The following is a 72,089-nucleotide window of genomic DNA, read 5'->3' on the forward strand; positions in this document are numbered from 1 at the left end:
TACTTATAACCATACAACAAACTTGCATGACAAGGTGCCTCCATTGCAAATTAGCTTTAACAAATAGTAAAAACACATATAAATTCTTTGGGAAAATAAACAAAATATTTTGCCTACAAAGCGTTACTAAAGTGCGACAATTCAGTTCAATGATAATTTGGACTACTTCCATAAATCTGAGTTAGTTTATTAGTAACTTCTAGATGTATTGTTGAATCCTCCACCACTATAAAATAGTGTTTTAACTACTATTGTTAAAGCCTTACAACGATGATTCTAAAATGTCATCAATGAAGTTATCATGAAAAGATCACCATTTTGACGACGATCCTAACCGTCATCAGTAAATCACAACAAAGACAACAGTTTTACAAAAAAAAACGTCATTGTTTTTTTCTTCAAAAAATATACTACGTTTACGCCCAAATCATCGTTGTGTTTGTCTTGAAGTAAAAAAAAATACTATGAAAATGATGGTTGTATCACATTTTGATCGTTGTGATACAATTTTTTAGTTGTATCACATTTTGATCGATACAGAGGCATGTTCCACTTTCCCAGTAGGTTGTTCCAAACACTATTCCCAATCCATTATGGTCGTTTACCTTGTCGAGTCATTTTAAACATTTGTGAAAGGGTATGGGAAGCCTTCGAATGAGAATTTTTCTTAACTTTTTCCTCATCCTCAACCCTCTATGTCACCTTCCTCTCCAAATCAACAAGAATCGTCAATCCAAATTGTAAATATTAAGCATTTGATGCAATTTTTTATGGATAAAACTAAAATACCAAAACAAAGTTAGTCAAAATTATAAGATAATAATAGTAAATTATATAAATTTAAATTTATTATATTTGTATCCTCTTCCAATAGGTTGAATTAGAGGGTGATCACCAACTGAGAGGACCTTCTCCTCTAAGTTATTGGTTGCTGAAGTTGGATGTGTCCCTGCGACATTTATATATGGGGATAGTGCAATATCTGGGTTTGGGGTTGATGCATTGGAAGCAACTTGTGGAGTAAGGGAAGGGGTGGATTGATTAGGTATTGATTGCATGATGAAAGGAGATGGTCTGGTTCCAACAACAACACGTGGGAGATGGTGCGGATGCAATAACAATAGCATTTGTTACTGATGGGGTGGATCCATGAGTTAAAGATGGAGTAGGTGTAGAAGGTTGAGTGGATGATGGATTTAGGTTGTTTATTCGTGATAACAAATTTATCACATAATGTTTCTTTCCCTTTCTTTTATTGACATGAGATGATGGTTGATCACAACATCCTAATGACATCTATATATTTTTAAGTGTATCCACGAACCTGGTGGATATTAAGTCAAGTGTTTACAAATACGGTGGAATTTGGAACAAGGTCAATCTTTGAAGGTAGGAGAAATGACATCAAAATTGATATGTTTACTAGATGCTTTTGGTATTATTCTTCTATTATACTTGTTAATCTTTAAAATAAATGTCTATTACTACAATATTACTCACCTAGACAACCTTTACACCCACCACCATAAGCTTTCAAATCATAATCTACAAATCCAATGGTCAATGGGTTGTGCTTTTATTACTTATTATCATTCACAAAAACCAACCACAGGCCACCAAAAGTCAACCCTAACTCCACTAAACAAAATCAAAACAAACAACACCAATTGGACTACAAAAATCACGCCAAACCACAAAAATCATACCTTTCATCCAAGAACAACTCTGGTGCCCCAAGCAATATGTCAAATAACACACCAACACCCACCTTTCTTCCAAGAACAACTTTGATCACCACCATGCCTTAGACCACATCAATTTTCACAAATACACAACCTCACCAACAGAGAACGCAACACTAGTGCCACTAAGCCACAGATGCAAACACTCGGACACCACGAGATATCAGGGGAAGAGTAAACACAAGAGTAGGAGAAAAAAGGCAACCAAAAAATGAATCCAAAGGAGACTCAATTCCCCAAACCAAAAATCAAATGAAAATGGCCCCAAAGATATTAAAAAATAATAAATTTTCCACATGGTGTCACCTATGTCGTTGTAATGGTGCCAAGGAAAGTTCTTCATGCACCATATCAATTTCAATCTGCACCCTATCATGTTTTAAATTTTCCAAAATTACCCTTTATTCTGGATTTGAAAATCTGGAATTCAAAAAACATAATTTAAAAGTCAAAATTTCTTTCTGAAAAGGAAATCCGAAATTTAAAAGATACATTCCCGAAAAATTCAAAAGACAAAATCTGAAAAATTGAGTGCAGGTTGAAATTGATATGATAAAAAAAATTGCCTATTATTAACCAAGTGTATTATTTCACTACAAGAAAATCATGAAATAGAAACCAATTTTTAGAGACCAAAATAATTAGCTACAATAGAAACTAAAATAGATACCATTTTAGAAACTAAAAAAAAATTGGTTTCTAAATTAGTTTCTATTATTTTCTATTATTGTTAAATAGTTTCTAAATTGGTATCTAATTAGCAACTAAGGTTTTAACTACCAATTATTTAGTTTCTAAATTTGGTAACAAAAACATTGGTTGCTAATTAGATACCAATTTAGAAATTATTTAATAATAATAGAAAATAATATAAACTAATTTAGAAACCAAATTTCTTTTTAGTTTCTAAAATGGTCTCTAATTTAGTTACTATTGCAACTAATTATTTTGGTTTCTACAAATTGGTTTCTATTTGATGATTTTCTTGTAGTGTTTTATTTTATTTTGTTTCAAATATTACTGGAGTACAAAAATCAGTGCATTTGAGACAACATTTGTAAAGTTGTAGACAAAGGATAACAAGTAATTTTAAGTATGTTACCCTTATAAGGAGATTGTTAAATGATTATTTTAAGTAGCAAAAGATAATTTTTATTTTATTTTTGTTGCTATATAAGAAGAGTTATAACATCATGATCAAAGAATATTATTTTCAATCTGTCCCTAATTTATACCATATGGGTTTAGGTGAACGTTTGCTCATAAGTTGGAAACCAAACAGGGAGTAACATGATCTCCATTAACATTTTTTTTTATCGGGAAAAAAATCCCATTAACATATGATATTACAACATATAAAAGATATTAGAAACTTTTATGGCTATAATTTTTTTTCATTTTTTAATTATTTTTTTATCAATGAGCTAATCGTCCCATATATAGGTTAATTAGCAATTATGTGGAACAGAGTGGACAAAATAATATGCAACTTTTATGCAAATCAGTCCACATGACGATTTTTTATTAGGTCAACTCATTCGCATGTAAACAGAAAAAATAAATGTGCTAAAAATTATTATATGTTTTAAACATAGAAACAATCGAACATTATCATTAAGTATCCAGTATTTCCATCACCATTGTACTTGTTTAGAATCCCTCTTGAAAAGATTTTCTTTTAGAAGACAATACAAGTAGAATGAGCATGGTTTTAATTGTTGTAAACTAGTGAAAACTTGTATTTTTAAGTCGACCCTAGTGATTGAATTTAGCTACTTATCTGATCTCAAAATTGCTATATGAATAATATGGAAAAATATAAAAGTGATGCTTTGTCTGGTGACCTTAAGTTTGCTATTTTATTTATTTATAACATTCTATAACAAGTGTACGTCTCCCCATTGTGGTTGGGAATATTTAGTATCACACTTGTATTTACATTCATCTATTTTCTTATACATCAAATACCTTTGTACTACGTGCTACAACACAAAATCAAAGCAATGAATTGCTGTATCCGGAAAGAGAGTAACAAGTAAAATTAGGGTTTGGTTAGCCACAATAGTACTTTAAAAGTTTCCTGTTGGGTAACATGAAAATGTAAGTGTACAACTACCATCTCAAAGAACGTAAAGGGGTAGGAAACCCTATTACGAGATTTTTTTTTTCCTTAGGGGTTTGGTGGGGTAACCACTATCTTTAGAGTCTAACCAACAATTCGGATCATATTGTTTAGTTTGTTGACTGGTAATTAACCAAATTAAGACCAATCAATGATTGGTAATTAGTTACATACTATACACAAGTGTTCTGTGATTCATATATAACTTGATAAATGAAAAGTGAAAGAGATAAAGAAACCTTTATGATGGGTTAGTACAAAATTTCATTACAAAATAGTTTAAAAAGCTTAATAATAGCAAAGTACTACAGTGAAGAGGGAACTAGTTTTTTTTTTATCGGTAATAATAAATAAATAAATTAAAACTACTTAGGGGTGGTTCAACGCTTATACACAATCCATAATACCAATTTCAGTTACAAACCGTTAAAACTAACTAAACAAAACCTTGTACTTACTAAACTTATATAAACTTCAAGAAAATAACTTCATACACTCCATTGACTCTAAACACCAATCAAACACCAATCAAATAAGAAGAATGAAACTAACCGGAAATTTGTAGAGACCCGGATCAGACAGACTTTTACTTGTACCAACGCAAAAACTTTCAGAGGGGAACTAGTAGCACCATGTTTGTGGGTATGTCAAAACTCAAAAGGAAATGCAGTATTACATGCATGACAAAATTAAATTCAGTAAGCAATTCGTTTACATTACTTTCTAATGCATCAACATTGAATGACATGAAAAATTAAGAAGGTCAAAGACGGGAGTTAAGGAAGACAACTAATTAAGGGGTGTGGTGTGGTGTCAGTCTGAATAATCAATGAAACTGAAGAGTCAAGTTAACAAAGAGTGGGAAACTCTATTCAAACATAATTCTAGTAATTTTTACTTTTGTTTCATTCATGCTTCGTACGATGTTTGATTCCTTGTTTTATAGTATTTCTTAACACCAAATAGTAAAATACTAAGCAACTATTAATCTAAATAAGGAGACATAGATAGAAAAAGAAACAGCAACGAATTTTGTTTCAGTAAACTAGAAATTGAAGCCCCAAATTTAATTAAATGTGTAATAATCTGAAGCCTGTTCTAGAAAAAATGTGGAAGTGAAAAGGAAGAGGCTGAAACGAAAGTAGCATACATCCCAAACACCATCAAGGTAAAAAGCGAAGAAAGAATTACTGAAGTAAAACAAGAAAAGAAAATGAGTGGAGTCCGTGGGGGAACAGTATCCATTGGTGGTGGTACCTTCATTGGTGATTTGTGACAGTGAGTTCAGAAGAGTGATGGTGTTGATTTGAGGTTGTGTGTGTTTGTCTGATTTAAATTACACTATACAAAAGCATGAGGAAAGGAGTAATAAAGGCACCATAGGCATTAATTGGTAAAAAAAAATAGAATAGATGAATACATATAAGAACAATAATCATACAGCTTCATATAGCACTGCCTCACTAGCTAGTAAATAATGAATCATCATCATCATCAAGCATTGAAAACCTTGGAAAGAGCTTGCAACACATTGAGTTGGATCCTCAATTGCAAGATGTGCTCCGCCGTCTTGAGGAAAAGCCGGTCGGGGTTCATTCCGGCGCCGCCGGGAACCAGCCGCTGCAGCTTCTTCATCCTCCTCTCCACACCCTCTTGCCTCCTCCTCCTCCTCTTCCCCCACTTCACCTTTGTCATGTCCTTGCAACCCATTAATTTAGCACAATTTTGTGTCCCAAAAGGAAGAAAATACTAATAAATATGATGGATTTGTCTAAACGAGAGAAGAGGAAGAAAGGAAAGAAGAAAACAATGATGGGAGTGGAAGAGAATTGCATGGAATGAGCAATGGGGGAGGGCTTTAAATGAATGGAGAAAAAGGCAAAGTTTCAAGAAACGGGCCATGAGAGCCGAGCCGAGCCGAGTTTTTAGCGGCTACCACGCCAAACAAACATAATAATAATATATTATTATAATAATTATTATTATTATTATTCACGTACACATATATATATTTTATGTAATACGAAATAATCTCGCTATTTATCCGTTGTAGGTTATTATGTGTATTATGCGTGTGGATTTTGGAGGGAGACTCGGTTATAGTTTGGCGTGTTATGGGCCGGTGGGCCAGGCCCACGTTGGCGTGGAGCGGCCCACGCACGTGTCTGTCAGTGGCTGGCGCCAGCCAGATTTATGAACGGCTTGCGTTGCATACACGTGTCCTAGTAATCCTCGAATCCCGACAGTTGTTCGCTCCTGTCACGGGATCGGATCGGTTGCGTCATGCCCCATCGTAAATCCGAGTGTGAGTCAGCAAATCGTGCGGCTAACGATGGTCCTGCGATGGACCCCACGCGTGAAATTCGGTTTCCCACGTGCGGCCTCACATGGCCTTGTTCTTTCTCGTGTGTTTTGGTGAGGTCCAACCAAATTCCAGAACACTTCTCTTCACCAGAGACTCACTCGCCTTCGCCAGCACCCACCATCATTCGTCTTTTCATTTTTTCTACTTTCTTCTTTTCTTCTAAAACTAATCAAATAATATTCACTCAGATAAATAAACTCATTCAAAATTTACTCTTCTTTTCTACAAATTTAATCTCTTTAACTAATCTTAATGTTTACATTTTCTGAAAGAAAAAACAAATTAAATGTTTATATATGTTTCTTTAACAAATTAACTCGGTTTATTTTTATTAGTATAAAAACTTGAAAATAAATGTTTTATTTTTCTTAACTAGTAACATTTGATTACTTAGAAACATTTAGAACAACTAAGGAAGAATCAAAATTTAAAATCCATGGATGATGTAATCAAAATCTTGAGGTCATGGTCCACTCAAACAAATTGGGAAAGGCTTTGATCTATAATGTTTGGTTGCGTAATATTGTATGCTCTCAAACTATAAATAGTTATATAAATTTCCGTTATTTAATTAAATGAGTCCACCTTTTTAACACATTTTCTGTTTGGTTCTTTAATTAATTAGTATAGAAATGCCTTTTATATTAGATGTGTAACCAACAACATATAGTTGTTAAACTTAAAAAAAAAACTCATAATTAATTTAATTGAATAGCATCATCTTTTGGCTGGCTAAGTTTAAATAATATATATTTGAAAACGTTAGTAGTTAAAATATGTAGGAAATTATTAACATATATATATATATATAGAGAGAGAGAGAGAGAGAGTATATTATCATTGGATCTCTCTCTATATTTATCATTGCTAGTGGTTACACGAAACCATGTGTGATGCAAATTAGATAGAATATTAAGAAATGAAATGTTGTGTATTAAAATATGAAAGAAATAGGTATTGTTATTATACAGATACATTTTTTTTTTTAATGTTATGGAACCCCATTATTATTTTAACTTTTTTCTAATTCCAGAAAGACCACATTGGATTTAGTTGCCTCTACTTTACGTCTCTTGAATTGATTAATTACATGGGACCAAACTAGCCTGGCTTCATAATTATGAACGATTTTTAGCTACATTTTTTGTGATAATCTAATTAATATTTAATACGATTAATTAGGCCTTGCAGAATCCATTTATTATTCCCTTTTCCTTTTCGGATAACCAACAATTAGGTATAAAAAAACTCTAGCACAACATGTTATTAGGACAGAAATCCGAATATAATTTAAAAACCTCCATTTCTTGGAAATTAGGTAGAAAATGTATTTTTTGAAAAAATAAATAAAACAAAACTAAGCATTTATATATACATGAACAGGACTCAAAGCATTTAGGACACCTACGAGACATGTAATAATAAAATCACCATGTTTAGGTTGTTGAGACTTTTCCAGTAAATATATTAATTATTATAGCCTTCAAGAATGTTTTCAAATATTAACTTTTCTAATGCTATGAAATTAACTTGTTTTAAGTAATTTACACCTATATGAGTACAACACATCCCAATTCCCTTATTTTTGTTGGATCAGTTTATGTGTGAGTTATGAATCATGGGTATTGAAATTTATATGCTAAAGATGTCTATGATTGAGTTAATAATTTGTGTCCAAACTAAACTAGTGAATGAGTTAGTTACTTTTCATTAACCTGTCTCTTTAAAACATACTATTTAAAGTTATAGTTATTTATCTTATTTACTTATCATTTATTTATTTATTTATAAGGTTAGTTGTTTTTACTTCACCCTTTTACCTTTTTACATATTTAATCTAGTTTCTATCCATTTATATGTTATTTTTGGTGAGATTTTTCATAAAAACCGTAATACTTACCACAAGCAAAAGCAAGAAGAAAAAGTGTAAAAAAAACAAAGATATTCTAATTTAAATAAGTGTTTGATGATGCTTTTTTTTATAGCATTTGAGTAAAGCGTGAAACACAATTTTAAAGTGTCATGTCGTTTTATAGGACAACGTGTCGTCCTAGACTAACGTTGTAACTTAGGCAAAATGTCAGTCGCCTAAATGACATAACGTCTCTATTAAAACTTATCATTAGATATGAATACCCTCGTTAATGCTTATAAGAATTCATATTGATTCATAATAATTATAATTACACTAAGCTCAACCCATCAAGTTCTATAAATAATCGTAAAGTCTGACCTGAAGTTAGCTGTGAAGTTAGCTGTGGAAAAACAATCAATTATCTAAAGCTCGACCCAAAATATGACCAAAGCTAAAGTTCAAAATAAAGCCTTATCACCCGGTTCCCAAGTTTGGGAACTTGTGTACTACCCAGTACCAAAAAATATATTATAATATTACCCACCTTGTAAGACAAGATGAAACCACGTGCAAATTCGAATAACTTGGAATATCTTGAAACTGATTCTGTTACAACCGACTAATCAACTCAATATTTGATAATAAATTAATCAATCAATATTTGATAAGAACCTAATCGGATATTAATCTAGGCTCAATAGCATATAACTTTATTCTCAAGGGAGTACTCACTTAATTTTATTCATTCATTCATTCAAATACTCTTATATCTATCTAAACTCTTACTAATTTGATCATCAAAGATTCTTCTACAGGTTGATCATTACTCGGTACTTCATCAACAAAGTTCAACAACCCTTCAAAAGAGAGATCAACTCGTCCAAAAGCTTGAATATCCACTTCAAACATTTTTTAGCTCAAATAACAACAAATTTTTTTAAATATATATATATACTTCTTCATAAATTAATATTAATTTATATATAAATAAATAAATACACAAAGTATGTGAAATAAATTATATAAACTAGTTTATTATGTATTATGAACATTTAGAGATAAATTAGTTATTTGTTATTCGTTATAAATTATAATACCGTAGTGTCATTATTATTCAATTTTATATTAGTTCCTATTGAGACTTAACAATCCACTAAAAAGTTCCTAATTTTTTTTAAAAGATTTCACCATCGAGAGAAAGGTTTCTATTCATTCATATACGTGGATAAAAAAAAATTTACAAAAATTATTTGCACGGATGATGTATATTAAAAGTAAAGCACATACATGCACTATTAACTTTGAAAATTTGCATTCATATAAACGCCCACCATATCTACAATGAAGTATATGTACTCTACACCTGTTGCATGTGCGTAGAAGTCATACCCTAGCTATATCAACAACATTAAAGATTATATATGTGTATTCATTATGAATACAAAAGTATAGGAGGGTGGGAAAGGGTTTATCTAATCTTATCAAATAATTACGACTTTTTTTATAAAATCTTTTCGAATTACTTTCGAATTCACACTCAAATTAATGGATAAGTGGTAAATTAATAAATTACACATTCTTAACTAGTAAATTAGTAAATTAAATAATCGACCATCATTTAAAACTTACTTTGTATTAAGAAGTGAACTTTAAGTCTAACTTATCTTTATATCAGCTTGTAAAGTAAGATTTACATCCACTTATATACTATTATCCTCTTACGCAGAGACTGCAAACTTGTATGTGAGATTATATATTTATGGATGATCCGATAGCAGATGACCTGATTTTTTTATCAGCAATTAATTAATAAAATTAAGATGGGACACTTTAGGGGTGTCTCAACCTTTATACAAAAAAACTTTTAATTTAAGCATTCAACAATAAAACATAATGAGGATAAACTCAACAAACTCTCGTTAGGATAAACTCAAAAATGACTCTGATACCATATTAAGAAGTGAACTTTAAACCTAACTCAATCAAATACAATCAACTTATAAAATAAAATTTACAATCAATTATATATTATAAAATTATAAAATGTTGAAATCTTTATTCGATTTGAGATATTTAACACTTTATATTTTGGACGGTGATAATACAACAATTGGAACGTGCAATTTGTAAGATAAAATAAAATGTTCTCTGTTGTATATATGTAGTAGTTTTTATCATCATTTAGTGTAAAAGAGAAATTATGTTGTTGCAGCACGCTTTTATCTTCTATGTTACCACTTGAAGTACGGACAAGAAGTTAAACTCGTTCGGACTTCTCTTTCTGACATATAATCAGTAGAACTTTATATATATATATATATATATATATATATATATATATTTTGAAATAAATGTTACTCAATTAAAAAAGAATATTTTATTGAAAACTGAAAATAATCTATTTATTTTTTAAAATATAATTAAATTTACAGTCATTTTGAGAGGTGAGGAGTAATTTATAAATTTTTATGTTGAATAATAATGAAAAATTCCTCCATTATTCATCTAAATAATATATTATTTTACTTTTATTTTGTTAATATTTCTTCAACTGAATAATCGTTAAGGAGTGCTATGTATTTTTTATATATATAAAAAAAGTTAAGATTAATCCAATCTCTTATTTTAAAAGGTGAAGTTTGAATCTATTTGTAAACTATATATTTTCATATATGGTAGTTATTTTTTAGTAAATAGAAAAAGTTTGAATATAGTTCCTGAGGTGAAAGAATCTTAACCTTGAAAAGAATAAAAATAAAAATTGAAAGTATCTTAAAATTAGAATATGTGAGTTGAGTGAGGGTTGGAGCTGTAGTAGCTAGCTAGAGCGAGCTGCGTAGCGAAAGCGGTCCCCTTATTAGAAGACGATTTCCAGGGTCATTGAAACCCATGCCATGTGACGGTTGACGATGACATTTGTCCAGAGATGAAGTTAAAAAATTATTACACACAACACAACACATCTAAAACCGAACACCTACATGCTGCGTACGTACCCTAGTACACGCAAACACGACAATACCATGATATATAAAAATGGTTAGTAATTGTTGATATTTGACTCAGTGTGGTTGAGTTAATGCAGAATGCTGAGCCACTGGGGTAAGCAACAGCAGCAACAGTAACAGTAACACAATAACACAACAACAACAGTAACAACAGTAACAGTACTTAGGTTACCAAGAAGTTGGAGAATTCACATGGGTTGTCGCGGCCACTTAACTTACCTACGTAAGAAGTAGTAAATTGAAATGGAAGATCGTAGACTGAGACCCATCTACTTACACAACCCTAGGATGTGCAAATCATTAATAACGTCACAGGCCTTTGCTTTTGTCTCTCTGTAATTACCCTACTTACACATAAATTATCTGCACCCGCATAAATGGTGCTGTTCGAAGTGCGTGTAACGGGCAATTAATTCACCAATTAATTCTTACCCTTTCTTCCAATTCTCTCCCACATTATCATGTGATCTCACCCAGTTTCCCAATATCCTGCCCAACAATTTAATTAATATCTAAACTTATTATTAATTCATTGCCCCCACCCACTTTCACTTTTAATGCCTTCACTTTTCATATAATGCTCTTTTTAATTCTTCAATTCTTTATCACCAACTTCAAAAACATAACTGTTCATTCATGTAACACCACCATATTTTCTTAATCTTCCTCGGATTCAAAAAGGTGCACCGGTTAATACGTATTAATCGTTTTTAATATTGCTTAAAATACTTAGACAAATGCTAACTAATAAGCACTCTAAATAATTCAGGAATTTTAAAGTGGGGTTTTCTCACCGAAAAGTGTTCTTTGATATTATTTTGGCATTTTCAAAGCATTCAAAGATTATTTCACTTACAAAAACTATTTATTAGTTCTTTAAAGTAATGTAATCATTTTCAAGATTTAAAATTTTGAATTCTCTTTTGTCAAGTTCATTCTCGTTATTAAGATGTGATTAAAAAGATTCATATAAGCGAATTGATCTAAACTACATGTTGACAGAGGAAATTGTGTAATCAATCATTGACCTTGTGTATTTAATGTTTGATTATAGAAGATATTATGTATAATAACAAGTGAAGTCTTTTGGCATGTCTTATGACACATCGAAGGGCGAGTACAAGATTACAAAAGGGAAAAAAATAAAATAAAAAAAGCTTGATGACGTATTCATGGTGGTTTCTCAGAAATTTCAACTCCATCGTTCAAATTCACTTTTAAATGTTTTAAGGTTGGAGTCCATTATTGTTAACATATAGTTAGAGACAAAACATGCCTTTTGGGTTATATAGTGTTTCGGTTGTCTGGATATATACCATCATAGTATTTACAAACTTAAGTGATGCATGTTGGGTATTCGATGTCAATTATCACAATTTTTAGGGCATTTGGAGAACAGGATCAATTATCTTTGGGGTCAGTCAGATATTGAACAGTAGTGTATGTTATTATCTTAAAGTGCTTTTAGCCAAATTTTAGTATCGTATGCTCATAGGAATTTGATGTGGATGAATGGCATAAAGGTATGAACTTGATCTTTTTGGTGCTATTGATTTCAGGATATTAATTAAAATAGTTAAATGGCGGAAGACTTGTATCTGATAAATTTTTATTCTTGTTTTGAGGCTTGGAGCAGTTGAACAACTCGAGGCTCATGTTTCATGCCCAAGGTTTTATGACATCTTATAATGGAGGCTACACATTTAGAAGAGTCTCTTTTATTTTTCTTTAGCTATTTGAAAATTTGTATAGAGTAATATAAATTTTATTTAGATTTATTTTTTGGTTAATTTTCATGGGTCATGTATTGGACCTAGTAGAGTGGGTATAATTAGGAAAAAAGGGTGTAAATAGTAAGCATGACATGAGAAGCATGAAGAGACCACCCAAGCAAGAAAGACATGAATGTCCACATGTCATCTGGAGAGGATTTTTCACCAATGAAGAATGACCACTTGTCAACCTCTAATTTGAGAGGATTTGCTCCAATGAGAGGAAACCATTTGTCATCATGGGAGTGAAGAGTTTTTAGGATTAAAATTTGCACATTCGTTGCCTTTAACACTATAAATAAGTGTGTTAGGCCTCTCATAAAAGGGAACTTGAATTGAATAACAATTTTATGCCTAAATGTTGTATCACTTGACTCAAGTTCACTCTATGTTAGCACCAATTTGTGTGTATAGTCTAGGACTCTTTAGAAGTTGGCCTCACCTCTTCTTAACCTCTACTTTCGCACCTCAAATTCACCTTCCTAATTTGACCTATACCTTCATATAGCTTTCACATTGCCTTCATAGAATCCATTCAAAATTATAAACTCCAAAACAAGCAAGGATTCAAGAACGAATTGCATCATGTTAGGTAACTAGAGAACTTATCCTTGTTTGTGTGTATTTTTTCATACCTTTTTCACTTAGTGTAAAGCAATTGAATATTTTGGTCAATTGACTTTTGCTCATTCATTCAAGGCTTGGTGGTTGAATGACTTATTTGTGGTGCTCAACTGGCTTTTTTTTCATTGATTAAAAGCTTTTTGCCCTACCTTCTATTGCTTTATCGTACAAGGATTTTATTATAAGGACTTGCATATGTTTATTCTTTTGGTGTCTGTTTGTGCAAGGATGGTTTATAATCAATGATTTATATGAGGTCTTATCTTCAGTTGATGTGTGGTTTCCATAATTATGCTTAGGCTTCTAATACATACTTCTCAAAGCTTGCTTACTCTTTTTTATGCTTGTGTTTGACAATACTTTTATTTGAGGTTGGTGAACTTACGAGCTTGAGTATTATGTCGACAATGGTCGTGTTGCAATATGTAAATGTGTTAAAGCGAACCAACTCGTCTTATACGAGTCATCTCACCATGGGTTGAGTTAAAAATTTTGTAACCCTATTCGACCCACCACAGATTAATGAATTAAGTGGGTTGACTCATTTAAGCATATTTTATTCTCTAAACTTATTTCATATGTTAATTGGCATACAATCAAAGTGGATCGACTTGATTACCTATTTACAACAGTTCAATCAGGATTCACCCATTTCACTAAATATTAACTACCATTAGGAAGTGATATTACAGAGATAGTTAGTAAAAATAAAAAAAATGTTGACTTATATAATTGGACAGACAAATAAATTAATCATCCAACATTCAAATATTATTTAACAACATCTTAGTCTTAAAAAAGTCAAAGTGTCAACCTATATATAATTAAAACTAGGATATAATTACAATGAAAATAATTATGAAGAGTTGTTGTTGGTGGGTAATTACTCAACTCACCTCCAACTTATCTTGAACCCGTTTAACTCACGGGTTAAGTGAGCTGGGTTCAATTTGACCCACATTTAAACACTATATATTTTCCAATCCAACTCGACTCGAACTTATGGTGAGTCAGATTGATTCCTGGGTCTAAGTCCGTTTTGACACCCCTAGCAAAATTGTTAGGGAAAAATATAACACTCATGATTTTGATTAAGTGTTGAAAACAACTAAATGTAAAACATAATCATGCTGCATTTGTAAGGCGATACTGTTTGTTCAATAAAGAAATTATTTAAGACACAAGAGTTTCTTCTGTTAGACGATGCAACACTAAGTTCTCTTTGTTTACTTATGATGAAACATGGATATGCTATGACGATATGCACCTAGAATTAAGCCAACCTTGTACTACACACATATATATACTTCTTATATGTTCTATGGAATGTTCGTTACTTTCATCTGCCAAGAAGATTTGATCAAGCACAATTCACATCAATGGTCTCTTAGAGAAATAGTTAAAACTGTTTTCTTCAGCAAACTCCTTAACACAAACATATGTCAACTTTGGCCCAACTATCTGCTCAAAACGGTGTGCACTTTTACCAGGGTTTGGTGCAAAAGACTATGAAACCTAGGAAGATAAGTATTGAAAACTATCAAGGGTATTTCATGAAAGAAGCAAAGGGTGATGAGTATTGCATGGAGTGCATCTATTGCATCTGTCACAATCAAGGTCCTTAGACCAAAGGAAAACATTCAAGTGAGTTGAAGTTGCTCAACAACCAGAAATAATAACAATTACATTCTTTAGTGCCCATATAAAGTCATTACATAAGAAGAAGAATAACCTTGATGAAGTTGCACAATACTAAAACTGTGTCAAAATCTTTTGTGCCCAAAATACAAGCCCCATAAAGAACAATGTGAGTGTTCTCGTTACAAATATATCTAAATATTTTCTAAATAGAAACATTTTGAAAAGTTGAAAATTTGTAATGCTTTGTTTTTAGTATCGTGAAATATCTAGGATGAAAATATTTTTAGATTATATTCGATTTGTTTTTACTAATCCATATTGTGATTACTTTTCCATTAGTTTTGTAAAATTATTTTAAGCATAAACAAATTGAAAGATTGCAAATTCAAGCCTTTTATTTTTAGCATCTTGTACTAAAAGGATGAAAATACGAAGATATGGCAAAATCCAAAATTAACAAGGTGTATAAAGGGATTGAAGGTGCACAATGAGAAATGTGCAAGTCGAGCAACAAAATCTATACCAGTGATCTTGTAGAATGCATTTAATATTTTTGGTTGTCTGTGAAATCATATTAATTTTTCACTTTGTGAAGTTATACCCGTGAGCTTTCTTTGTGCTATCTCTAATAATGTTTTCTTTGTTTTTCTTGAGAGTTCTTAATCCCAATGGGAGGTTAAGAATGTGTAGCCTGGAGAGGTAAGAATACTCGTTATAACCTAGAAAGGTGAGAATACTCGTTGTAACCTGGAGAGGTGAGAATACTCGTTGTAACCTGGAATTCCTAAGCTCCATGGATACTATCAAAGCAACATTTTGAGGTCTTCTTTTGATACAATGGTATTTCATTTTTATGCTATTTTTGTGTTGCTCCCCTTCAGACTAGATGGTTTCTCCTTTATCTTTAGGCATTGACTTATACTCAAAGATAAATACATCATGTGTTGAAGGATATGGATACAAGAGTTATAGAAGGATGCTAATATTAATTGTGTCTTTTGTAATTCTTAATTGTTTCTCTTTATAGAGGTGAATGACCTTTATTTTGTCTTTGTTTGTTATGATTATAGTATTTATTGATTGATTCTTTGTCTCTTTATCTAGACCTAGAATGAGTGTACTGCTTGTATATATTCAGACTATTTTGTTTTGATTTCAATGGAATAATAGAAGAGATAATCATTCTCATATATTTTGTCTTCCTTTTATTCTTTTGTTCATCTTTGTTCTATTTTATAATATGGTATCAGAGCTCTAATCAGAGCTCTGGTTGCTACATTTATCCATGGGTAAAGTTGTTGATCCCTCACAAGATCTTTGTTCACCTTACCATGTTAGTTCATTAGATAATCCATCATCGAATAGAGTTTCCTCTCTCGTTACACAACAAGAAAGACAATTTTTTGGTGATCAATCCAAGGCAATGATTGCTACTAGCAAAGGAGGTTATAAAAACAATGTTACGACCTATGGCAGAGGTGGTGGATATAGAATAGGAAGCTATGAAAGAGGATATACTTCCAAAATTTGCAGTCATTGTGGAAAGACAGGGCATACCATTGATACATGCTATACAAAACATGACTTTCCACCTCATTTCAAGTTTAAAAATCAAAACCATGATCAGGGTCATACTAATGCAGTTTTTCAAAATACAAATTTTAATAATAATGAGCATAATCATGAAGGTTCAAATTCAGAATTGGAGTCTCAACAAATTGGTTTTACTCCTAAGCAGTATCAAACATTGTTAACTTTTTTACAACAGATCAAATCCAGTGGCAATGTTTCTAATCAAGTCTGTTATTTCTTCCTTCAGTTCTTGGATTATTGATAGTGATGATACTGATCACATTTGTTCTTCCTTAACTTATTTCACTTCATATCATCAAATTAATCCTATTTCTGTCAACTTACCAAATAGAAATCAAGTCATTGCCAATTATTCTAGAGGTGTTTTTCTCAATCAAAATCATGTCATAGACAATGTTTTGTATATTCTTTGCTTCACTTTTAATCTTCTTTCAGTAGCAAAATTGATTGATAAATTATCTTGTGTTCTTACCTTTGACTCTAATGGCTGTCACATTCACAACAAAAACTCCTTGAAAATTATTGGCTCTGCTAAGATGCAAGATAGACTTTATATACTTAGGATCCCATCTTACCAAACACTTCAAATCAAACCCATCAAATCTACATACACCATCAATACTATTAATGTTAGTGCTAGTGATCTAGAAACCCTTTGGCATTTTCGATTAGTCATATTTCAAATAAATGTATTGATGTTATCAAGAATAAATTTCATTTTGTTAAATATAACAAATCTTTTGTTTGTGATGTTTTTCATTTTGCAAAGCAAAAAAGACTTTCATTTCCTATTAGTCATCTAAATAAAAAAAATGTTTTGATTTGATTCATGTAGATATTTGGAGATATACTCAACTTATGAATGATCATTCCTTGTTCATTAATTCTTCTGAAAGATCTTTTACAACATTATTGGTGTATGTGGATGATATAATATTGACAGGAAATGATAAAGAAGAGATTGCTCAAATTAAACAAGCCTTGAATCAAACATTCAAAATTAAGGATCTTGGGGATTTAAGATATTTTTTTGGTCTAGAAGTAGCAAGAAGTAAGAAAGAAATAATAGTGAATCAAAGGAAATATGCATTGGAATTGTTAATAGCTTGCAAACCTGCACTCACTCCTATTGATAATCATGAAAAATTCTCTTCTCCTGCAAGTGTTCATTTCACATATATTCAAGCGTACAGAAGATTGATTGGAAGACTTATGTATCTCACTTATACCCGACCTGACATAATATTTTATGGGCAACAACTTTCTTAATTTCTTGCTAAGCCTACAATTGCTCACTATATTGCAGCGATTAGAATTCTTAGATATATTAAAGAAGCTCCAAGTCTTAGTTTATTTTTCTCTTCCAACATATCGACTCATCTTAAAGCCTCTTGTGATAGTGATTGGGGCACGTACAATGATTCAAGATAGTCAGTGACTGGTTTTAGTGTGTATCTTGGGAATTCTCTCATATCCTGGAAATCAAAGAAGCAAAGAACAATATCAAAGAGTTCTTATGAAGCTGAATACAGGGAAATGACCACTATTACATGTGAAATTCAATGGCTAACTTATCTTCTTCGAGATTTCAAAGTTCCTTTTGAGCAACCATCTCTTTTATACTGTGGCAATGTCTCAACAAGATATATTACAACAAATCCAATGTTTCATGAGAGTATGAAACATAAAGAAATATATTGTCACGTTGTTAGGGAAAAATTAAAGAAGGGTCTCATCCATTTGCTTCTCATTTCCACCACAAAAGAACTGGCTGACATTTATACCAAAGCTTTAAGTCCTCAATCTTTTAAGAGTATTTGTTCCAAGCTGGATCTCATTAATATTTGCTCCCCAGCTTGTGTGGGGGTATTAAAGAATATGGATATAAGAGTTATAGAAGGATGCTAATATTAATTATGTCTTTTCTAATTCTTAGTTGTTTCTCTTTGTAGAGGTGAATGAACTTTATTTTGTCTTTGTCTGTTATAATTCTAGTATTTATTGATTGGTTCTTTCTCTCTTTAGCTAGACCTAAAATGAGTGTACTGTTTGTATATATTCAAACTATTTGTTTTGATTTCCATTGAATAATAGAAGAGATATTCGTTTTCATATTTTTTGTCTTCCTTTTATTCTTTTGTTCATCTTTGTTCTATTTTATAATACTTCTCATTTATCTTTAGACATTGACTTATACTCAAAGATAAATACATCATGTGTTGAAGGTCGTTCTTTGTTTGTTTCCATTTCATGTTTATTACCCGCAACAAAAATAACACTTTCATGTGGTACCCATATGTTTCTTAGATCTTATGTTGTTAGTTTTGATTCTTGCCTTTGTTGTTTACATCTAACACTTTTGTGTTCAAATTTGCCACTATGAAATCAAGCAATCTAAACATGTTGCATGCATGCATTTATACATTTTATATCCTTCTAGATTACACTTTATACTAGACTTGTCTTATGTGTGTCTAGGATAGGATAGTAGATTTAAAGTTTACAAACTTTAGGCACTTTTTCCATATATATTTTTTTAAAAAATATGCAACATTAGTTTGTTCATGACATTTTTCATTCAAATCTAAATAGAATATTCAGCCTCTTATTTCTTGAAAATAAAACTTTGAAATTTTGTTTTCAAATAAAATATTGCTCAGCTCCTATTAAAATTGTCTTTACGGCTTTGTTTGGATGAGGGAGTGGAAAGGAGGGAGTGGATTTGAGATGATTTGAAGGGAAAGTGTAAAGAAAGTTGGGGTGTTTGGATTAAGGTAAATAGAGTGGAAAGTGTGAGGAAAGTTTATGAAAGTTTGTGAATGATGTGATGGGTGTGATTGAAATTATATTTTTTTTAATTGATAAGAATGTAAGTTTACAAATTTACTTTTATATTTAAAAATTATTAAAAATTAATTGGATTGATTTATTTATAAATTAAATAAATTTATTATTTTTAACTTTATTTTTTATAATTAATATAATTATTATATAATTTTTTATTTAAAAATATATATATTTATTATTATAAATAATTAATTATGTTATTTTATAATAAATATTTTTTTACAGTTTTAATTATATTTTTATATTTGAATTATAATCTTATTTTAAATAAAAATAATAATAATTTTAGTTTAAAATTAAAAAAAAAACTAACCTAAACTATAAAGCAACTTTCGTTGCAAATCTCTCCTACCACGCGAAGAAAGTTTTAAAAAGAAATCTCTTTTCGTTTTTCGTGTTTTATATTATTTAATGTCTCGTTTTTCGTGTTTTACCCACCAACAGTAAATCAGCTCCTTTCTTCTCCCAGAAACAAACGGAGCCTACATGACATATTTTCCTCATCAGACGATTAATAAGATGAATCTAAATATGTTTAAAAATGAGAAGTGTTAGAATTAATTGTGTCTCAATTTATCTCTTTGTTGTATATGATGTTTCATGTTTGTAGTGTTAGATCTTTTCCTCTAGTCATTTGTTGTGTTTGTCCATTTAGAAACTAGTTCTAATAGCAACAATGAAAAATATAAAAAAAAAATTTTAATTAATTTTAAAATTTGTTATAAATATTGATATTTTAAAATTTGGTGTAAATATTGTTTGATAAACAATAAAAATATTGAATATTGTTTCTTTTAATAAATAAATAAAGATGTATCACTACAAGAAAATCATTAAATAAAAATTAATTTTAGAAATAGTAAAATAATTAGTTACTATATTGACTAAATTAGATACTATTTAAAGAGTAAAAAATTATTGATATTCAAAGTAGTTTATATTATTAATAAATAGTTTCTAAATTGATATCTAATTAACTACTAACTTTAAAATTTAAAGTAGTTGGTAGCTAAAACATTGTAGTTAATTAGATACCAATTTAGAAGTTATTTATTAATAATATAACATATTTTTTATATTAAAAATATTTTTAGTCTCTAAAATAGTATCTAATTTAGTCAATATAGTAACTAATTATTTTTTTATTTCTAAAATTAATTTTTATTTAATGATTTTATTAGTGTATGTTTTAGTCCTTCAATGAATGAATGAGTCCTTTTTTTTCTCTTGCAATAAATTACAGTAAAGCTAACTATTAAAAAAAATGAGTACGGGGACCTTTTTGCGGAGTTCTAGAAGTTAAAGACTTTACCTTCGACGCAAATTACAGCATGGAGGGTGTTGACTAATACAATTGTCACTAAGGACATGACATCACTCTGTTATGTGATCGTGGCCCCCTGTGTAGTGTGGAAGAGGAGACAGTAAATCATTTCTTCTTTGAGTGTAAGGTTTCCTGGAGAATTTAGGGGCTCTGTCTCGAGTGGTTGGGGTTTTCTTCGGTCTCTCATTATAGTGCACAAATGCTTTTAAGTTGTTTAAGCCTATAGGTTTGTAAGCGAAATTTGGAATCATAAGAATAAGTTTATTTTTAGGAATGGGCGAGTTGATTTGGTTGAGGTTTTTATTGTGATACAAAGGAAAACTTAGTCTTGGATTACAGTAAAAGAAAGATTGACAAATTTCTCTTATTTAGATTGATGTTTGGAACCTATATGTTGTATGAGGTATTTGAAAAAAATGATTTGTGAATTTCTTTTTAACAATTTGTCAAAGACTGGAAGTTTTGTTGTATTTCAATCAGGTTTTTTGGTTTTCATAGTATCTCGCAGGTCTATTTTGTATTATCTAGTTCTCAGTTGGTTTGACTCACTTAAACTTATTAGTAAAGATCCTTTAGAAGATGGAGAAGGTTGTAGGGTGGCTTTTTTTTATCTTGTCTTCTCTTGTGAAAGTTTCTTTGTATTGTTATTTTGGCTGGAAGGTGTTAAGGTCTTTTGAAGGGATGTTGTATTTGTTTTCTGATGTGGTCGTGACTATATATGTCTAGTCATGTTTTTGACACTCTAGTTGTTGTTTTGTAGAGTTTGTTGGAATCCCAGTTAGTTGGGTGTAATGTAGTTTGATTTAATTTTTCTTGTATAAAGATTGAAACACTCCTAAAGTATCTCATTTTATTTTATTTATTTATTGCTGATAAAAAAATTAAAAAATAATAAAATATGTAAGACTAATGAGTATAAAGCTAACATGTACCATTCACTTGTACAAATTATAATCTTTTAAAGCTGGCAATTAAAAGTTGAAAAAAAGGGTTAAATATTAAAAAATTGAGTATAATATGTACTGCAAGTATAAAGTATAGCTTTTATATTTTCATGAAATTCTAAATTATGTACTTCTTTACTTTAATATATATTAATAATCTTAAAAATATCTTACTTAAATTTTGATTCATAAAATAATATATGATTCTTGTAAAATCTTCTCAACCTATATGAAGTATCCTACTTATAAGTTATGATACAGATAAGCTCTTAACCTAGGTAGAGAGTTTTTAATTAGACCTTATTTAGGAAATAAAAAATATGTAAAAGAAGTTTACCTGGTGCATAAACTTTCCCAATATAAAAAGAAACTCAAACATGAGCAAAACAGCATATCTCCAGAAATAGTGCATTGAGATGCATGGAAGGGGACAAATAGAAGGATTAGTTACCTCTAGGAGCCAAGTTTAAGAAGAAAAAAAATTAAAATAAAATAAAATTAACCTATATACAAATTGCAGAAAGATATTTGTTAGGGATTTCGTATCGATTAAAAATAAGAATAAACATATTTTATTCTGGCGGGGAGTTGATTTAGAGTTAAATTTATTATGTTTTAAAAAAAATTATCTGAGAAATTTTGTTTACACACATTTACGAAAAAAGAAAGACGATTTGAAGAAAAAAGGTATAACAAGAAAGAGGCGAAGGCATGTGCGTTCGTTCCCACCACAATCCGTCCAAGAATAAAGCATTAAACACTGTCAACTTCCTTCTTCTTAATTACTGGGTAAACTTTTTTTTTGTCTTTCACTTAATTATGCTTTTAACTATTTCATAAATTCTGATATTTTTAATAAAGTTCTTATTTAAAATTTTCATTCAATTTTATTATTAACGAGATGACGTGGCCTTTTTTCTATATTTTTATTTTTAATTCAACTAATTTTTTTTTCAATTTTTTTAAAGTCTTAGAACCATCTAGTTGGAAAAGAATGAATGATAAACAAATTGAAAAAGATTAAAAAGAAAATAAAAAAAATTGCAAAATCAAATGCAAAAGTATTTAGATAAAATTAGAAGTTTTTTTAAATACTTAATCAAATAATTTTTTAAACAAAAAACTGATTAAAATTATTTAAATTTATAAAATATTTAAAATTTAGTCAAATCTCCCTTTTTCAACCCTTACGTGTCCTCACTCAAGACCTATGTAGCACAGATACTGACACAGACACTGATACAATACGGACACAGAGATATGTAAAATCTCTAAAATGTAGGACACGGGGACACGGATCTATATATTATATAATTATGAATTATATAAATTGACAATAAAGATTTGTGTACAAGTACGTTCTAGATTATTTTTTTTGGAACAGAAAGATGTTTTCATGATTGATTCACAAGGATTTGTTTCTTATTTTTATAATCATAATAACAATTTATACAATAAAGTTTGAATTTTTAGAAAATTAATGTATTTTTCCTTTTTAAAATTGTGTTAGAACCGTACTAAAATTGTCAGAAATCTAACAAATACTTTTTGAATTAGACACTTCATGGATACGCGTCCTACAAGTGTCATACGAGTGTCGTATCCAATATAAATATCAGATACCGATACACCATTTAAGAGGAGTGTCCGAGCTCCAAATTTCAAGACTTGTATTTCTATAAATGAAAATTACAATATTTTATACACAACGTTACGTTTTATCTCTTGTCATCATCATGTAACTTATGTTTTATGTAGTTTAATAATGAAAAAAAAATGAACGTAAAGTGAAAAGTAAAATGAAAAATAAGATAATTATTCAAGTTGTTTCCTTCGAGGAAAAGGAAAAAAAAATACAATATTTTTTCTTTCTTATTTAGTTACGTAGAGAGTGAAATAAAAAAGATGTATATAGATAATATAAATATGTTAAAAACACATATGTTAAGATACTTTGATCTTTTTATTGTAATAAAAACACTTTCTGTCTATTTTTATTCTCAAAATAAAGAGAGCGAAAATATATATAAACTTTATAAAAGTTATTTTTTTTTTCTTTTATATTAAGGAGAAACTAAACAAAGGAAGAAGTATATTCTTTTAAATTTTTTTTTTTCTCTCTCCTTTCTACCAAACTTTTTATTTAATTGCATATGTATTCCATTTTTTTTATTTGATGCTACACAAAATCTCCAAACTTTTGTATTCTTGTTAGTGTTAGATTTGGTTAGAGTAAATTATAACAGTAAGTCCTACAAATCCTACAAATCACATTTCTTCTATACATTTTTTTAGATTTGGTTAGATTTTCTAAAGTTATGTTAAGATCTTATATATATATATATATATATATATAATCCTACAAATCAAATTTCTTCTATACATTTTTTTTCACATTATAAATGTACTTTATTAGAAATAAGGTGTAAATGTAATTAGTAAAAATATTAAGGAGTGTTATTATAAATTATTTATTCGCTTTTTTATTGATATTTGAAAGTGTTTTGTAATTAAACTTCTAATGTAAGAAAATGCTTTTGTCTTCTTTATTAAGCACATTCATTAAAAAAAAGCTTTCACATTTAAAATATTATACACTTTGTAATTAATCCCTTTAAGCAAAGGACATATAAAATGAATTCATATCCTGTTAAGATGAGAATAAGAATCTATTTGTGTTTAACCCAAACTCAAATAATTTAAATACGGTATGAATTTGATTTTTAGTCCAACAGAATCAAATATCTGTTTTATCTTAGATAAAATTTTAAAACACGGACATATCATATTTTTTTATCAACAATTAATTAATAAATGAAATAAATATGAGATACTTCACAGAAAAATCAAGATTAATCTTAGACTCTTTACATAGTTGTCCAAAAAAATCAAAGGAAGAGATCAATCGCAACAAATAATTTGTTTTGAAACAACTCCAAAAATCTAAGGGAAGACTCTTACAAACAATCTAATACCATAATCTAATACCATGAATAATCTTTGTCAACCAAAAGCCTTAAACAACAACTACATAGGTAAATTCAAAGTTCCTAACAGCTTGCCTAAAAAAAGGTCAAATACCCACCATTGATATGCTCAATAACCAAGGTTCAACAAATGATATACTAGAGAAACACATCAGTGCAAGAAGGAACCACTAGTGCAAAAAAGACTTATTTTGACACTACATTTAAGGCGCTTTTACGGTCAGACGCTATCCTTTCAAACACGGTGGCATTTTTTAAATTAAATTTCTCTAAGAGGGCGATTATTTGGTAAAGTCGCCTTCTTACACCAAGCGCTTTGTTGTAAGAAGGTTGTTTTACCAAATAGTCGCCTTCTTAGACTCTTTTTATTACCCTAGCTCAAAGCGAGCCAGTTACAGTTTCATACTTCCTTTGTCTCTGGCGCTTCGTTTTCTCTTCTGCTATGTGCTTCTACTTCGTTTTCCTCGAGCCATTGTGTAAGTTTCTTTCGAGCTCTCTACTTCTTCTTCACCATTGTTTTTTTTTTCTCTTATTTGTTTCTTTTCTCCATTGTTGTCAAGGTTCTTCACCATTCCTACTTTCATTGTCTTGCATGCTGTTCCTTGGATTTTCGTTGTTCCTCCATTCGGTTATTTGTCGTTGTCATTAGCGGAACCATTCCTACTTTCATTGTCTTGCATGCTGTTCCTTGGGTTTTCTTTGTTCCTCCATTCGGTTCTTTGTTGTCGTCATTCACTTCCGCTGTCGTTAGCTCGCCGCTATCGTTGTCGCCGCTCTTCACCACCACCGTTACCTCTTCATAGACTTCTATTCTAACCTAACAACTAACATAATATAAATTAATTATAAAACATATATTAATTATAAATTAATAATTAATATAGGGAGGTGTAAAATGACAGCTTTTACTAGAGTCGTCCTCTTTGTTTGAATCTAAGAAGGCAGCTAAATAATCGCGTTCTTTGCTTTGGGACATAAGACTACACCCTGATCAAAAACGGCTAGAAAGCCACCATTTTTAAGTTTTTCTACACCAGTGAACACTCTATTACGTGTTAGTATAACTTTATTCATCATAGATAACAACTTTTTCCTAAACCTTCTTAAACCCTGCATATGACAATAAGACTCCACATTAACATGGATGTAACGTTAGTAGCACCAGTCCCACTGTACCAAAACGAGCACATCAACCAAAAAAAAAAAATGCAACCAGAGATAAAAAAAAACTCACCCTAATATTACCAATATTACCAGCACATCCTAACTCTCCTACCGTAATATTCCTGACATGTCGTATTTATGGAAGAAAAAATAGTCTCATTATTATATATGTATATAATATTTGTCTACCTGTATTTTGAGTACCTAATCCTTCTAATAATTTGGCAAAATATAATTGAATATATATATAGATGTATACATATATATGTCAGTGATGCATTGTGTATGAAAAATTGAATGGATGACTAAAATCATTCCCTTATGGATGGTTGAGGTAGATCATTGATGAGAGATGTGTTATTATATGAGTCTGTGGCTTTGAGAGAAGTGAATGGAGCTGACAATAATTGAATTGAAAAGCCTGCAGCACAATAGAGAGTTTGGTTAACTAATTGAAGCTTAGAATTCAGAAGATATTTGTCGGCACTTCTTATGACTGCAACTTGATCTAAGACAGATGAGTACTTGTCACCAATATTCATGAATGAATAGTAAATATGATCATAACTTATAATTTGCTGGCCAATGAAAAGTCATGATCAATGACTTAGCACCCACATGGACTGTATCTGGATCTATTCTACAGATGGAACCAACTGATTCAGCATATATAGTACTCGAATCATCATATATCCAAATATACCTGTGCGGCTAAGAAACAAACACTCCATCACTATAATCATATTAAATTTCAATTTTTTATATACTGTTTAGTTGCTTTTAGGCTTATCAAAGTAGAGAAAGAAAAAAAAGTCTCGAGTGTTTATGATATATAATATTAAGTAATTTGTTGTTGTAGTTCTTCTTACAACATCGAATTATTTTTCAGAATATATATTTTTTTTTACTTTCAATCTCTAGGCTTTTTCTCCATTCTTCATTAGTTTTGCACAAAAATATTTTGACACTCAAGTTAGTCAGAGTACAATTAACAAATATTAGAGTTAATTAATCATTAACTATATTTTTTGGGTTTCTCTCTATTTATATCTTTCGCTTGGACCTTTGTTGTTATGAACATGTATGTTGACCTTAGAAGGGGTCTAATTGCATCTTAATCATGTTTTTGTTGATAATTTAGTGTATTATTGATTAATAGTGTTTAAAGGTCTCATATGTAAGACATGTCGAGATATCAAGGGGGTGCCGACAAGATATCGACTACTCAGTAATCTAGTAGTACATTTGTTTCCATACTCGAGTGGAATAAAGCTCGAATGTAGAGTCTAACCTTTGAGTGTTTTTGGAAGAAAAAGTCATTAGTTTATCTTATCTTAAATATGATACACGAAATACACGTTTGAGCAGTCAAAATATCGACTATCCGTGATTTCAACCTCTACTAATAATAGTCATTCGTCATGTTGTGATATATATATATATATATATATAATATATATATATATATATCATTTAATAACTTTGAATCAAACAATTTTATGTGAGAATTTACTATGATCATTGAGGAAGATAGAATGGGATGCATTTGGGTGTTGAAAGTAGAAGGAGAAAAATAAATGATTGAGGTGGGAAAGAGGGTAATAATTAGATTGGGAGGAGGGAGACAAGGCCTAGAAGTCCGGCAACACTTGAAAGCCCTCTAAAACAAAAGTGAGGCAACCAACGTTCCCAAATGGACCACACACCATGAGACTCGCCTTCCTTCCGGTGAACACGCTGCCACACCCCCACCTATTCTCAACACCATCACCATTTCACACATTCACTCTCTAAATATTACATTCATTCATTACTTTTTCTTTTTACCTTAAATGCTCTTTTCAATCATCTCTATCTATACTTTCATACATGAACTTTATATGTTTTATTGTGTTTCATCTTCTAAATATGTTAAGTTGTTTGCTATCATGCAAAATGGATAGGTTATAACGTTAAAAATGGTTATAGATCCTTAGTTTTGATGTTAATAAACAATGAACATCATTGCAATTTTTTTTATCAGCAATAAAAAATAAATAAATGGGAATCACTTCAGGGGTGGTCCAACCCTTATACATAAAGAGCTAGCGCCTTATCAACCTCCAACCAAGGAATACCTTCTAACTTAAATAAGGAATAACCAAACCAACTCAAGAAAGCATTAAACAATCAGCCTCATACAATCCACTGGGTTCAAAACCCAGTTTGGGTACTTGAAGGAATTACAACAGGACTTTGCAAAAATCCAAGACCAAACATTTACTTGTACCAGTGCAAATACCTCAAGCGCATCTACCACACCGTTGCAATATAAGAGAAAATGTTTTGTTTGATCAAACAATTTCTTGATTCAAAACATAGAAACTATTAATATATGCGTGTGTTTAATAGATGAAACTTGCGTGACCTCTTTTGTTAAGCATTATAAATGCTCTCTTATATGTAATTAATATTCTTCTTAACGTTTCTCAAAAGGTAAAAAAACACATCAATCATATGGTATATGTCAATACTAGGAAATACCCATTTAAAATCGGTTATTTGGAAGTTTTTGAATTTTAGAAGCAATTTAAAAAATGACTTCTTAAAGCTTTTGTGTTATCCAATGTAAACTTTTACTTTTTTAAATCAGATCCCTTTAAAATCGATTTTAAAGTATGCAATTTAAAAAAAAAAATTCCTATTAAGTCAAGGCATGACAAATATAAATAGCCAACTTCTTTACTACAGCCAAATTTTGACTTTAATTGTTAAAAAGTGCTGAATAAAGAAAAAAATAAATAACAATTGATTACAAATTTAATAACTTAAAAGTTAAATTTAACAACCTGCTTTCTTGTTTTGACCACACCATACAATTCCCAAAGCTTTTTCTAAAGAGCCTTATAGTGAACAACTTGTTAGACCAAAAGAGAGTTAAAAGACTTTATGAAAAATATAAAAAAATATTTTAAGACAAAATAAAATGTCATCTCAACTCTTAACAATATATGAGTTATTCTCTACGAGCTACGTTATTCTCTACAAGCTACGTTATACATTAATACATCTAAACAATACATTGTATAAGTCTAAATAGACGAAAGAATGTTTAAGATAGACGATACATAGTCTAGGTAAAAGTAAGTGTTTTCATTATTTAATATTATATATTCTTTCAAGTTTTATATGTTGTATTTTCAACAATTACATAATAAAGAGAGTTCATTGTCAAAAAACGTGCTTTAAACATAAAAACATATATCTTATGTTTCATAAGAAGATAGATAAACATAATATATTACCTTATTAAAGAAGCAATTTGGTGAAATGCATTAAATATACTTTAATGCACTTTGTCTACATTAAAGCATGAAGAAACTATTATCCTTTCTTTCACTCCTTTAGGTAAGATATCTAATCTTATATTTATTTTTATCTATCTAAACGTTATAGTTTTAACAATCACTCTTTTTTATTGGGAGTGCCTAAAGAAGGTATTAAGTACAAATTTGAAGAGGATAGTGAGTAAAGCATATTTAGTATAGTTACTTAGATAAATAAGTAAAAAAAATACTTAAGTTCTTAGTCAAAAATAATTACTAATATTTGTAAAAATTTATGAGGCAAAACCAGAGTCTGAATCTAAAATCGATGTTGCACAAAAAAGTTAGTAAAAATTTTTCCAAGAAAATCGGAGATAAAGTGTTGAGTGCATAGATAGGTACATGATGGATAAGGGGATGGAAGCAACTATGTAGAATATGAAGTGTTTAATTTTTTATTACGCATTTATTGCGTCTTTCATTTTATTTCTTTGTTATTTTATAACTAATTATTATTAGACATGCATCTTGGATTGAACTACTGAGTTGGATGGACATAGCACTCTTTGATCCATTGTATAACTAGTTTTTTTCTTCTTTTTTTATACTAAGTTTTGACTTATTTGATGTAAAAGCATTATGTTTTATGCGAGAATTTTTTTCTGGGCTCTTGTGAAAAACTTTCTTAATTGTAATTGAAATGTTAATTTAAGGTTATTATGAAGTAGACTTTAAGCCTAACTCAACCCTATAAAACCGGCTCATGAGGTGAGGTTTGTATCCACTTATATACAATGAAATGTTTTCATCTCTAGTCGATGTGGGATCTCCAACATAACCTCAACCTCATGAACTAGTTTTATGGAGTTGAGTTAGGGTTAAAGTCCACTTCGTAATATGATATCATAGTCATTTCGAATTTATCCTAACAAGTGTTTGTTGGGCTTATCAGGCCACCCGCTATCAGGCCGTTATCGGACCACCCATAATATGTTATCCCACGCACGAGAACTGTCACTCTCGGCGTGAGGGCTGTGTGTTGGAGATCACACATCGACTAGAGATAAGGACATTTCATTGTATATAAGTTGGTGCAAACCTCAACCTCATGAACTAGTTTTATGGAGTTGAGTTAGGCTTAAAATCTACTTCGTAATAAAGGTGGTAAATTTTCCTCCACTTATATTCAATTTTGATTGTGGCATCTTCTTTATCTTCTTATACTCTTAAATATATATATTTTTAAAATTATTTGATTGAATTTGTTGGGAATTGTACATACCGTTGACTTCAAAAAGGGAAATTGAAATAAGTAGACTATCTAGTAGACCCGTCTAGTGGATCATCTAATAGATTGTCTTAAGAAATATTCTTGTAAGACCATCTAAGAAATCATCTATCAATAAGAATTAAAACATAAGTAGCAACAAGAATAATCGAGAGATCAATAAGAATTTATCCTAATTCATCCAAACTCAGGCTACGTCAAGTCCCTTTAAGCAATTGCTTAAGAGATTATCCTTGAGGTATAGTCTAAGAACTTTGCTAGTTTAAAAGATAATAATCCTATTGTGGCTATTCTAAGTTACTTTAGAGTAATTGACGAAATATGGGAGGTTGACTACATCAAATTTAGAGTTCCTATATTTAAGTGTAAATGGGTTGATTATAACACAGGAGTGCATGTTAATGAATTGGGTTTTACTTTGATTGATCTTACAAAGATAGCGTGGAAGGAAGATCCTTTCATCATGGCTTGCTAAGCTAAACAAGTTTTGGATGTGAAAGATCATTCTAATGAAAGGTGGTCAATTGTCCTATAGGGAAAGAATTGAACATGATGTTCATCCATAGGATGACGCAAGGGTCGAATATGTATACAAGCCTTCCTTCTCAAGACAAATACCTCCTTTGAATGATGAAAATGATGTAGATGTAATACATGCTACACGACATGATCACAATGAAGGAATATGGGAGAATATTCTAACACTTCCATAATAGAAAACAAGTTATGTTTATTTATTAGCTTTTCATTTTAAAAATTGGTTTTATTTAATTTAAATATATATCTTAAAGGTGTTTTTCTTTTTTGTATGTCTATCACATGGCTGACTCATCAAAGAAAACTAGGGAGGCTACACTACTGAGAAATCTTGTCATTAGGCGTATGGGTAATGCTAGAGTTCCAATTCAAATAGACCCTCAGACAAGCAGGGAATTAGGCCCTAATCATGCTCAAGTTTTAAGTTATTTGAGAATCCTAACTCGACCTAAGGTGTCTATTTTGGCACCTGATTGGGATCACGTAACGAAAGTAGAGAAAAATCTTATTTTGAAGGACATTTGTGTAAGTTATTTATTTAAAGGTTATTAAATAATTTGTGTATTGAAAATGTTATTTAGATTTAATGGTTTATTTATTATATTTTTTGGAAAATTGTTATAATGGCAAGAATTAACAGGAAAACAAATCAAAGAGTAATTGCTTCAATTGGAAAAATAAGGATTGAATTTCATCTTTCTCACTCTCAATGTATTTTGATTAGCATGTTAATATTAAGTTCATTTATTGAGATTGATGCCCGTAGAAAATTCATTTATATAGATTTCTCAAATATAAAATTCTTAAGAATGTTTCCTAGATATCAATTTCTCACATATTTATAAAAACAACTTAGAATCACACTCAGACGTTAATGACAATTAACATTTCAAGTCTATTTCTAACACTGAAATATGTTAAGTATTGTTGTTTAGGTTAGAACCCTAAAAATACCTCTCGGTCAGATTTAAGATTCTCAAACTGTCACAATGGTTTAGAAGTAAAACAACAATACCAATAATCAATCAAGAACAGAATATTAAATATTTATATGCGAGAAATTTGAGCACTTAACTCCTTATTGAAAAGAATAAAGATAACACCTCAAAGGCAAAAAGTATTTATTCATAACAATCTTCCTCTTCTTTCATAATTGTCGGAGATAATTTTTCATTGGATGATAATAGAATTCTTGGTATTACAAGCTTATTTCTTAATTAACCAAACTTAAAAGTTGTATACTTCAATAAGGATGATCAACCATGATAGTTTACAAACATTTTTTTTAGTTATAGTTTTATTAACTGTTTGACTTGGTTTTTTAGATTATGAAGAAGTATGCTTAATATATTTTAATAGGTATATAATCACACACACAAGAAGCAGGAGTTCTAATCTTTAAAGGGCGTAGTTCTGATTTAAATGGCATGTTTATTTAATATCATCACCCTATTGGTGAATACATTTTTAGCCGTAGATGTGCCCATGTTAAGCTAAAGTTGTGAAAACTAAAACTTTGTTGGTCAAGGAATTAGATGGATGTTAAGCCCATGTAGATGTGCCTATTGATTATCTGGATACTTTTTTTCCTATTACCAAACTGACCACTGTGAGAATGATCTTAGCCTGCAGCCACTCAAAACTGGTATTTAAAGTAATTAGATTTTAATGATGATTTTATTCATGGGATTTAAATGAGGAAGTTTATATGATACCTTAACCATGGATCAAAGTTAAAGTTAGACAAGTCTCCAAACTTACAAGGTCATTATACACTCTCAAGCAAGCAAGTAGGTAATAGTTTGTCAAACTTTCTTATTTCCTAAAGAGCATTGGTTTTTTTCAATCTATTTTTTATCACTCATTATTCATAAATAAAAATGAAAATAACTTTACTGCATTATTGGTATACATGAACGGTATAATTCTTACAAGCAATTCCATTTCAAAAATAAAAAAGGTAACAAAGTTACTAGATAAAACTTTTAAAGTCAAAAACTTATGGACTTGAAATTCTTGAATTATAAATTGCTAGAACCAAGAATGGTATACGTATTTCACAATGCAAATATGCTTTAGATGTAATATCTTATGGAGGTCTCCTTGCTGCCAAACCATGTTCCACACCGGTGGTTAAAGACGTGAAGAATATGTTCAATGAAGGAAATCCTCTAGAAGATATTATTTCCTATCAAAGGCTCATTGGTGGTTGATATACCTTACCAATATAAGACCAAACATAAGTTATGTCATTCATTTCTTGAGTCAGTTTATGCATGCATCCATATTTGACATCACATTGTTGCTCACCGTGTATTGAGATACATCAAGGGAGCACCTAGACAACATATGTTTTTCCCTCCATTCCAGTCTACAACTGAAGGGTTTCTATGATTTGGACTGGGCCAGGAGATCTATAACTGGATTTTGTGTGTTTCTTGGTTCATCTCTAATTAGCTGAAAATCCAAGAAACAATCCATTATTTATCTATCGTCTTTCAACGTTATTCTTGTTTGCGAAGTTCAATGACTAACTTACCTGATTAGTGAATTCAAAATAAAAACAGAAACACCTATAGTTGTTTATTGTGACAATCAATCTGCGAAGTACATTGTTTTTAATCCCAACTTTCACGAGAAAACTAAACACACGTATTATACGTTGTCACGTCATTCCAAAAAAATTTCAACCCAAACTTTTTCCGTTGCTTCCAAATATTAGATACCTAATTGATTGCTTAAATTTTGTTAATAAATATTTCATCTTCGTATCACATTTTTAATGTTTTTTTATCGTCTCTTCTGTTGTGAAATTTTACTATATTTCCAATTTCAAGAATACATGTTAAGCTTCTTGGGTTGTGTAAATATTAGGAAAACAAATTAAATATCAAATAATTATCATAACTTATTTTAGAATTGCAGTTTTGTCTAAGATACAACATTTTGTTCTTCTATTTTCCATCTATCTTAAAACAAATGTTTTTTTAATATTTGTTGCTACTATTATCCAAAAAAAAAACTAAGGATTTATATAATTTATTCAAATTTAATTTATAGTTAGAATATATAACAATATATAATAAAAATCTCCTTATTTATATACATAAATTATTATTTTTTTATTTTATTCTTAATAATATTTTTAAATCATGATACAAAATTTACAATGAAAGACATTTTTAATGTAAAAACATAAAATAAAATAAAATAAAATATAATAGGAAGTGACTCTTATGTATATTAAAAAATAATAAGTATCCATGTACTATATACAATTGAATTCTAAACGTTTAGAATGTTTGGTTTTATATAATCAAACTTTTTTATTATAATATAATATACAAGAAATAAATTATCTTATTATATAATAAATTGAAGCATATAATATAACAATATAAGAATACATTAGATTTTTATTTATAAAATATTATAAAATGGTGTAATAAAAAATTCGGACGCATGTATTTTACTATTAATCAATACATTTAAAAAAAATATATAGTTAACAAAAATACCAATTTTTATAATAGATTCATGAACATTTTTATTGATACGTAAAATTGGTGACTTTTATTTAGAATTTTGGAACTTTAAAAAGATTAATATCTTTTATGAGAATATACTATCTATTATATGTTTTTTATTATTTGAAAAACTTAAATATTTTGCATAAATTTTAACACTTGCAAATTTATTATTAGATTTTGGCCTTTCCACTCGCTACATCCTAGTTCCGTCCCTCCCCCAAAGAACATCCTTGTACCCAGCAGAGTCTTCCTCTTCCACTACTGAGAATGTGTAGTGCTTTAGTATGTATGTATATATGTATATATATATATATACTACAGACACTAACACGAACACTGATACGACACAGATACGGAGATACATATAATTTCTAAAGTATACGGAGATACGTATAATTTTTTAAGATGTAGAACACGAGAACACGGATCTATATATTATATAATTATGAATTATATAAATTGAAAATAAAGATTTATGTGTACAAATATGTTCCAGATTATTTTTTGGAGCAGAAAGATGTCTTTCATGACTGGTTCACAAGGATTTGTTTCTTATTTTTATAATCATAATAAAATTTATATAATAAGTTTGAGTTTTTAGAAAATTAATGTATTTTTCTTTTTCAAAAGTGTGTTAGAACTGTACTAAAATTGTCAGAAATCCAACAAATACTTTTTGAATTGGACACTTCATGAATACATGTCCTACAAGGGTCATACGAGTGTCGGTGTCAAATAATCCAATACGAATATCCGACACCGCTACGCCGTTTAAGAGGAGTGTCGAATTTATGGGCAGAACAATCTACCAAAACAAATATATAACACCATTCAAAATTCTGCAATGGCTTAGCCTCCATGAATAAGTACAGACACTTTCAGTTTTGCTCGATTTGACTGATTAAGTAGCTGAGTCTAATCATATATGGCACTTGTCTTCTTCTATGTACTAATTACTTCTAGACCCAATTCATGTAGTTCGTTCTCTCTCACTGTTAGTATACAACATGCAGCCACAAGAGTCAATTTTGTGTGAGAATAATCTTTCCTCCAAAAAAAAGCTTCCAACCAAATCCAGAAAACAAAAATCATAAGAACATTTTATCATCATAATCATCTAGATCATCTAAACATTGCAGTAACAACATTTGATTGACAAAATCATCGAACAACTTAATTCCTTGGTTTAGTTGTTGTAGTTGTATGTATATATCCTCACATTGGGGATGAGAATGATCCTCAGCATTGAAAGCATGCACTTTATTCTTCACTTCTATCCAACTCTAGCAAAGTGTTTGCTATTTGACTAGCTAATTCAATATCACCACAAAATCTACAGGCACCTAACAACGTTTTCAACACCATTGCATCAGGTTCAAAAGGCATTGTTTCAACCAAAGCCTTTGCCTTCTCAAGTTGCCCTGCCCGACCATAGAGATCAATTGCACAAGCATAGTGCTCCTTTCGCCGTGGAATACCAAAATCAGACTCCATAGACTCTATAAATTTGCAGCCTTCTTCTACTAGCCCATTATGACTGCACGCAGTTAGAACTGCAACAAAGGTTATATGATCAGGTTTCACCTTTCTCTCATTCATTAAGTGAAAGAGGTCAAGCGCAATGTTTCCTTGTCCATGTTGTGCATACCCAAAGATGATTGAATTCCAAACAATTGCATAGTCTTTGGAAGTTGCTTCAAAAGATTTCTTAGCATCTTCTATGATCCCACATTTAGAATACATGAATATCAACGAACTCCCAACATAATTATTGTTATCAAATCCTACTTTAAGTGCTAAACCTTGATCCATGTGTTTGAACATGTGCTGGTTAAAGTTGTGCTACTAGTACATGTATGGATCATCCACAGTAAACGTGTAATTTTCTTGTGATTAATTCTAGAAAAATTATACATCAATTTTAAGTTATACTTATATTTTTGCGAAACCTAAAAATTCTCACTATGATCAAACCCACTTGTCTCGGTTGATCAATATTTTTGAATGCAAGACTGAATATCTGTAGTACAAATCAACTACTTTATTATTCATATAAGACTTAGACTAACAAAAATTTAGATAATAAAAAGAAAGTAACATGCTATTTGTGTAACTAATTTTAAGTTGAATAACAAAACCAAAAACGAATTTTGTGATACTGAATAATATGTGCAGCATATTCATTCAGATTTATTTTTTTACAATGTCTCTAACATTCTTCGGTAATGAACCGACTATAGAGGTTTTTTTAACAGTTTTGGTGGAGTTCTTAGGAAGTCTATCATGTTAATGAATTATTGGGAATGTGCTATTTATAGCTCAGATTTGGCAAAACTACTTTGAATTTTCATAGCACCTTTCAGAATTGATCAAATTTAAGTATCTAGCCTTGAAAGATTACTTGCAACTAATTTAGCATTTGCTCCTATTTATACATCTGCTATTTCATCTTTCTTTTGATCTGCAAAATATATCAGTTCCCTTTCAATAATTTGCACAGTGCATCGTAGTTCAATATGTTTAAAATATGTGCATTCGGAATCAACATCTTGAATTTGGGAAAATAGCGCAATTAAACAATACAATAATTGAGAAAAAAAAAGGGAAATAATGTATGGGCCAAAATAAAAGAACCAAAAGTGGGGCATAGCACGGGCCCAATGAAAGTCCTTCTCCTCTTTGTTCAAACAAGAGTTTAAGACCCAAATTGTGTTTTCAACTTGGTTCACGCATTGGTTCTCCTCTCGCGTGTGGTTTCATCTCACACTGCTGAATTCAAATGTGATGGCTTCACAGTCGTAACAGAAAACGAAACCCAAGTAGCTTACGTCAGACTTAAGGAATATCATCTCCAAAGACGACGTCGTTCAGGTACGTCTTCTAAATTCTCACTCCTTTCGATTTTATACACTTTCACAATCACTTCTTCAAGGCTTAATTTTAACCAACTCAATTTCAGAAACTCCAAATTTCCGTTGCGATTTTCGCCCAATAACAGGGTTCCAGGGAATATAAAAACTCAGAGGTGTGTTTGTTGTACACAACATTGTTTACAGTTTTTTTTTTTTTTTTTTTTTTTTTGTAAAATATTCTGTTGAGGATTGTAGAACCTTGAGAGATGCATAACGTGTGTTTTTTTTATATTTATGCTGCTTGATCTTTACTCTCTGAATTTTTTATTTTTTACGTGATATGAAACTGCGTTTTCATTCGGAGCCTTCATTCAAAAGCCGAAATGATTGTTATGTGGGTTTTGACTTTCTCACGAAGTTTGGAAAATGAGCATGTGCAAGCGAATTCCATTTATGAAACTGAGGAATTGGATATAGTAAGATTAATTTGGATTTGTGTGTTCTCAGGTTGGGGTTTTAGCACAAGATGTCTCTCCGAATAAAGGCTGTGGTAGATAAGTTTGTCCAGGAGTTGCAGGAAGCGTTGGATGCTGATATTCAGGATAGGATCATGAAGGATAGAGAGATGCAAAGTTACATTGAAGAGCGTGAACGTGAGGTTGCGGAACGTGAAGCTGCTTGGAAGGCTGATCTTTCTCGTCGTGAGGTATCTACTGATTACCCATTTCTCTCAAATTTTTTAATTTTTTCTTACTTTAATGTGCTATCTCCTAGTGGGATAAGACTATGGCTGTTGTAATAAAGGTTGTGAAGTTTGAGAGTCTATATGCATGTTGTTTTTTCTGTGTAAAGGTCTCAAACACACGTTCATTTCAAAGATACAATTGTTACTTCTCAGTAACTGAAGCTTTGGAACGTGATCCAACTAAATGCAACATTTATCCAAACATTATGTAAATCATGGAGTTTCTCTAATCTTGACCTGTAAAGTTGAACATTATGTTCTTCCAAATGATAATATTGAAAAGACCTATTAACAAAATACTCTTTTAACACGTCAATAATTTAACATTTTAACATAATAATAAAGAAAATAGAAAATCACAGTAATAAAGTGTGATAATACATTAGTACTAAATAAGATCAAACTACATAAATGATTGAATTATATATAAATTTATAAAAACACAACTTATTAAAGTGGAAACATTTTAAAAGGGAGTTAATTTCTTCAAATAATTTGAGTTTCCAGTAAAAAACATTTTGTGTGGTCAATGAGAGCAAAAGTTACATATGATTTCAAACTCACTTCTTGATTTCAGAGTTTTCACAAGTTTTATGAGTTCAATGAGTAGTTAAATGAGTAGTTTTCACAAGTTCAATGAGTAGTTAAATCATTTTGCCTACCTAGAATTGTAAGAGTTTAAGAGTTAAGTTAAAAGTTTGACAACCATAGTTGTAATGTGCATTTTACATTGCCGAGGATTAGACATTTTGACCGTGGGACTAGGGGGAATCCGATAGCGGGTGGCACTAAGCCTAACAAACTTGATTAGAATAAACTCTAAATGACTCTAATACCATCTAAAGAAAGTGAAATTTAAGTCTAACTCAACCACACACAACTGCCTTGTAAAGTGAAGTTTGCACCCACTTATATATTATAATTTGGCCTTATCTATAGTCTATGTGGGCTCTTTAACACCTTCTCTCATGTTGAGGACTAGATATCTCGAGCATGGGATTATGGAAGAACTTGATAGCAGGTGACATGAGGTTCAACAAACTTGACTATGATAAGCTCCTAATGACTCTGGTGCCATTTTAAAAAAGTGAAATTTAAGCCTAATTTAACCTTACTAAACTAGCTTGATGAGATGAGGTTTGCACCTATTTATAAATTATAATTTGGTTATATCTTTATTATCTAGTCAACATGGAATCTTGAACATATACGTAATGAATAACTATAGACTTCTCCCCTTAGCTTTTATTTTTGGTTCAAGTGAGGACTGACCACATAGGTGTGCAATGGAGGAAGTCCATAGGGGCATGGGAAGGGGATGAACTGCATTACAGGGTTTGAACCCATGGTATGTGTCCTACTGCTTAACCCGTGTCATTGGGACACTGCCCATAGCTATGCTTCTGATAATTTTTACTTATAATAATTGTCTTTGTTATGCAGACATCTGAGAAAGTTGAACCCAAATTATTTTGTTACTGTTGCTGTAAGACGCTAGTAGTACTTTCCACAATAATCAATTAAAGATGCTAATAATTGTAAACTACTGTTTATGGTTGATCAGATGAAGTGAGAGAATACTGTTGTTCCTATTTTAAGTTTTATTGGTGAAACTCTGATTACATTCCTTTAATCAGCTGAGCATGGAAATGGCTGTGGATGAATTATGGCTTAAATCACTAGGTAGGTAGTTCTCAATTTGTCTAAAATAAAGAAAAAATATGAGAATGTTAAACTGCGTTCTGCACTTCTACTGAGCATGGAAATGGCTATGGATGAATTATAGCTTAATTACTAGGTAGTTCTCAATTCGTTTAAAACTAAACAATTTTTTAAACGAGTCACTCTTAGATTGTTTATGAGTACTCGTACCCTTTCCTAAATTTTCTGCTAGACTCCTCTGGTGTTTTGATGTAAGATCAGTGATAGCAATGCCGATTTCACTTGACCTTTGACAGGAATCCTATTATGTGGCATACGACCTACATTTTGTCACGATGTAGCTTTTCATTTTATTTTCCTAATTTCTACATTTTGAGCTTTCCGCACACTGGTGATATCTCATCTCTTTTTGTCGTGAATAACTGACAAAGTGAAATGCACTAGATTAATTTGAAGTTGGTGATATATTGTATTGATGCAATTTTAGTGAATTGTTTCTGAAATTGAAGAAAGGAAGCAAACTGGCCTTTAGGCACTTCGAAATTATACAGGGAAGTGATTCTTTAACTATCCCAATATGAGATTGATTAATTTGAGTATTTTTTACCAGATATATTGATATTGATGAATTTTAGTCAAATGTCTCTGAAACTGAAGAAAGAAAGCAAAGTGGCTTTTAATCACAAACATCTTACGGAGAAATGATTCTTTATGTATCACAATCTGGATAAATGAAGCTTTTCAACCCCAAATTTATTAGTGTTTGACACATGATAAGCCCCTTGATAGGAGTTATGCCTCAACTAATAATTTGGAAGAACTCTAGATATAAACAAAATTCCCTGAAATTTTAAGCAAGAGATAACAAATATAACTAAAACTTTTGCTTCATGGTTGCAAGAAGCAGAATAAATATAGTGTTAAAAATGCAAATAAGGATTAAGGACTGACTTAACTAGCCTTTTTAGGAAGTGTGTTTGTGCCTACTTACCTCACAAAATCAGCTTCTGAGACGAGGTTTGCGTCCTACTAATATACTCTAATTTAATTTTATCTCTGGTCGATCTGAGATCTTCGACACATCCCTTCATGTCAAGGAATGAATATCTCGAGTATCAGATTACATATTTGTAGGTGTGCACATAAGTCTTTCTTAATGACTGATAACATGTTTCACAGACGTTCCTGGGACCGAATTTATGGTGAAGATGTCTGCTATATCATTCGTGACCTGTTTTACGTTTGTGAAGATGTGTTGTACATTATTGGTGAAGCTTGCATTTGGGAATATGAAATAAAAAATATTGAAATTGACTGAAATTCTAACAATATTTCCATTTACCAAACAAATATCCATGTATGAATTTCCATTTATGATCCTGCTATTAAAGAACAAAAAGTCAGACATCCTCATTGTCCTCAACTTTTGAATGTTCGAGGCTGAGATTGCCCGTCAGGAAGCAAGGCTGAAGATGGAGAGAGACAATCTGGAGAAAGAGAAAAGTGTTTTGATGGGAACTGCGTCAAATCAAGATAACCAAGATGGAGCTCTTGAAATTACTGTAAGTGGTGAAAAATACCGTTGCCTCAGATTTGCCAAGGCAAAAAAATAAGGCTTTGCTGCGGTGACAAAAAGGAAATGTATGTTCTTCACTTCTGCCCTCCCCTGAAAGAGGACCAGTGCTGCCGAGGAGGAGCCCACACACAATGCCAAGCTCAATTTATGCACCTCTGGGAACATTTATTCAAATCTAACTGTTCAGTGGTGGTTTACAATTCTCGTTGAGATAGTGTTTTATGACTTGCCAAATTATTTTATTGATTTTTTTGTGATGATGTTGATGCTTTGTTTTGCTGAAAATACAATTTTGTCTATATAATTCATTCTCAGAGGACTGTACACGAGGAGATATATTGAGAAAAAAAATGACAATCAGCATAGATAGTTTTGATAGCAGATTGCATGGTTTATATAGGCCATGAAAAGGAGTACAGAGGAGCCAAAAAAAACTCTAATGCATACTTATTTGGATGGTAAGAAAGAATTTGAGTGCTAAAGGAAAGAAACGGAGGGAATACAAAAGAAAAAAAAAGTAGTGTGAAAAATAAAATTGTGTAGATGATTTTATTTGTTATTAACAATTTTGTTATTATTATTGATATTATTAAATAAAAATATCATAATATTATTTTCACAGCATAATGAATTAGGTATGTAAACTAATCAGTTTTTCTTATTTCTTACTAAAGCAAGGAATAAAGTTTGTACCCTGAGTCCATTATATTTTCAGCACAAAGTTATGTCCTTCAACCCTTGCTAACAGTAAATGGGTTAAAGCAAAGCAAACAAAGGTTAACGGACAATATTAAAAAGATTCCATAATAAAGCTAGTTTTGTTTTATTAATTAATTGTAATTACCACCCATTCTAATGTTATGCAGAAAAGTCTTCTGTGAAAGTGTGCAGGCTGCAACTTGATGCCTTTTTTCCATTGAAAACAACAGTGAAAAATAGCTTGAATTTTTGCAATTTGAGGGCCCATTGCCGATCAAGTTAGATACTTCGAAGATGAAAAAAAATAAAGATATAATAATCTGAACATTTTTAACTAGTTACAAACAATTTTTTCCTTCACTTTTAGAGAAATTTTTCTTTTTCTCCAAAGCCTAAAGTACTTAGAATTGATTTCTTTCTGTGGAGAATCACAATGGCTGCCCAACTATGTTTTACTAAAGTCACCTTTGAAACAAGTTGCAGATAATTTAAGGTAAACCTGGTAACTAGACAATATAGTTAATGATTGTAAGTCTCAAGCACTTACTGTGGACTCTTTCAGGCAATATGGCAGAAGAAAAATCAGTTAAGTCAGCTTTCTTTTTCCCCATCTGTCAACCATGGAGAATACTCCTCACCAAATTTCAATACTAATTATTATCCAGTCTATGTAGGCCAATCTTGAAATTCAATGACATCCAATTCATTCTTGAAAAAAAAAAATCATACAAAACCAAACCAAATTGTGATTCAAATTATTTGGTGTTTAAGTTTGCACAATCGCCACATCATTCAAGTTTGATTAAAGGATAATAAGAAAAAAAATCCAGTTGCAAAACAAGGGTCTAGTTAAACTGGGAATTTTCTTATATTCGACATATATGGTGAAAAATACAGAGAATATCATATATGGACAGCTTGCCCTTTTTTCCCGATAGGTTATCCTTCTCTAAACCATTTCTCCTTTTATTTGTACAAACTACAGTTGAAACCATGAAATTATTAGAGATTCATTTTATCAATGAAACTCAATACAATCATGATGGAAACAGCCCTGAAAGTGGAGCATGTTTAGAATGGTGTTTACAATGGCTTGAGGTATCAAAGTAGCATCAACTTTATGTATTCCTTCACAGTGATCAACCTGAAGCAAATCTATCTGAGATTGCAGAAGTGATGCAGGCATATAATGTTTTCCTTCTGCAGCTCTGGCCTTAACTCGGACACTCAGCACTTCAGCAGGAGCATCCAACAAAATGAAGTTAACAGGACTTGCATAAGTCCCCCATTTATAAGCAGGGTAACCTGATCTAAGCATTTCTCTATATTGATTCTTCAAAGCAGAACAACCAAGAATCAGACCCTTTTTGTTATCCAAGTATTCATTTATGACATCACGCATTGCTTCAAGCCACGGCATCCTGTCTTCATCTGTCAGTGGGATTCCCATTCGCATCTTTTCTGTTGTATTGGAAGAAATGAGATCAAAACAAAACAAAATCAGAAAAAAACAATAACAAAACAGATAGAATCAGTCCTTGTGAATAAACCATACACACACACACCTTTGTTTAATTCAGAGTGAAAATCATCAGCATCAAGGTACTTATATTGCATCTCTTTTTCCAGACTCCGACCTATTGTTCTGCGAATAAATAACCAACAAAAGAAATGTTAACCCAAACAGCCATATTCAACAACGATCATCCTCTTCTATATTCATGTATACAAACATTTAAAAGCCCTTTGATTGATGCTGACTTTCACTTCTAATGTCAAATGAAAAAAAAAAAGTTAATGTAATCTAAAAGTTAATACTGAATATGAAACCACCACCACCACCATAATAACATGTGAAAAGAAAAAAAGCTTACGTCTTTCCGGCGCCACAGACACCCATGACAACGATAACTGCACCTGTTTTGGGTCCCAGATATGAATTCAGAGTGTGCAAATAAGAAAGCAAAGAAATTGAAGACGAGAAAAATATGGTGAATCATTACCATGGTTTGAAGCCATGTTGATGAATCTGGGTTTGGTAATGAAAGATATGAAAAGAATGGTTGAGAAGTTGTGTGTATATAAAACAATTTAGACGTGAAAAACAGAGAGAAGCTGCAAAAGTTATATATAATAATATGCAGGAAGGTCGCAATCACATTCAATTTTGGCGAAGTCACGCGGTTTGTACTGAATACTAAAAATATATATAAAAAAAAAAAAAGATAGAAGGTGTGGTTACGTATAAGTCTGTCATAAGGTTGTACCTGTTGAAGTGAAATTGAGGTTGTCTACGTGTGACAGTGCGTAGGATCCGAGTCATTTCATTGGCTCATCTCAATCCAATGCATCTGCAACTCACTTTCACACACCAATCTCTTTTAAGACACCTATCTTCTCATTTTCACAACAACCCAAATCAAACTTGTAATTTTCTTTACTTTGAAAACTGCATAAAACCTTCAATTTATAATTTTGATTTGATAAAATTTTAAAATTGTTTCATCTTTTTTCAAGTAAAATCCATAACTCAGCAAAAATAGTCATTTCTTTATATAGTATGTTGCAGATTTATCATTATATCTAACATTTTTTTTTAATTCTTCTGGTCTTATTCCTATTCAACTATGTATTATTATAGATACGGATACTGACAAGACATGAATACGGACACGGAGATACGTATAATCTCTAAAATGTAGGACACAGGAACACGGGTCTATATATTATATAATTTTAAATTATATAAATTGAAAATAAATATTTATATGCAAAAGTATGTTTGCGATTCTTTTGGAAACATGAAGATATTTGTCATGACCGTTCAAAAGAATTTGTTCCTTATTTTTATAATCATAATAAAAATTTATACAATAAATTTGAGTTTTTAGAAAATTACTGTATTTATACCTTTTAAAATTGTGTTAGAATCGTGCTAGAATTTTCAAAAATTCAACAAATATTTTTTGAATTGAACATTTCACTGATAAGTGTCCTACGAGTGTCAACACCGATACGTTTGTCCGACACAATACACCATTTAAGAGAAGTATATGAAACTCATAGGTTAGGTATTAACATGGTGGTTTCTTGGCTTAATCGATCTAATAACACTTTTGTAACATTATATACTATTTTAATTAATAAAATATACTTAATGATACATTTTACTACTCAATTATCATATATATTGTTTATTTTATTGTTGATGTTTCTTTTATCCTATTTTTTCATTAACTTTTATATTTTATCTCATTTTTATATATGGTTTTGAATGTTGTAAAAATTTCCTAGAGACACGTCTATATCTTGGGATTCATTTATTAAATATTTTATTTTGATTATATAAATTTATTTCTTTAATTACATAAAATATGTATGATTATACATCTTTAAATATTTTATTTGAAGGGTACTTGTTATAAAAAATATGTAATACAAAATTTATAACTCTATTTTATATTTCGAATACAAAGCTATATTATTACAGACTTGTATAATTAAAATGAAAATTATCTAATACATAAATTTGTCATCATAATTTTTAGTACTTTTCCTTTCATGATATAATATTTAAATAAAATGTTTCATACTTTTAAATTCAGATTTACAAATTTAATATTTAATATACGCTACTTAGTTTTTACTATTTAATATTTATCACATATTACCTATTTATCACTTGATATTTAATATTTACTAATTAAAATTTAATATTTTTCTTTTAATATTCAATATTTCATATTTAGTAATTAATATGTAATATTTAATTTTTAAATTGAATAAATAATAATTATTTAATATTATTTTATTTAAAATTAAGTATTTAACCTTCGATATGAAATGCTTAATGTTAAAAATAGTATTAAATTTTTATTATTTAATTTTAAATATCCAATATTTAATATTTAATGTTAAATATTAAATACTTATTATTTAGTATTTAAAACTTACATATTTTTTAAAATTAAATAATTATTTATGTAAAAATTTTAAATGATTTCCTAATAAATCATTATTTACCAAATAATTTTTAAATTAGGAAATTTTAAAAATATTTTCATGCAAGTAAAATATTTCTAATAAACATATTTCTTTTCGAAACATGTTTTAATGAAAAGAAACTATTGACATTATGGTACATTTTGTAGAAATATATTTAATTATTTTTAAAATCTGTTAAAAAAATTATTTTAAATTATTTTTATTATTATTATTTTAACATTTTATAATTTTCCAGATTATATATTACAAAATTTAAAATAAAATAAAACCACAATTGAATAGAGTTTATCATTGCTTAAATTAAACTAGGATTATAAAAAAAAGTCACAAGCCTAAACAATAAGAAGACAATGTTAAACCCTCCTAATACTTATAACTTAGAAAAAGGAAGAAGTGTCACCATATAGGTCAAAATGTTAGAACATGTTCAGAAATATTATTACTTCCACAAAGGTAATTAAAAGAAAATAAAAAGAGAGAAGTTAAGGGAAACACAATATTAGGTTAGAAAATCAACATCTGCATCATCATTTAGATGTGTACAATTAATTGTTGATCAAGAGTGATCAAGAGCTTTGAAGAATCTAAATCCAAGGTGTTTGATGAAAGGTTGGTGTTGTTGCTGTGTGTGGGTGGGATCTGGGTAGATTAAAGTGTAATCCATTCTTTTGTTGAATATAAAACTGATGTGAATTGAAACCTTTTTGAAAATAGATGTTTTTCCAACCAAGTGAAAAACAACCTGTTGTTTCGTCGAATCAACCGGTTGTTTTGGTCTTAGAGGTTTTTGAAAAAGGTTGAAAGTTGTTTGACTTGGTTGACTTAACTGTCAAACCAAATCAATCAGTTGTTTCGTGTTTTCAACCAATTGTTTCTTTGAAAATTCTAATAGAATTCAGTTTTGATTGGAGAATCTTTCTTAAATGATTTCTAACTGAATACGCTCATTCATTAAATGTTTTAACCAATCTTTGGAAGTATATATAGTTTGTTATATGTTTATGAAGATAAAGAAACAATTTTGAGAAATTCAGTTTGACAAATTTTGATCTCAAGTTTTCTAGATTCACATCAAGCTTTGGATTTTCAAGTGAGAGTGGAATAGGATTGCAATTGTATTCTTTTCAGTTGTACTTTGATCAGGTGTAATCATTTTCTCTATCTTCTGTATTTCTGTAGTTGTATTGCAAAGAGTGTTGTGTGTTCTTGAGGTGTTCAAGATCAACACTCTTGGTGTGGTTTGCCAAAGGTAGTATGTTTCTTGAAGGGTTCAAGGTCACTACTTTGGTGGATTACCCAGTGGTTTCTAGGAATTGGATGTAGCTCTTGTTGTAAGAATGAACCAGTATAAACTGCTTGTGTGCATTTCTCTTTCTCTGATCTCTTTTAAATTTTGTTTTTAAGTTGTTAAAATTTCTACTCGTATAAACAACCGATTGAATCGAAGAAACAATCGATTGTTTGTTTGTGTTTCACTTTAAAACAAATTGTGTTTTTGGCTAAAACTTGGTTCCTCTTTTGGATTTCTTCACTGAGTTTCATTAAACCTTCAAAAGTTTTTGAAAATCTCTTATAAACAATTCACCCCCTCTTATTTAAGGTCATATATTCTAACATCAATCACTAAGTGTTCTTAAGACATTAAAAAGGAAAAACCTTTTAAATAGGTATACATAATTTACTTTACTCTTTTAAAAGTTTAAAATTTTATATAAGAACACAGTCTCTTCATCTTTCTTTGAGTTCTTAAATAGATATTTTGTAATATTTATTTATTTATTAAGTTTTAATTAATAAATAAAATATTAATATTGAAAAAAATCTTTATACCATTGTTTGAAGAAGTTACTTTAAATAATAGAAAAAAAATAAAAAAAAATGTATTAAATTTATAATGATGAATATAATTAAAATTATACAATTATAATAACAAAAAAACTGTATAATTAACTCATGATTACATAATTAAAATGATAGTTAACTTTACTTGAAAAGGCTCTCAAATAAATATATTTTAAAACTTGATGACGATAATGACATTAAAGAAGTGTGTTCTCTTTTGTAGAGCTTATGCAAAATTTAGATGAAGATCATTATGTATGTTGGTTGTTGAGACATCTCTATTGAAATGTTCATTGGAATAATCAAAATTACAATTATAAGTGTGTAGTTCATCTTATGTAATGTGATGCATGCATACTATACATGTTCCAACCACATATAGGTTCATGTATAATAGTAATCGAGATCGAAGAACTTCAACACATATTCCATATCCTTTCTTTCTATTCTTTATATTAGAAAAACAATTTTAATTTGTATTATGTCTTCAAAACGTGAATCAAAAGTCTAACTCTTCTTGATCAATATCAAATGCTAAATAGTATTTCACGTCCTATCATACTCTCTTTGTAGTAGTATATTTCATATATGGAGCTTCTCATTATTCCAAATTTCATTAATCACATAGATTTGATAAAAATATTGATGTCATACTTTGAATCCACAATCCCAAAAAAATTATATAGAATCCATAAGTGATATGTGTAACTTTTACAATCATAATTGTGGGTTTACCATGACCAACATAACAAAATTTATTGTTTCATACTACCATGCCATTTTTTCCTTCTCAATGCTACCAAACAATTTTCTTTTATGTTGGAATAAAAAATTATCCTTACAAGTTTAAATCATTCTTGATAAATATCATATGCTAAATAGTATTTATTGTTATATTAGACTCTATTTGACGATATTTCACCCTTCGAGCTTTATGATGGGTGGTCCGATAACGGTTCGACACAAATACTCGCTAGGATAGGCTCGAAATGGATCTGATACCATATTATAAAATAGACCAGAGATGAATAAAAGAGAACAAAGATGAACAAAAGAGTAAAAGAAAGAAGAGATATTCATTCTCATATCCTTTGTCTTCCTTTTACTCTTTTGTTCATGTTTGTTCTCTTTTATTCATCTCTGTTCTATTTTATAATAAGCTTGTTACTCCAAAATCTCATTAAACACAAGAGATGGATTAAGAATGTTAATGTCATAGTTTAAATCCACAATTCCAAAAAATATATGTCAAGTCCATAATTCATATGTAACAATATAGAAAAACACATGAATGAAATAAAGAAAGAAAACTCAAATATAGAAGATTCTATACACAGAGGACATGTAGTGTACAACGTACTCCAAAGAGTTTAACATTACTTTATATATAGAATTAGAACAAAAAAATTATTAAAACAGTTAAGACAACCATCATCAAGAAGAAACACGAGATACATGGTCTAGTTAGGAAACAATATATAGATGATAAACATATACACACATTGACAATAAGTTATCATCTATGTTAATCCCTAGTAGATACATCCTAGTAGAAAACCTCATTAACTCTTCATAAGACATTTATGATTTTAGAGTCAAACATCACAATTCTCCACCTTCTAAATCATGGAGGAAGCCTGTTTTATTATCCTTTATTCTCAAACAAAAAATTAATCAACTTCATACAATGTTTGAACCTTAATCTTGGTAGACTTTGTAAATACATATACAGGTTTCTTTTTTGAAGCTACCTTCACGATCCTGACTTCCATAAACTTAACTACGTCTCTTTTAAAGTGTAGTCATTATATATTAAGTAAATATATGACATTTGTACAATATTCAACTTTTATATAATCCTCTTTAACCATAAAGCCTCATTTAATCCATTTAAGTGCAATATACTTTGTTTGAGTAGTAGATAAAGTCACCACTAAATGAAAATTGGATTTCAAACATGTTGTTATTGACCATATGGATCAAAGGTTCTTTTGATGTTTCCAAATTTCATCTTTGAATAATAGAATAATTTGTATGTGTAATTGTCTGGGTAGATTTCAATGTAATTGTGTATGCTTCTTTCAATACATTATGATCCAAGTCATCTCTAAGAAATGGTTGTTTTCTAAAAATTGCTAAGTATTTTTAACCGATTGATTTGTTGTATCAACAGGTTAAAATTACTTAAACTTGTTACTAGTTTTAAAAGAGTTTCTTTTCTAAATTGTTACTCTCTGTTAAAATCAACAAGTTATTTCGAAATATGAATTTGTTTTTAAAGTTATTGATTTTTCTGTTAAGAGAAATCAGTTTGTTATTTCGAGAAATCAACTTGATGATCTAATTACTTTTATGTTTTACAACAAAATTGTTTTACATTCTTCAAACTGTTTTTGTGTTTGAAAAAAAAAAAACCTATGAAAAGGGTTTTCAAATACTTTTCAAGACACGAAATTCATCAAAGAGAAAAGATTGTTTTTTCTATTGAAATCTTGGTGGAACATTTTGCATCTTTGATCATTCTTGTGTTAGAAAGTTGTTGCATCTGAATCTGTACAACACTGGTTTACTTCTTACTTCTCAAGTCTGATCAATCCTTTTTTGTATTTTTCTCATAGTTTGCTAAGAGTTGGTTTGTCTGTTTGAGTATAGATTCTTGTAGGGTTCAATAATTGTTCTCTTGATTGTCAATCTTTGTCACATTCAGCTTTAGTGAATTCTCAGTGGTTTGACTCAGGACTGGATGTGGCTCTTGTATTAAGAGTGAACCAGTATAAAAGTTCAGTTTGATTCTCTCTATCTATCTCTTTACTAGTTCAATTCGTTATATATTTGTTATTCACTGAACTTCAATTGATTGAATTAATATAAAACTAATTGATATCTCTTTTATAATCAGTTGAACAGAGTAATCAATCAATTGATTTTATCATAATTTTCAATATGACTTCTAGTTCTGTGAAAATCTTTTTGAAAAACAATTTACCCCCCTCTTGTTTTAGGTCATCTATTCTAACAATTGCAATCCCAAACAATGTGAAAACATACCAAAAAATAAACTTTCTAGTGTCTACATTTCTTACATATTTTGCATCCAAATATCCTTCAATAGTTTTTTTATCATAGGTTGTCCGCCTATAAACTAGTCTAAGCGATATTGTTCAATTCAAATATCTTGGCATCCTTTTCAAAGCCTCCAATGAGCATTTCTAGGATCTACCATTAACCTACTAATCACACTAACAATATGTGTCACATCTGGTCTACTACACATTGTTTCATGCATGATGCTTCTTAATCAATTAGCATATAAAACTCGTCATCTCCCTCTTGTCTTCCTCTAAAATAGGAACTTGGATAATTGAAAGCTTCATACAATGGCCAAAAGGTGTACTTACAGGTTTAGACTTATGCATCATAAACTCTCAACAATCTTTCTCAAATAAGCTTGTTGAGATAAACATAACACCTCAATCATTTGATTTATATATATATATATATATATCCTAAGTATTTACCTCGTGGGACCAAGATCTTTCATATCAAATTGAGTTATTTTATCTCATATTTATATTGGTTGGTTATAAGGATATTGCCTACATGCAAGAGCAATAAAAACATACTCTCTTTTTTTTCTTTTTTTTAAGATGTAGGTGTAGTTATCATAATTGCACATCTAAGCTCTATCTACCTCAAGAGATCATCAAATCTCTTGTACAACTGCCACAAGACCTAAAAATGTTTAAAATAGTTTGATATAATTTTATAAAATTATAAATCAAGAAAACATACATTTAAATAAAAGAAGAGCAAATAACAAATTAATATAATTTTTTTAAAGAGACAAAGCTTTAAGAAAATTTTAGATAAAAAATAAGGAAAAGCTAAATAAATAAGATTAAAAGATGTTAACAAAATACTCAAACAAGAAAACTTGAAAAAAACTTGGGGATAAAATTAAACAACTAGAATTACCACTAGATTCATGCTCAGACCGCTGATGAAATTTAACCAAAATAACAAAGTTATCAAAAGACAACAGTCATAATTTATTAATTCAATTTGACCAATTTTAAATAAAAACAAATAGAACTTGTGTCCAAACATTTATTGGACAATATATCTATGAAAATTTAGTTTCCCAAACTTTAAGCACTTTGTTTCTCACCTTTTTATTCTTGGTTGTTATATATGCAAATAGCTCCACACTTTGGCTTGCTAAATTGCTCCTTGTGAATTTTTTTAATTCTCACTCTTAAAACTCAAATCCTAATTCTCCATTGTAAGAAATAACACTACTTGAATATTTATGTTTGCATGTTTTATACCAATTTAACAAACCCAAAGAACCTTGTCATGGAAGCAAGTTCTCCAAATTTTTCCTAAACAAGATTGTTCAAGCACTTTTATGATAAGGAAAATTCAAGAATAAAGACAAACAATCCAGGTATACTCAAACTAGATTAATCAAGTAAAAAAATATACTAAAAGCTACACGTATGTTTCGACCAAGAAAAAGGAAGTAGGTATAAAACATTATCAATGAATTATCATGTAAAACAAAGCAAAATAAATGTACATGGAAATATTACAACGTATGAGCCTTAGGAATTTATCAAAGAATATTCAAGAATCACATCACATACAAACTCGACTAGAACAACCCATTTTTTAAAAAAATGACTTATTTGTGATGTAACACCTTCTAAGTTGATTTGAAACTTGGATATAATAGAACTTGATGTATTTCTTTCTTTGATTTGGAAGGATGTTTCAACTCAAAGAGGGATTTGGAACTAAAGATGCATGCAATAACCTATGGAGGAATGTCGACCATGACTTAGAAAATAAGGAACAAAATATTAAAATGAAAAATCAAATGGACAAGATGAAAAAGAATGGAGAAGATGTCACCTTGAATCCCTTCAAGGTGAAGTGCATAATTAATTTAGCACTTAAGAATCTATTTTAGATAATAACCCAAGAAAAATAGTATCAAACTCTCAAGAGACCTAAAATCCCACAAAATTCTTATTTTATTCAAATTCAAGTGTACATTGTACAAAAGAGAGACCCTTTATTTATAAGGTTAGGAAAGAGTTCAAGAAAAATAGTAAAAATAGGTAAAATAGAAAAATAAAAAACCAATGGGTGATGAACCCACATTGGTCATGAGATATCTAATGATAATGGGTGATTAATAACATTGTTAAATCCATGCATTAGCTTAACTACCAAGTAGTTAAGTTAGTTCATGAATTTTTTTCATTTAATTTTAAAACACTTTATATGCTTCTAAAATCATCTAGAATATTCCTTGACATATTTAAAGAATTTATAATTTTTTTACAAAAACATAGTATGCTTCATAATTTCATCTTTAAGCAACTTCAATCTTCCTCTTATCATCATTGTCTTATAGGATCACTTTATTTTTTCTTCCTGTTTCTTGTACGAATTTCTTAAGGTGTCTCTCCACCTTTCAAGCCCTATCTCCCTTGACTTGTTTTATCTCCATCCATGATCACATCTAATATGATCCCAAATAAAGGAAAATCTATGTTACAAGAAGATGAAGCGACTACAAGAGCTCAAGAAAAAGAAATCAAGAAGAAGAGCTTAAAAGACAACATCAAAAATAAGAAAAACTAATAAGAGGAATGTAAATGAGATTAGAAGGAAATATCAAAAGTATTTCTCTTAATATTTCCTCTAATTTCCTTGTAAATAAAAATATAGAAACTATATTTTCTTTCTTTGAAAAATAATTTTAAGATACTTTAGTATGAACATAAGGATAACTCTTAAAAACAAAGACCTTAGTTGAAAATTATGTGCATCAATCAAATAAGTTTTAGACTTTTCATATTTCAAATGGTCTTGTTTGTAAAAGTGTTTACAGAAATCAAACAAGTTTTAAACTATTTTTATTCTCTAGGCTATCTTATATAAGCATGTGTCCTCTCATTTGTAACATAATTCATGAATTGAAGTAGAAGCTTGAAGAGAATTCTCTCAATTTTGTGAATCTTTATGAAGTATTCACCTCTTTTCATGGATTTTATTTTGAGTTTTCCAAAGTAAAGTATGTGCCTCTAAAAGTCATAGGTCAACCTCGATTAGTTTTATTAATGTAGAAAATAAGAAAGTTACAAGAAGGGAGTGTTGAATTTTCATTTAAATAATTTTAAAGTATTTTTGCAAATATCATTTGATTAAATGTTCTATGCACATGATTTTGTTTGTGACCCAATAAAAAAAAAAACTTTTCATCTAATATGTTATATCAAATGCATTTGACTAACTTTAAGTGAATAATTTATCTATGTTGTTTTCTTATTTATCCAACCTAAAGATCAGACTAAGAATCTTTAGTCTAACAAAACACATTTGATGCATATGACCTATGAAGATACATTATGAAGGCAATACTTAAAGTGGAATACATTTCAATCGGTTTCACCCGATGAATTTTAAAACATTTCTCTTAAAGAAAAACTCATAACAAATATAATACGATGAACATAGTTAAAAGCTCATTTTATGATTAGCTCATCTAGCTCAATAGAATCAAGTCAGACGAATATTTTACAACTTAGTTAAATCACTTGACTAACAAATATTCATGTTTACTTTAACAAGTGATTAAATCATAATTTAGTGTATGCTTAGTCAAGACAAAGATATACATCAAGTACTTAACAACAAGAAAGCTCAATAAAACATTTTCATAGAGTTCTCGTGCATTAGCTCTTCTTCTTAGATTAGTGTAGACGATAGTATTCTTTGGGATGATAGTCACTTCTAGCTAACCCTTTTAGTATTATTTTCTTAAGTCACTCCTAGCTGACACTGAGTATCCTTTAATTAGTCACTCCTAGATAGAACTGAGTATTATTTGCTCAAGCCACTCCTAACTAACTTCGAGTATTCTTTGCTCAAGTCATTCTTGGCTAACAAAAGTATTTTTTTTCTCAATCCACTCCTAGCTAACATAGGAAAGGTTAAGGGTTTGAATGTGTCTGATGAGTGCTAACCAGACTGTTTCATTTAATGCATCTTATGCATTTTAAATGATCTTCTTCTTTAAGCAATCTCCTAGATGACTAGCGATGTATGCTTCCCTCGGTATCAAAGCCTTATGTACCATAACATGGTAAAAATACATACTATACAAGGCAAGTAGTTAAGCTAGAATTTGAAAGTAGTTGTGTTAGAAGAGTTAGTGTTCCTTATATCTTTAGGTCATGTCTCTAGATATATTTGACTATTAATGTTTGGCGCGATTCTTCTTAAAGACAGATGTTGAAGGCAATTTCTAAAAAATAGACTCAAGATTCATAAAGATTCTTTGATCTTGTGTTGGCTTGAAGTAAACAGTATGCTCAATGTTCTTTCATCTATTCTTCATTCTTCAATGGACAAACATTGTTATTGATTATCAATTTCTTATCATCTAATAGACGATGCATTGGGATGATCTTATCTTCATCTTAACCGACGCAACTTCATACTTTGTTGGTTTAAACACTTAATCAAAATTGAAAGGTGTTAAATTTTTACCTTAATAATTAACCATAAAATATATATATATATATATATTAGTTTTAATTAACTCTAGTTGGTTGTCTAGATTCAAGATGAGTTAAAAGAGTAATCTTCTACACTTTTCTTATTCTAGCCAATAAATAGTTAATCTCATATATATTGTAAAGGAAATATGTGTTATCTATAAAATATAACTTCTTTTAACTTGTGGGAGTGTTTTCTCTCTTTAGAGTGTAAAGACAGATTCTCTTGATACTTATCTTAAATTGCTAGATTCAAGTGGTGGTGAATCTTCAAGACAATTATCCCCTTTGAAGTTTGTGTTTTTTCATCTCTAATTTATTCCTATTTTGATTTCATTTCATTTTTTTTTTCTTTGTGTTGGTTGAATCTTGTTCTACCTCATGGTTTCCCTTTCTTGTCTTGGTTGAAATCTTGAAGTTGTTAAATCCTTCCTAACTCAAAGGATTTCTCTTCAAGTGACTATGAGAGTTAGAGTCTTTCACCGTCAAACCTTCTGCGTTGGATGTTTCACCAAGAAGTTTATTTATCTTTGTTGTAAGCTTATATTGCATATGTGATTGAGGCTACTTTGTTTGGTGACTTTAGGATATTCCAAGTATTGAGATAGGAATAGAGTTAAGGAAGTCTTGCTTTTTTAGTTGTGAATGATCCTACTATTAAATGTTAGTTATGTAATTGATATGAATGATAGTACACACTCACTTTGATTAGAAGCACAAAATAGTATGTGAATATAACAGATATCTTCCATCTTAATGAAACATTTCTTGAATAGCACATGATTTCTTCCACCATTTATGAAACCTTACTTGAGTAGTTGAGTAGGAGACGACAAGTTATAGGGATGTCTCACATAGGACTCTTTCTTCCTGCACCTCCATACCTTCTTCTCTCACCTCCATATATTTTCAAATTTCCAAAAATGCCCCTCTATACTATTCCAGATTACGTAATTCGGAAATCATTTTTCAAATTAGTAATTAGCTTCCGGATAACATAATCCAGAAACCTTTTTTCATATACATGATTAATTTCTGGATTACATAATCCGGAAGTCTTATTTAGCTTCTGGATTATGTAATCTAGAAGTCTTTTTTCAAATGAGTTTCCGAATTACATAATCCGGAAACTACTATATGGGGATGACATAAGAAAGATAAAAATGTATTTTCATGTTGTGTATGCAGGTGGCAGAAGAAGATATGGAGGTGGAGGTGCAGGAAGAAATAGTCCTCACATAGACGTTAGGTGATGTCTCCGAAATTGTACACTAAATCCATGCAACAAAATTATAAGAACTCGGTCAAAGAAGAGAATGTTCACATCATAACATGGCTATTACAAATGTTGGTAAACTTCCTAATGTGACAAAATCACATCGCCAGCACACATGATATTAAGAACAAGAGAACATGATTGAACAAAAAATTCTATTGTATAACAAATAGCATGCTTCTGCGCCCACTGGTGAGTTGTGATCAACACTAGGGTTTCAGAATACAACAATCTACAAGAATTTCTTAGCCAAACAAAAGCAACAACAAGCCTACCATTTATCTTGCTCACTGAACAATTTAATATAATCATAATGCAGCTATAAAGTCACGCTAATTGTCTATATGTCATACAGAAATCGTCTACTTGAACAAATGAGCAAGATCAGGATCATCTAAATCCACGTCCAACCATCCATTCAACTTCATATATTCTACATAATCATCTGGCGGCTGCACTGGGCGAGCACGTTTGGGAGTAAAGCTGTGAATTCTTGCAAGGTCCTTGGCAAGCCATTTAACATATGTCTGGTCCACAGGAGGAACAATCTTGAGTAATATTGTGTCATTCTTTTCTTGCTTCTCAGTTTTGTGTCCCCTGACAAATTTGTTTCCCATGACAAATTAACCTGAATGAAGATTTTTAAAAAATGAGTTGTACAAGGTATTTGAGTGTAACTAGCAGAGGCGTTGCAGTTATTAAACGCTGAAATCGACGTGTTCAATTGGCATCTGCTCCTAAATTAAGCTTGTGAAGAGAAGACTCAACAAGCAACACTAAAATTACTTTGGTCCTGTTTTGAATGAATTGTTTCAGTCAAGTACATACACGAAAAGTGCTTATCATAAAAGCATTAATATCAAAAGCTACTTCTCAACAAGTTGTTTTGGGCTTGGATGTACTCTTCCATGAGTACGTAAATGATAAGTTCTGTTAGGAGATTTTTGTTCAAAAGCTTCCATTTGATGAAATTACTAAAAGGTGCATATTTGAAATTACAGTATCAAACGTAGAGAAGTTAATAATCACCAATTTAATAATTTTATAAAGTTTATGTAATATCCAACATTATAGAACATCCAAAATCATCGCAAATTGGTTTATGAAAGACAAGTACTGAAGAAACACATGATAGCACATTTTCCTCTACCGTGGAGTTTGATCTCTATATTTATATACATAGTTGAGACGAGTGTGACCTTGTATGGACAGTGTGAACCATGCACAGAATGTTAAATCCAAATATTCCTCTCTTTGACCCAACAATTCAATCTGAACGCTGGCAAAAGATTATCATACAGTTTAATATTGCAATCATTAACACCACTAGCCAGTTTTAGTAACAATACTGTAGCTTCTAGTTCCAAAGTAATTACAATACAACTCGTATTGTAACTGACACCTTCTACTACCTCTCGTTGCTAAACTGAGCAACAAGCATTCACCACACAGTCTATACTTCTAGCAAGATGCTAAGTTGACTTATTGTCACTGAATCTTCCAAGCAGTCTGATATAAATCAAGGGGTCCAAGGGTACAGTTTCTTGACTTACATATTTATGCTGCTCTTCTCATCTCAAAGGAAACATTACCAAGATTTTGGTTTTACAAAAGAAGCTAGTGTAACTTAGATAATTCTTTTACATAAATATCATGGTTCTCAGAAAGAATTTTCCTAGTTCTTTTTCTTTTCTGTTTCAACTCCTCCAATTCAACATGGTACTATTCAATCAACAGAGGCTACTGCTTCATATTAATGAACCCGGTTTCTTCAAAAACAACTTGTCAACATAGGCACCAATATTTACTACTAAAATGTTTCTAAACAAAAGGTTGGCATACAGAAAATTTTTCTACCATAAGCATTTAGATCAGAATTTAACAAAACTGGTTTTGTAAGCATGGTTGATAGAATGAGATGCTCATAGTACTCTCAACGCACTTAGTGATTTCTTGAAAGTGGGAAAAAACGATGCCTGATGCAACATCTCACAAAATCATACTTCGGAAAAACCCAAATCAGATCCTAACCTAAGTCCCTCTTTCTAAAAACACAGAATAGTTCAATTCCAATCAAATACCAGCAAGCTAAGCTACTGACCTAAATCATAAAAGACAAACATGAATGTCTTTCATGTAAATCAACATTAAGCGAAATTCATTCCTGGTTTATAGTTCAATTTATCATATCTGCGGTTTCTGCATACACTAATTCATAACACCACAATCACAAAATGAAAAAATACGCGAAACAAGCAACACAACCAATTTAACAATTGAAATTACAAATACTAACATTCTTGGAAGCAATAATCAAATTGGAAACTTAGCAAGAATATGAATTGCATTGGAACGTACGTACCTTCACGGATTATTCGACAATAACTGGTTCCGAATTATACAATTGGTTTAGGAATGGATAATATAGGGAGGGAAATGTTCACCTGCGCCACAAATTCACTCCTACCATTTATTTTCAATTCCTTATATTTTTTTTCCTATTCTAATTTGCCATTTATTTGTTTTATCACTACCAGTGAAAATTTAGGCGCAACCGTATAAGAAAAAATATATATTTCATTTATTAGATAATTGCGTGTTTTCTTAATTTTCTTTTTATGTAAATAAAGAAAGTAATAAATCTTCATCAATAACTCACATTCTCTTAAATGATGTGTTGGTGTCGGATACTCATATCAAACGCTGATACTTGTAGGATACGTATCCTTGAAGTATCTAATTCAAAAAGTATTTGTTAAATTTTTGACAATTCTAATACAGTTCTAACACAATTTTAAAAAGGAAAAATACATTATTTTTCTAAAAACTCAAACTTATTGTATAAATTTTTATTATGATTATAAAAATATAATATATACTTATTGAATATACTTGTGCACATAAATCTTTATTGTCAATTTATATAATTCATAATTATATAATATATAGATTCGTGTCCTTGTGTCTTATATTTGATATATTATTCGTATTTTTTTTTTATCTGTATCGTATCAGAGTCGGTGCTACATAGATCATATTAAAGATAAAATAAAATAAAATAAAAATCATGGTTTTCTTTGTTGATTGTTATACATTAATTATATATATATATATATATATATATTATTGATTGCTATACATGATTGTTATAATTTTATATCTAATTTGGTAGCGAAGATGAGATCATACATAAATGATCCCATCAATACTTTCTTTATTTTTCATATTTTAAATTACTTTTCATTTATATATTAATTTGATTAAGATTTTTCTTTCTTATAATTTTTATTCTAATAATTTAACGTACTGTCTGGTAATATTTTTTTTTATGGATTTATGTGATTTTAATTTTTAAATATGACTGGAGGTGCTACTCAAAATGTATTCCGAATTTGATAATATATTTTCAAATTTTAAATTTACGAAACACTTTTTAAATTAAGATTTTCAGAACAACTTTTTAAAATAGCATTTTTTGAAATATATTTATGAATTTTTATTTTTCAAATCATTTTTAAATATATTTCTGAATTTTATTTTTCAAAATATATTATTTGTGTTATAGATTTGTCTTTCTAAAACACAAAAAATCTATTATGGACTTTTTTTAATAATGTATTTTTCAATTCCGAATTTTTAATTCTGGAATGAAGGATAATTTTGAAATTTTAGAAATTTATTGGGTGCAGAGGAAGCAATTGTCCAACATAAAAGAGCTTGAACCAAATAGAAATATTTTAATAAAACCAAAATAAATACTAAAAATATAAACTTTATGGTTTTTCTTCCTCCACCCTCATAATTGTAACCTATACTCCCAGTAAAAGCAAAAGTCAAAAGTACCCTTGAGTCATAATTTATCTCTTATTCTAATTTTTTGTATTCTCGTTCATTGTCACTATCCTAAATCATGTACTTGATCTCTATCATTATTAAATATATTCTTGTTGTCCTTAGACATCACATTATCGCCAAGTGGATGTCTCATAGTCATTGTTACACATTTAGTTGCTGTTGTTGAGAAAGAATCATCGTGCAATACAAAAAGTTATTAAATAAAATTAATTTTAAAAATTAAAATAATTAATTGTTATTTAATTAAAGTAGAGATATTTTATAAATTAAAAATATTATTGGTATATAAAATATTTTTATTATTAATAAAAATTTGTAAAATAGTTTATAAATTAGTGTCTAACCATTAGTTATCCAGATTTTAGTTACTTACTCTAAGTTAAAACATGATTATGAACGCATACATTCATGTTCACATATAGATCTTATCATATCATGATTCTCACACATATTCATACAATCAAGAAAGAATAGACACTTAACTTGATCACTTGATCCATGAGTGATCCTACTTGATCAATTACTTTATCTCCTTTGTCTCAATCTATCTCTTGGCAATTACGTTATTGTCACACATGTTCTTGATGGCTAAAAGTGAGACAACATTTTTTTGCAGAGCCAAAACCCTATTGCTCTTAATTCCCAATCTCCATCAAATGTAGGTTTTCATTAGGTATCATCAGATATTTATTCTCGTGTTAACCAACAGACCCTTTAATTCTATTATTATTATTAAATCATATTCTGACCCTAAACCCAAACTAAGTCATGTGAGTCACTTTATAGAAATTAATTTACATAATTTCTTACATTCTCCCACTTCACTCATATGAGTTATAATACTTTCATGATTTAATAATCACATAAATGCGCATTTAAAAAGGCCTTACATAAATTGATTCTATCATTAATCAAAATCAAGGATCCAGAAATAATAAGAGTCATGGCGGGTTACATGTCATTTCAATCAACACATTTCTTTCCATGTACTATTATATCATCCTTTCTCCTTAATATGACTTTATAATGAAAAATTCATAATAGGTTCAAACATAATGTCATTTTCATCAATAACAACATAATTTGTTTTCCACAACATAATTTACATGCATATACATAAAGTAGAAAACATAAATTTCAGAAACTTTATTTATCAATGAGCTAAGAGTGTCAAATAAGCATTAATAACAATATTCATCATTCACTAGTAGACATAATGCCCATATTTTTAACATGACAGTAAATGTTTTGGACGGTAACCCTTTTGTTAAAGGGTCAACAATCATAAGATCATTGTTAATATGTTCTATTGACACTCTATGTTTCTGAACTTCTTCTTTAACGACAAAGTATTTCAATTCCATATGTTTAGCACCTTTGAAATACTTGTCGTTTTTAGAAAAGAAGACAGTTGTGGAGTTATCACAATAAATTCTCAGCGGCTTGGCAATACTGTCAACAATTCCAAGTCCTGAAACAAAATTCCGCAACCAATTAGCTTGAACTGGGACCTCAAAGCATGTCACAAATTCAGCCTCCATGGTGGATGCAGCAATGACTGACTACTTCGCACTTTTCCATGAAATCGCTTCTCTGGCTAAAAGATACATATAACCAAATGTAGACTTTCGTGTATCCACACAGCCAACAAAATCTGAATCTGTATATCCAATCAGCTCAAGATGATCAAATCTTTTATAAGTAAGCATGTGATCCTTCATTCCTTGTAAGTATTTTAAAACCTTCTTTGCAGCTTTCTAATGATCAAATCCTGGATTACTCTGGTATCTACCAAGCATACCAACTGCAAAACTAATATATGGTCGTGTACAAGTTTGAGCATACATTAAACTCCCAACAATAGATGCATAAGGTATATTCTCCATTTGTTTCCATTCCAAATCATTCTTTGGACATTGCATGAGACTTAATTTGTCTCCTTTCTGTATTGGAACAGGAGATGTTGAACATTTATCGATTCTGAATCTCTCTAAAACTTTATTAATATATGCTTTCTGAGACAAACCTAACAGTCCTTGTGATCTGTCACGGAATATTTCAATTCTTATCACATAGTATGCCTCACCCATATCTTTCATCTCAAAGTTATTAGAGAGAAACTTCTTAGTCTCACTTAATAGACCAAGATCCTTAGTTGCAAGCAAGATATCATCAACATACATAATCAGGAATATAAACTTGCTCCCACTGACCTTCAGATATATACACCGATCAACGATGTTTTCCTTAAATCCAAAGGACACAATAATATCATTGAACTTAAGATACCATTGTCTAGAAGTCTGTTTAAGCCTGTATATTGATTTCTTAAGTTTACACACCATGTGTTCCTTTCCTTCTTCAATGAACCCCACTGGTTGGTCCATATAAACATCCTCTTCTAAATTTCCATTAAAAAAAGGCAGTTTTGACATCCATTTGATGCAACTCAAGATCATAATGAGCTACTAATGCCATGATAATTTTAAAGGAATCTTTCTTAGAAACAGGTGAAAATGTTTCCTTATAATCAATGCCATCCTTTTGTGTAAAACCTTTGGCAACAAGTCAGGCCTTGTAACATTCAATATTGCCATGAGAGTCACGTTTAGTCTTAAAGACCCATTTACACCCGACTCTCTTACATCCTTCTGACAATTCTATAAGGTCCCATACATCATTTTGTGCCATTGATTTAAGCTCATCTTTCATGGCATCTAACCACTTATCAGAATTATCATCATTGATGGCGTCTGAAAATGAAACTAGATCATTATCAATACTTAAGTCATTTTCTAACTCTTGTAGATAAACCACATAATCATTCGAAATTGCAGACCTTCTTCCTCTTTGAGATCTTCTTAATTCTATTTCTTGTGGTTGTTCTACTACAGGTTCATTGTTAACCTCGTGATCATTAATTTGTTGTTCTTCATCATCATTGAGTGATTCAACTACATTAGGAACAACAATACTTGAAGTTGAAGTACTAGTTAAAGGAACTTGTACTCTAACTTTCTTAATCTCCACATTTTGTGAAGTATCACTCCCACTAGTTTCACCATTTTCAATGAACCATGCATTTCCAGATTCAACAATTCTTGTGGTATGGGTAGGACAGTAAAACATATACCTTTTTGACTTTGTTGGATAACCAATGAAATATCCACTGATTGTTCTTGCATCCAATTTCTTTTCTTGCGGATTGTATATTCTAACTTTTGTTTGACATCCCCTGATGAGAATCAAATAAAGGGGGACTTTTATTAATGAAGGAAGAGGTCATTCACCTACACATTTGAAGTTCTTCCTTCTAGTCTTCTCAAAATTAAAAGAAGACATAAAATAAAGAGAGGATTAAGCCTAAAGCCAAAGAAGTCTACAAGCTTTCAAGAATAGGCTTTATTTAAATATCTCTCTTTATAGTCTCTTAAATAATATAGAATAGTAGGAAGGTGCTTAGAGGAAAACCATAGATACCTCTTTTGTAAAACATCTTTAGGCATTAGTTTAGAATTTTCTAGAAAGTGACTCTTCATAAGTCACTATAGGCGTTAGCTTAGGAGACTTTTGAGTAGCTTGTGGTACAAGTTTTGTAAGCTTCATGACCGGCCCTTACTCCTATAAAAGGAGGGCTTGGGTCCTTCATAATTCAGAATTGGAATTTGTAGTATCAAAACTCTCCTAAATTGGTGATTGAGTGTAGTGAGAACTTGTCTTCTCCTTTTCCTTGTCTCATCTTGAGTGCCTTGGTTCTCTCAAGTGGCGGCATTGCACACTTATCTTGGAGCTCTCACACTTCAAGTGGCGTGTCCATCAACCAAGCTCTTCATTCACATAAGTTCCTCTCTTCTCCATCTTTTCATTTCATCTCCATGTTCATACGAAGCTTAAACATGTCTCAGGTTCCTATTCTTGCAATTTCATTCGGTGCTTTAGCTTAATTCTACTTATGGTTCAGTTCTTCTTCTCTTTGGCTGGTTTCATTCGGTTCTTCTTCTTTTCCTCTTAATTTGTTCGGTGCATTTCAGTTTCTAAGCTTTTTAATCGGTGCTTTTGTTTTCTTACCTCTTTTAATCGGTTCAATTGGCAAGAAAAGGATCTTCCATGTGAGTTTGGTGTTTGGTGCAAGTTTTGGTGAGTTCTTGAAACATAGAACATTGATCCAATTCTATTAAAAGTGTCTATTCATTCTCCAAGTCAAGTTGATTCCATAAAATGTCAAAGAATCATCTATATCTAGCTAGTGGAATCATATCATCCCCAAACATGCAGGTGTCTCAAACTAGATTTCCTTCCTGTCCACAATTCAAAAGGTGTCTTTTGAACTGCCTTACTAGAAACTCTGTTCAACATATACATGGCAGTTTTTAGAGCATACATCCACAATGAAACAGGTACAATTGACTTATTTAACATGCTCCTAACCATTTCCATTAAGGTTCGATTACGCCTTTCTGAAACACCATTTTGTTGTGGTGTACCTGACATTGTGCATTGAGCACAAATACCACGTCTCTCAAGGAACTTAGCAAATGGACCAGGGTGTTGTCTACTTTCATCATACTTTCCATAATATTCACCACCTCTATCTGACCTGACAATTTTCACCTTTCTGTCTAATTGCCTTTTCACTTCATTTATATAAACTTCCAAGGCATTCACTGCTTGCGATTTTTCATGCAGTAGATAGACATAACCATAACATGAAAAATCATCAATAAAGGTGATAAAATATCTTTCTTTATTGAAAGAATTTACATCAAAAGGTCCACAAATATCAGTGTGTATAATTTCAAGAAGCTGAGTACTTATTGTGGCTCCCTTCTCTGTGTGTTTTGTTTGTTTTCCTTTAATACAATCCACACACACATTCAGATCAGTAAAATCTAATCTTGGAATTTCATTCTTTACTAATCTCTCCATCGTTTCTTTGGAAATATGTCCCAAACGTTTGTGCCACAAGAAAGCAGAACATTCATTCACTAAACTACGTTTAGTGCCAACATTATGATGCGATGTCATAAGAGTTTCAACATAAAAATTATCTAGATTCAATCTATATAATCCATCATAAAGAGTACCAAATCCAATCAAATAGGTACACTGATATAAACTGAAACATTCATTCCCAAATTTAAAAGAGTATCCGGCAACATCAAGTTTAGACAATGAAACTAAATTCCTGGATATACTAGGTACATAAAAAGTATTCATCAAGTCTAAATAAAATCCAATGTCGAGGATTAAACAATAAGTCCCGACTGCTTCCACTGGAACCTTCTCTCTATTTCCCATGAAGACAAACTTTTCATTTGGCTTTATGGTTTGGGTTGAAAGGAATTCATGCATCATATTAGAAACATGAGTTGTGCATCCAGAATCAATTCACCAAGAATTATGTGGAACTTCAGTTAAGTTTGATTCAAAACATACATAATAAGCATTATGCTTACCCTTCTTTTCGAACCAAGCCTTACGTTTCAGACAATCCTTTTGGAAATGTCCAGATTTCTTGCAGAAATGAGATTTGTCATTCTTCTTCTGGAGCTTAGTAGAGGACTCATTTATCTTCAGTGGTCCTTTACCCTTTCCATGTTTCTTGAAGACTTTCTTTCACATAATGTATGGAGTGGTTTCCTCGATTCTTCAATCTAGTCTCTTCCTGAACTAACATGCTATGCAATTCATGCATATTCCACTTATCTTTCATAGTGTTATAGTTCATCTGGAAAGGACCATACTCAAACGATAAAGAGTTCAAATTGAACTGCACGAGAAAATTATCATCCACTGCCATTCCAAGAGACTTAAGTCTTGCCGCAATATTAGTCATTTCAATGACATGTTCATGCATAGTACGAGAACCATCAAATTTCATGGTGATTAATGTACTCATTAATGTCCCAGCAAGAGACTAAACATATAATACAGATTCAAAAAATATTCGATGTATACTAATGTTCTTCTTTGGGAGATTCATTAATACACAAAACATAATGATGCTAATAGTATTAACTTTATTTGACAAGATATATGCATTAACTAGAAACACTTGTTATCTTTGGATATACAAGCAAAACTAATAACACATACTCACTACCAACAATCATATCCATTAATTATAAGGATAACTAATCAACCTTTGGGTGATCCAAAAAATGTCTTATAATAATGAATTTCCATTTACCCATATTTAAATAATTTAGCATCCATTCAATAGGTAATTGAAATAAAATTTATCAGTAATCTGAAATTAAATAAAACTTAAAGATTTGATCACTTTGGTGATTAAAAAATCTATAATACAAATAATTCCATAAATTATATCATTTATTGAAATAAAATTATTCCATAATTTGGAATTAAATAAAACAAAGATTTGATCACTTTGGTGATTACAAATCTATCATACAAATAATTCCAAAATTTTAATTTAAAAAATTAATACATAAAACGGAAAAATTAATTTTTCATTCCTCACTTTCAATCAATTAATTAAAATTTAATTTAATGCAAATTAAATTACATTATAACATAATAAAATTTCATTAAAAACTTTAATTAAACTTTAATTTAATACAAATTAAATTACACTATAACATAATAAAATTTCATTAAAATCTTTAATTAAAATTTAAGAAAAATATTAATGAAATTGATGGTGTAAGGGGCAGAGAATTAATGTGACGTAAGTTGCATTTTTAAAAAAAAAAAATTATTCATTACACCACTCGTCCAATTAGAAAAAAAAATTGCTTCTTTTTCATGAAGCAAAATTGCTTAAGGTGTAGGGAAAAAGAAAAAAAAATCATACATGCATTAATTATTCATCCTCAACCTTGCCCTCTCACGCACCCTTCTCAAACCCCAACATGTCCCTTTCGTTCCGTACTCGCTCATGGCCACTCATCGTTGTCGCCACTAGCGCTCCGCACACAACTATTGTCAGCCCAGAACCACCGTGTCGTCAGCCATGGACCACCGCGCGAAGAGAACCCACTACGCGAACGCCATCCAGGAACCACCGCACGCGAATACCCATCACGCAAACGCTACCCGAACCACCGCACGAATAGAACCCACTACGCGAACCACCGCGCTCCTTAACGCTGCGACCACCTGCGTCGTTGGCTTCATATATGGGTTGTGACGAAGATGCGCGGGCTGACAACGATGTTCACGCATTTGGGTTCACAGGGTGTTGACACCGTTAGTGGCGTTGGGTGCAGGAAGATTAGGGTTTTGTTATTGAGGAATGGAAACTTTGATCCATAAACCCTAATTTTAAATTAGGGTTCTTCTTTGGGATTAATTAAATTAGGAACAGAACTAAGGTTCTTAAAATTATGGAAAAACATTAATGGAGAATTACAAAATGAGCAACAAGGCTCTAATACCACATGTAAATTAAAACATGATTATGAATGCATACATTCATGTTCACATATAAATCTTATCATATCATGATTCTCACACATATTCATACAATCAAGAAGGAATAGACACTTACCTTGATCCATGAGTGATCCTACTTGAGCAATTACTTTATCTCCTTCGTCCCAATCTATCTCTTGGCAATTATGTTATTGTCACACACGTTCTTGATGGCTAAAAGTGAGACAACGTTTTTTTGCAGAGACAGAACCCTATTGCTCTTAATTCCCAATCTCCATTAGATGTAGGTTTTCATTAGGTATCATTAGATATTTATTCTCACGTTAACCAACGGACCCTCTAATTCGATTATTATTATTATTAAATCATATTCTGGCCCAAAACCCAAACTAAGTCATGTGAGTCACTTTATAAAAATTAATTTACATAATTTCTTACACTTACTACTTTATATTTTTAATTAGTTTCTATTAATTTTTTAGAAACTAATTTAAAATTTAAAATATTAGTAGCTAAAATCTTAATAGCTAAATGTAGATACCAATTTAGAAGCTATTTTATAAATTTTTATTAATAATAGAAATCATTTTAAATATCAACAATTTTTTAATCTCTAAAATATTATCTAATTTAGTTAATATAATGATTAATTATTTTTTATTTTTAAATTTAATTGTTATTTAATGATTTTTTAATAATGCTACTGTTGATTTTTTTTTTTACTTTTCAGATTCATTATTCTAGAAATTTCCCATATTAGTCATTATGAAAAGAGGAGGTGTGGTGAGTTGTAGCATTTTAGATTGGACATTTAGGAAAAATGTTTTGAAATGACTAATTCAGAAATATGTTACAAAACATGTAATCCAGAATACTACTTGCTTCATAATGGCGTACGATGTTCTTGCTCTTAAAATACTGTTCTAGAAGGTTTCCAAAATGGTCTTTTGAAACATTTCATTGTTCCATAATGTTCTATCTAAAAATCAAAATTTATGTTCTGAAAGTGTGAACACAAAGGTAAGATTTTCTCTATTTTTGTGAAATCTCGTGTTATTTAATTCAAAGTGCAAAATCTAAGCTTTATAGCCATACAATTAAAGATGGGAAAAATTGATTCTACACCCACTAACTCCACATATGAATTTGTGGGTGGTTTCTTAAATGCATGACACCTAATTCCCAAATAATAGGTGGTTTCCTAAATGCATGACACATGATCCCTAAATAATAGGTAACCGCTAAACAAAACAGAAAAATACATTTATTTGCTAACAATTCCCTCCCTTAAACTAGATGCAGTGACATTTAGTTTATGTCTGAAGCTTCCAACATACCCAACATCCTACGCAGCTTTGAGAATTGTTCTAACTTGAGTGGCTTGGTCATTATATCAGCAACCTGAGTCTGTGAACTGCAGTAATTTAATTTGATAGTTCCATCTTTCACTAAGTCTCTTATAAAATGGAATTTAATATCTATATGTTTGCTCCTCCCATGAAACATTGGATTCTTTGATAATTGTATCGTGGAATTGTTGTCATAGAAAATCAATATGTTTTTCTGTTCTTCAAGGCCCAACTTCTCCAACACCCTTTTAATCCAAATACATTAACACGTACAAGATGCAGCAGTTATATACTCTACTTCTGTGGTGGATAATGTGACCACTGGTTGTTTCTTTGAGGACCACGAGACTGCTCTAGAGCCAAATCAAAATACAAATCTAGAGGTGTTTCTTCTATCATCTATATCTCCAGCAAAATTCACTGTCAGAATATGCTACAATCTTTGCGTTTTCCCCTTTCTTGTAGTAAATACCTAGTTCAGTTGTTCCTTTCAAGTACCTTAATATTGTTTTGGCTGCAAACCAGTGAGATTCAGTGGGACTAGACATAAACCTGCTAATCAAACTTACTCCATACATTAAATCAGGCCGAGTTGCATTCAAATACATAAGACTACCAACTACTTGTTTGAACAAAGTTGCATCAACCTTGGTTCCTGCATCATTTTTTGACAATCTTGTGCCAGGAACAATTGGATTCTTGACTGCATTACAGTTTTCCATGTCAAACCGTGTCAATACTACTTATTTGAACAAAGTTGCATCAACCTTGGTTCCTGCATCATTTTTTGACAATCTTGTGCCAGGAACAATTGGATTCTTGACTGCATTACAATTTTCCATGTCAAATCGTGTCAATACTTCGTGAGCATATTTCTTCTGACATATGAAGATTCCATTTGAATTCTACATAACTTCAATACCAAGAAAGTACCTCATTTTGCCTAAATCTGACATATCAAAATTTGTCATCATGGATCTTCTAAACTCATCTCACATACTTCCATCATTTCCAATGTATATTAAGTCATCAACATAAAGACTTACAATTAGAATTTTACCTCCCTCCTTTGATTTTGTGAACAGTGTATGTTCACAAAGGCATCTATCAAATCCATTTTGAACAAAATAAGCTTCTATTTTGTTGTACTAAGCTCTCGGTGCTTGTTTAAGGCCATAAAGTGCCTTTTTTAATTTGTACACTTTCTCTTCTTCACCCTTTCTCACAAAACCATTTGGTTGTTGCACATAGATATCCTCTTTAAGGTTACCATGAAGAAAGCCACTCTTCACATCTAGCTGAAACACATTCCAGCTATATTGTGCTGCTATAGCAAGTATTAAGTGAATTGTGTCAAGTCTAGCCACCAGGGCAAATAACTATGTGTAATCCACTCCATATTGTTGCACATACCCTTTAGCTACTAACCTGGCTTTGAACTTGTCAATTGCTCCAGTCTCTTTAAAATTAGTTTTGAAGATCCATTTGACTCCAATTGGATTTACTCCTTTTGACAGATCAGTTAGCTCCCAAGTCATGTTTTTCTCTATTGATTCCATCCCTTTCATCATTGCATTTCTCCACTTCTCACTCTTAACAGCTTCCTCAAATGAGATTGGATCATTCTCAATTACCATCATTACATTTAGGCCATTATCATCTGATAAACCTTTTCCTCTTTCGTAATCTTTCATCCAAACTGGTTCTGCCCTACTCCTTCTAACCCTCACTTCAACTAGAGTCTCATAATTAATAATATGAGAGTCATTAGAATAAGTATCAGTACTTGCAGAACTATTCTCAACATCTTCATTTCTATCCTCGATTTCTTGAGCATCAATACTTTCCACAACGTTTTCTTCAGACTGCTCTTCAGAATCACTCACATACTCTTCATTATCTTCCAACTTTAGAATATCTTATTGATGTTCTTTTGTATTCTGTTTCCAATTCCAACCCTTTTATTCCTAAAAGATCACATCTTTGCTGATTAAAACCTTGTTATTGATGGGATCAAACAATCAATATGCCTTTGATTCATCACTTACTCCTAGGAGAACACATTTCTTGCTTTTATCATCCAGTTTTACTTTATGTTGATATGATACATGAACATGAGCCAAACATCTAAATACTCGAAAGTAATCAACATTAGGCTTCACTCCACTCCATACTTCTTCAGGAGTTTTGTTTTGTACAGCTACTGTAGGACTTCTATTGAGAATATGAACATACCACCTTGTAGCTTCAGCCCAAAATATTTTAGGCACTTGTTTTTCAATCAGCATAGAGCGCACCATGTTCATAATCGTTATGTTCTTCCTCTCAACAACTCCATTTTTCTGAGATGTGTAGGGTACCATCAACTGCCTATGTATGCCATGAATTTTACAAAATTCACCAAATTCATTTGAAGTGAATTCACCTCCTTTATTTGTCCTCAAACTTCCAATGCTGACACCTGCTTCCTTTTCAGCCAGCACCTTGAACCTTTTAAAGAATGAAAAATTTTCTGATTTTTTATTCAAGAAATAAAGCCAAATTTTCGAAGAGTAATCATCTATGAAACTCAGAATTTACCTCTTGTTGCTGCTTGACATTGGGTTGATAG

The 72,089-nt window shown here is 30.5% G+C and overlaps 4 protein-coding genes and 1 pseudogene across 8 annotated transcripts; 1 reads left to right on the forward strand and 4 right to left on the reverse strand.

The window, feature by feature from the left end:
• Window positions 1–5,230: 5,230 nt before the first annotated feature.
• Window positions 5,231–5,723, reverse strand: LOC137806484 (transcription factor PAR2). The gene has a single exon (XM_068606624.2). It carries the CDS (start codon window positions 5,572–5,574, stop codon window positions 5,359–5,361), a length of 216 nt encoding a protein of 71 aa, XP_068462725.1. The 5' UTR covers window positions 5,575–5,723; the 3' UTR covers window positions 5,231–5,358.
• A 30,185-nt stretch (window positions 5,724–35,908) lies between these two features.
• On the reverse strand, window positions 35,909–36,460 carry LOC137839020 (putative pentatricopeptide repeat-containing protein At3g25970 pseudogene; annotated as a pseudogene).
• An 877-nt stretch (window positions 36,461–37,337) lies between these two features.
• Window positions 37,338–41,864, forward strand: LOC137806486 (uncharacterized). 4 transcript variants are annotated; one of them, XM_068606626.1, is made up of 4 exons: window positions 37,338–37,519; window positions 37,608–37,673; window positions 38,008–38,206; window positions 41,347–41,864. In XM_068606626.1, the coding sequence occupies exons 3-4, from the start codon at window positions 38,027–38,029 to the stop codon at window positions 41,518–41,520; spliced, it is 354 nt and encodes a 117-aa protein (XP_068462727.1). In that variant the 5' UTR covers window positions 37,338–37,519; window positions 37,608–37,673; window positions 38,008–38,026; the 3' UTR covers window positions 41,521–41,864. The 4 variants fall into 4 exon arrangements, with proteins under 4 accessions (XP_068462727.1, XP_090156104.1, XP_068462728.1 ...); XM_090299978.1 differs by lacking the exon at window positions 41,347–41,864 and adding an exon at window positions 39,883–40,076 and having other exon boundaries at window positions 37,340–37,519; XM_068606627.1 differs by lacking the exon at window positions 37,608–37,673 and having other exon boundaries at window positions 37,365–37,519.
• Window positions 41,865–43,028: 1,164 nt separating this feature from the next.
• Window positions 43,029–44,364, reverse strand: LOC137806485 (gluconokinase). Its single transcript, XM_068606625.2, has 4 exons — window positions 44,186–44,364; window positions 44,057–44,099; window positions 43,748–43,827; window positions 43,029–43,643 (listed from the first exon to the last, which is right to left on the reverse strand). The coding sequence occupies exons 1-4, from the start codon at window positions 44,199–44,201 to the stop codon at window positions 43,201–43,203; spliced, it is 582 nt and encodes a 193-aa protein (XP_068462726.1). The 5' UTR covers window positions 44,202–44,364; the 3' UTR covers window positions 43,029–43,200.
• A 12,653-nt stretch (window positions 44,365–57,017) lies between these two features.
• On the reverse strand, window positions 57,018–59,394 carry LOC137806487 (aspartyl/glutamyl-tRNA (Asn/Gln) amidotransferase subunit B). 2 transcript variants are annotated; one of them, XM_068606628.2, is made up of 2 exons: window positions 59,239–59,394; window positions 57,018–57,504 (listed from the first exon to the last, which is right to left on the reverse strand). In XM_068606628.2, exon 2 carries the CDS (start codon window positions 57,491–57,493, stop codon window positions 57,239–57,241), a length of 255 nt encoding a protein of 84 aa, XP_068462729.1. In that variant the 5' UTR covers window positions 57,494–57,504; window positions 59,239–59,394; the 3' UTR covers window positions 57,018–57,238. The 2 variants fall into 2 exon arrangements, with proteins under 2 accessions (XP_068462729.1, XP_090156106.1); XM_090299980.1 differs by lacking the exon at window positions 59,239–59,394 and adding an exon at window positions 59,173–59,215.
• Window positions 59,395–72,089: the final 12,695 nt, after the last annotated feature.

This window comes from Phaseolus vulgaris, chromosome 3, assembly GCF_051622355.1.
Source record: "Phaseolus vulgaris cultivar YP4 chromosome 3, ASM5162235v1, whole genome shotgun sequence".
Lineage (NCBI taxonomy): Eukaryota > Viridiplantae > Streptophyta > Magnoliopsida > Fabales > Fabaceae > Phaseolus > Phaseolus vulgaris.

Coding starts and splice junctions, on each gene's coding strand:
- LOC137806484 (XM_068606624.2), bottom strand. CDS start 5,574: ATGGGTTGCAAGGACATGACAAAGGTGAAGTGGGGGAAGAGGAGGAGG.
- LOC137806486 (XM_068606626.1), top strand. CDS start 38,027: ATGTCTCTCCGAATAAAGGCTGTGGTAGATAAGTTTGTCCAGGAGTTG. Junction 38,207..41,346: donor CTGATCTTTCTCGTCGTGAG/GTATCTACTGAT, acceptor TGAATGTTCGAG/GCTGAGATTGCCCGTCAGGA.
- LOC137806485 (XM_068606625.2), bottom strand. Junction 43,828..44,056: donor GTCTGTGGCGCCGGAAAGAC/GTAAGCTTTTTT, acceptor ATTTATTCGCAG/AACAATAGGTCGGAGTCTGG. Junction 43,644..43,747: donor TCACTCTGAATTAAACAAAG/GTGTGTGTGTGT, acceptor CCAATACAACAG/AAAAGATGCGAATGGGAATC.
- LOC137806487 (XM_068606628.2), bottom strand. CDS start 57,493: ATGGGAAACAAATTTGTCAGGGGACACAAAACTGAGAAGCAAGAAAAG.